Source organism: Salvia splendens, chromosome 2, assembly GCF_004379255.2.
Source record: "Salvia splendens isolate huo1 chromosome 2, SspV2, whole genome shotgun sequence".
Classification (NCBI taxonomy): Eukaryota; Viridiplantae; Streptophyta; class Magnoliopsida; order Lamiales; family Lamiaceae; genus Salvia; species Salvia splendens.
The window spans coordinates 34,136,992-34,209,080 of NC_056033.1; the positions used below are offsets into that span (position 1 = coordinate 34,136,992).

Here is a 72,089-nt window from a genome sequence, read left to right on the forward strand (position 1 = left end):
AAAATGTGAGTGAAATAAGTTGGTGGAATGTATGACCTATTTACCATTTATAGTAAAAGTGAAATATAACTCTTATTATGGATATAAATTAAAATGATAAAATAAGACTCTTATTATGACACAGAGGGAGTAGAATTTATGTTATTAGAAAGAAAGCTATATCTATATGCATTGTATTTGCATGTGTAGATGACTTAGGAAAATTTATGTAGTTATTAATCTTCTCAAGACCAAGTCCCGAACTAAGATTATTAATTTCCACAGAATTTTTAGGCCATACAGTCTCTCCTTCATTTCCCACCAAAAACAAGTAAAATGCCTATTGATAGCACATATTATCCATAGTGGCAGTTTCCCCACCTCAAATAAACATCCTATATAACCAACCTGTACATGCTTAGTACATACTATATATCTCTTGAAATTGTAATTATAAAAAATTAAAAGTTTAAAATATGGACCAAGAACAACCAATCAAGCATGTTCAAGACACAGTTAGAGAATTAAATGCACAAGAAGCGGCCAGCCATGACCAATCCACCACCCCTAATGCTCATACCAATGTCGTCGCTCACCAGAAAGACAGCCATGACCAATCCATCACCCCTAATGCTCATACCAATGCAGTCGCTCACCAGAAAGACAGCCATGACCAATCCACCACCCCTAATGCTCATACCAATACCGTCGCTCACCAGAAAGACAGCCATGACCAATCCACCACCCATAATGCTCATACCAATGCCGTCGCTCACCAGAAAGAACCTATCGGCGTTCAGGTACAATCCCCTTTTATTTCAAATTATAAATGGAAAATTCACAATCAATAAATGCAATTTATTAGTATAACAAATTTAGATTGTTGATTAAACAATTTATTGATGAATTAGGTGATCCAATCAAGCCCACTAATGTCACGGACGGATCAGCGAGGGGAAATCACCATCGGAGAAGCACTCGAAGCTACGGCTCTCACGGCGGGCCACCGCCCCGTCGACTACAGCGATGCCGCAGCCATACAGGCTGCGGAAGTCAGGGCAACCGGCCGTACCAATATCGTGCCAGGTGGCGTCGCTGCAGCGGCTCAATCCGCTGCCACTCGCAACGCTAGATTGCCTAATGATGAGGAAAAGACCAAACTCGGAGAAATTCTTTCGGTCTGTCGTCTCTCGTGTTTCACTATCATCAAATCAAATCGTGTCCATTGCATGGGTCCAAATTAATCAAATAAACACAATATCATGTTTAAATAAAATTATTATATACATTTATTATAAAAGTGCATAATTAAAATACAGGATGCAAGTTCAAAGCTACCTTCGGACAAGCCGGTGACGCGTAGAGACGCGGAGGGAGTGATCGGTGCTGAGCTGAGGAACGATCCAAACCTGTGCACCCGGCCGGGCGGTGTAGCGGCCTCCGTTGCAGCCGCGGCGAGGCTTAACCAGACAAATGCTTCTAATAATAATCAAAACAAAACCGACTAAACAAATCTTCAATTCTTTTGCCTTTTTTGCTTTATTTTTGGTCATATATACTCCATTATACTAACTCATTGTGTTGTCATTTGTTCAACTTTGAAATAACCTTTTAAGTTATCCTGGTCCTCATTTACAAAGATCTTGTTTTTATTTAAGGGATTGTATATGTACATATACGTTTTATTTGGAATTTGGCTTATTTTAATATAGTACTCCATCTATACTGATACTACACACTATCCTGCCTTGTTCTTCTTACTTTGTTCATCACTGTTTTGTAAGTTTGTATAACCTTCAATCGAACCTCGACCTTTATAAAAAAAATAAAAAGGTTTGTTTTGTATAATCGAACATCTTTTCTACGTATTGACCAAGTGATTGTATTATTATACTCGTTAAATAAGAATTGTTTCTCTTCTACTTTGTATTGAGTGTTAACAATGACACAGAGTTTATTTGTCTTTTGCACTGCTTTTACCGATTGACAAAACCAGAATATTGCATTTAGTTGATCTTTTTAAAATAGTTATCTTGAAAACAAAAGAGAATTTATTGTGAAGTTACTATATATTACTAGTAGGAGTAGTAGATAATGTACTCCACTATTTTAGTTATTAAATTCATGATCCACCACCGAAACTCTTACAAGGAGATTAAACAAACAAAAGTTGACATCAACAATTGAAGTTGGGTATTTTTCTCAATTCAGCAGTAAAAGAAATTATATGGAGTAAAAAAATGATGAGCCAACGAAAGTACTAGGCTGGGAAAGGCCTTGCATTTAAGCCAATGATGTGCTCCAGCTCCTAAATAGAGGCTGAAATAACTTATTCAAATCACAAATTGTCACTAATTACACATATTGTTCAAAGAATGTTGTAATTGCTTGCAGTTTCACATCTAGCTTTTACATCCAACCAATTTCAGTTTTCCATTTGTACATCAGTGATCTAGTACATGGAGGTGCTGTTTGGTTGCACTATTGCTAGTATTGTAAAAATCATGGATTAAATATGTCCGGTCAATGGATTTTGACTAAACAATAAATGTGACGAGACATTTAATTTTATGAAATTAAATGATATAACATCGATCTACATTTTGCGTAGATAAATGTAGTATATTCACTTTCTCTAATCCGATTTCCGGTGAGTGAGAAATAGTGGATTAAAGTTGGGCATAATTAGCTTTTAATTAAAGCTTTAAGTTAGAGCTTAGGGAATAATTAACTAGTGTTAATTATCCCACATTGGAGAAGTAACACATCTTTTAATGTGTTTAAATTAAGTGACTTTATGTTACTTGATAATTATAGTGGATCAAGATGGGTGAAAGAGCCCACACGCGCGCACACTCGCGCGTCGCCGCCGCCGCCCGCGGGTGCGGGCCCGATCCCGATCCCGATCTCGATCTCTTGGACTTGGCAATTGGTCTTTGGGTGGTCTTTGGGCGTGTCACATTCAAAGCCTACACGGCTGCCACGTGAGAAATCCTCACGCGAAAGGCACACGCCTGCCACAAGCTCTCGTAACGTTCGGCAGTTACACTCTCGCAATGATGACAGCCATCATGGCTGTTCAACAGAGACGTAGCCGTTTTACCTTTGGGGACGACACGCCAAATTGAGAGCACTACTGGGGCGTATCTCGTCTTGCGGGAAGAGGCCTCCTCGACTCGGCTATCAAACTTCACGGTTTAGTTGTTTCAATTTTTCAGTTGTAATTTCAGTTCAGTTTTCCATTTGTATTTATTCTTTTGGGTTGTATTACGCCCTACTGTTATCTCTTGTAATCCAGAAACCAACAATCCCAACAATCGCAAGACGAGATATAACTTGCCTATGAAGGAATTTGGACCTTAAACTGAACTAAAACTTTCGAAATAATTAACACCTTTTACTGGAGATGTCGACTGAATCCAACACCGCTACTGCCACCTCCGCCGATGCCACTCCCTCCACCATGGCGACCACTGGACCGGTCAATACTTCGTCGATTCCGACGATGATACCCACTCTCGGGCGCTATCTATCTTCATCAACAACCCCTTGGGAGTTCGTTAACCCCATTGGGCACACTGGTGGATCCACCTCGAGTGGATCGGTTGGTTCCACTTTTAGTGGTTCCTTCGGATCCTTTAATGGATCGAGTGTTGGGGCCTTCGGGTCTCACACGAATGCTGGGGCCTTCGGGTCTCATGCGGGTGCTAGTCCTTTCGGGGATAGTACGATCATGGCGGGCTCTATGTCCAACATGAATGGTGGGGGCTCTATGCCCAACCATGTTGTTGGCTCCTTCGGGGCCAACGGAATTGGTTCCTTCCATGGATCAAATGCGACACATTTGGCACCAAGAATGATGCCACCTGCCGAGAAGCCACCAAAGTTTGGAGGATCTGACTTCAAAAGGTGGTACCAAAAGATGTTCTATTTGACAACATTGGGCGTCGCCAACTTCCTCACGGAAAACGAGCTGCCCGCGCCAAGTGATCAAGAGACTAGGCTCGAAGTCATGGCGGACTACGAAGCTTGGAGAAAAGGGGATTATCTATGAAAATTTTTTATTTTAAGTGCATTAGATGATAGCCTCTACAATGTATACACCAATGTAACCACATCTAAACAAATGTGGGAAAGCCTAGAAAAGAAGTATAGCATAGATAATGCTGCAGGTACTAAACAAGTTGTAGCATCCAAGTTTATGGACTACAAGATGGTCGACTCTCGACCTATCATGGAGCAAGTCCAAGAGCTCCAAATGATCATCCACGCATTAGTGGCTGAAGGGATGATCTTGCCCGACAAATTCCTAAGGTGCACGATCATTGACAAGCTTCCTCCCAGTTGGAAGGACTTCAAGAGCTATCTCAAGCACAAGCGAAAGCAGATGACCCTTGAAGACTTGATCGTGAAATTGCGCATTGAGGCTGATGTGCGCAAAAGCGACCAAAAGGCTAAGGGCTTCACCCCACTTGAAGCCAAAGCCAATCTGTTCGAGCGGGGCGGTCCCTCCAACAAACGCCCTCGCCCAAATCGTCCAAATGACAAAGGGAAGGGAAAGCAGTCTACAAAGAAGTTTTAAGGCGATTGCTACAAATGTGGCAAACCGGGCCACTTTGCAAAGGACTACCGTAGCAAGAAGAAGAAACCGGCTGCCCACGTCGTTGAGAAGGAGTTCAAGGACTGGGATGAAAACGACCTCATTGTTGTGGTCACTGAAGAGGTTAACCTTGTTGATAACAAGGGTGGCTGGTACATCGACACCGACGCTACTGCTCATGTCTGCTCAGATAGGAGCAAGTTTGCCTCCTACACTGCTGTTGAAGGGAGAAAGATCAATATGGGGAATCAAGCATCGTCCGAAATCCTCGGCATTGGCAACGTGATTCTCATGATGACGTCTGGCGTCACTATCACTTTGAAGCATGTGTTGCATGTCCCGGACATCCGCAAGAACTTAGTGTCAGGATCAATACTAGTTAATAAGGGATTTAAACTTGTATTTGAGTCTGATAGGTTTGCTTTGTATAAGTTTGGAAAATCCCTCGGAAAAGGTTATGTAACCGATGGGCTTTTCATGCTTAGTGTAGCAACTCGCAGTGTTGCAAAGCCATTGGCTAATAATAATAAAACATCTACTTCATCTTATTTGACTGAGTCTTCAAATTTATGGCATTGTAGATTGGGACATGTAAATTCAAAAGTCATTAAAAGATTAGTAAATTTAGATTTACTAAAGGCTAATAAAGTGGATTCCCAAAATGAATGTGAAATTTGTCTTGAAGCAAAAATGACTAAGTTGCCGTTTCACTCGGTGGAACGAAGCACAAAACCCCTTGAATTAATTCACACGGATGTATGTGATTTAAAGATGGTGCAAACTAGAGGTGGTAAAAAGTACTTTATCACTTTCATAGATGATTGCACAAGGTATTGCTACATTTATCTTTTAAGAAGTAAAGATGAGGCAATAGAAGCGTTCAAAAATTATAAGAACGAAGTTGAGAATCAACTTGGTTGTAAAATCAAAACGATTCGAAGCGATAGAGGAGGCGAATATGTAGCCCCGTTTGAGGAGTTATACAACGCAAGTGGTATAATTCATCAAACGACTGCACCATATTCACCACAATCTAATGGTGTTGCAGAACGCAAAAATCGAACTCTAAAAGAGATGATGAATGCACTGCTTCTGACTTTAGGATTACCACAAAACATGTGGGGGGAAGTTGTTTTGACAGCCAACTATATCTTGAATAAAATCTCTCTCAAAGGAAAAGATGTTACTCCTTATGAGTTGTGGAAGGGAAGGAAGCCATCCTACAAATACCTCAAAGTGTGGGGGTGTTTGGCTAAGGTGATGGTTCCTCCGCCCAAAGAAGTTACAATCGGACCTAAAACGGTTGATTGCATCTTCATTGGATATGCACTTAATAGTAGTGCATATCGATTTGTTGTTCACAAGTCTGAAATATCGACTATTACTGTAGGAACAACAATTGAGTCAAGGAATGCTGTATTTCTCGAAAATACATTTCCTTGCAAAGACAACGAAAAAGTCTTAACCAATTCTGAGACAAGAATTGAAGAAGAAGCCACTAGTTCTAAACCAGTGGAGATTGAAGCCACTAGTTCTAAATCAGTGGATGAGGAACCTGAATCGCGCAAGCGTGCAAGGCCCGATCCAAATGATACAGTTCTAAGACGTGGTAGTAGGGTCAGAACACCAAAAATATTTGGTCCTGACTACATTGCTTTTATGTTAGATGAAGAACCGACATCTATAAAAGTAGCCTTTGATGGCCCAGACGGGTTACATTGGAAAGAAGCTGTTCAAAGCGAAATTGATTCAATTTTGCTAAACCACACTTGGGTGTTGGTAGATCTACCTGAAGGTGCGAAACCTCTAGGTTGCAAATGAGTACTTAAAAGGAAATTTAAGGTCGATGGAACAGTGGATAAGTATAAAGCCCGATTAGTAGTAAAAGATTTTAAACAAAAGGAAGGACATGACTTCTTCGATACCTACTCACCTGTAACAAGGATTACATCTATCCGAGTGCTTCTCGCTATTGCTGCATTGCACAATCTTGAGATTCATCAAATGGATGTAAAGACCGCGTTTCTAAATGGTGAACTAGAAGATGAAATTTATATGGAACAATCCGAAGGGTTTGTAGTACCTGGACAAGAGAGAAAGGTATGCAAACTCGTAAAGTCTCTATATGGTCTAAAACAAGCGCCATTGCAATGGCACTTGAAGTTTGATAATGTGATGTTATCAAATGAGTTTAAAATCAACGAGTGCGACAAATGTGTCTACATCAAGAGCACTAATAACGGCCATGTTATAGTGTGTCTATACGTTGATGATATGTTAATCTTGGGTAGCAACACTCAAGTAATTAACGATACAAAGACTATGTTAAAGAGAAACTTTGACATGAAAGACATGGGTCTAGCCGATGTAATTCTTGGAATGAGAACGTCTGATGGAATCATCTTAACACAATCACATTATGTTGAGAAGATATTGAATAAATTCAAAGCCTACGATGGCGCGCCGGTTAAGACTCCAATTGAACTCGACGTTCACTTGAGCAAAAACAAAGGCGAGCCCATTGCACAAGAAGAGTATGCACGGGTCATCGGATGCATTATGTACTTAACTAATTGCACTCGACCTGACATTGCTTGTGCCGTGAACAAGTTGAGTCGTTACACGAGCAATCCAAGCAGAGAGCATTGGAGAGCTCTTGTGAGGGTTTTGAGATATTTAAAACATACTCAAAATCATGGACTACACTTCTCGAGATACCCCCGGTACTTGAAGGGTACTGTGATGCAAATTGGATATCCGACAATAGAGACTCACTTTCAACAAGTGGATACGTTTTTACTATTGGGGGTGGTGTTGTATCGTGGAAATCCACAAAACAGACATGTATAGCCCAATCAACAATGGAATCGGAGTTCATTGCCTTAGATAAGGCGGGTGAGGAAGCCGAGTGGCTTAAGAACTTCCTTGAAGATATTCCATGTTGGTCTAAGCCAGTGCCACCAGTGCTGATCCACTGCGATAGCCAAGCGGCTATTGAAAGGGCAAACAATGGCTTCTATAATGGTAAGTCTCGACATATACGTCGACGACAAAACACCGTGAGACATTTGATCACAACAGGGGTGATTACAATTGACTATGCGAAGTCAATAGATAATCTAGCCGATCCGCTAACCAAAGGGTTAAACCATGATCAAATGAATAAGTTGCTAGAGGGAATGGGTTTGAAATCCACAAACTAAAGAATTATCATAGTGGTAACCCAACCATGATGACTGGAGATCCCAAGAACTTGGTTCAAAGGGACAACTAAGCTATGAGAGTTCATGAGAAACACTCAACTATATCTATTCCCTAGAAGAGCAATAGAGTGTTGGAGAATTTGCCTAGTGGTAAAGGCTAAGTCTATGGCTTTTAATGATTCTTAAGGATCTCAAAGAGATGTAGTTTTCAAAAAGACCAAGTATGGCAAGATACTTGACTAAGAATCACCTATGTAAGTGCGAAGTGTGGTCGCTTCATAAAACACACTTATGAACCCAAAGTGGTGTCCAAGACCGCAATGGACACAAAACGTGAGAACGGATGAGGTTGAGGTGTTTAAGCGTTAACACCATTGTCTCGGTGCACGCCGTGGGGGATTAGTTCAAAGCATCGCGCTACTAAGCCGTCTGTGTATCCGATGGTGTCGACTATGGAGGATTCAAAGCCAACACTACCTATCCTTATGCTTATATACCTCTCGAGGGTTGAGCTTGTGTCTGCATGCATATGCATTCGGCTATTTCCACTCATGTGAGGGATTGTAAAAATCATGGATTAAATATGCCCGGTCAATGGATTTTGACCAAACAATAAATGTGACGAGACATTTAATTTTATGAAATTAAATGATATAGCGTCGATCTACATTTTACGTAGATAAATGTAGTATATTCACTTTCTCTAATCCGATTTCCGGTGTATGAGAAATAGTGGATTAAAGTTGTGCATAATTAGCTTTTAATTAAAGCTTTAAGTTAGAGCTTAGGGAATAATTAACTAGTGTTAATTATCCCACATTGGAGAAGTAACACATCTTTTAATGTGTTTAAATTAAGTGACTTTATGTTACTTGATAATTATAGTGGATCAAGATGGGTGAAAGAGCCCACACGCGCGCACACGCGCGCTCCGCCCGTCCGCCCGAGCCCGTGCTCGCGGTCGCGGTCGCGGGCCCGATCTCGATCTCGATCTCGATCTTGGACTCTGACTTGGATCTTGGATCTTGGCAATTGGTCTTTGGGCTTGGGTCTGGATCATTACTAATCTTTTTAGACCACCGCCGAGTGAGCAATCCAAGTGGCTTGACACATTGTCAAGTGTGGCACAGTCAAAGCCTACACGGCTGCCACGTGAGAAATCCACACGCGAAAGGCACACGTCTGCCACAAGCTCTCGTAACGGTCGTAACGTTCGGCAGTTACACTCTCGCAATGATGACAGCCATCATGGCTGTTGACCCCCCAGTAGTGGACTGAGCCTATAAATAGTCTAGCCATTCCATGCATCTCTACACAATATTCACAAGCATTTGCATCATAAGCTCTCTCCCTCTCTGCATTGTCTTTCTGTCGAAGCTCTGCCCTCTCCTCCATCCAGTTCGCCGAAGCTCTGCTGATAGCGGTGCTGCTTCACCAGAGACGTAGCCGTTTTACCTTTGGGGACGACAATCCAAACCGAGAGCACTACCGGGCCGTATTTCGTCTTGCGGGAAGAGGCATCCTCGACTCGGCTATCAAACTTCACGGTTTAGTTGTTTCAATTTTTCAGTTGTAATTTCAGTTCAGTTTTCCATTTGTATTTCTTCTTTTGGGTTGTATTACGCCCTACTGTTATCTTTTGTAATCCAGAAACCAACAATCCCAACATGTATATTTCTACAAACCCCGTGTAGAAATATGCTAGCAATAGTGCATAAGATTTGGTCGTAACACTAGTTGAAGAGTTGACAGGAAAACAGGAGACAATGCGATTATCAAGGTGGCGGCGGTTGTGGAGGGGTCTCGTTCGAACGAACGATCAGGGTGGTGATGAAGCTTCTTGGACATGTATTTCAACTCTCTCTTCCAGAGTAGCTCACCATGAAAGAGATAAATTAAAAAGACGTACTGTTCATATGCATTTTCAAAAATGCTGAAAATGTAAATAAGAGAAGTTAAATGGATTATATGAAAATGAGTTGATGATGAATTCATTTTCTTGTCAAATAGGATTATTTTCTTGTTCAAATATTTTAGGTTATGTTAATAATGAGTTGAATGATGAATATGTATATTGCCCACTAGTTAATTACTAAGTCTTTCGATTTGAATGTAAACTTCAACAATTTAGTACATCGAGTGCTGAAACTTGAATCAGAATTTTATGTAGTATATTTTTTAATATTTTTTTCTTAATTATTAAATTCATGCAAAAGCTTAGAGCATCCACAATAGAACGGATGTCCCGGCAAACATCCCAAAAACACCTTCTGCCACGTCATAACGACATCCTACTGCACAATAGTAGACATCTCCAAAGACATCCCGACGAACATCCCAATAATCAAAATTCACAAATATGCAATTTTACGGAATTAAAATTTTGACACGAATACGGAGAAAATGCAACCATTTTATTTTTTTTAAAAAAAACCATACATAATTAAATAAAAAAAATACATAATTAAATACGTTGTTCAACGTGCACCCCTCCGCGCTCACAACTCTTCAATTATATCATTCTGGAGTCGAATATGAGCTTCTTGTTGGCGCATGTTGGCAAATGCACGTACCCGATCGGCGTTCCCATGAGGTATCCTCATTCGTACATTGGCGGTGGCCACGCAGTTGCTTGGACCGGCAGCATCAACATCATCATTGGTCCAATCAGTCAGCGTTGGACCTTCATTTTCGCCGCAATATATAGAGTTCTCCCCAAACCGCGGCTCATCAGCGAAGTAGTCCTCAAACAACCGGCGATGTGGTCCCGGGATACTACAGCTCGACGATGAAGTTCAACGAGCCGTATATATAGAGTTTTTTTTTAATTGAAAATTTGGGACGTCCGTCGTGTCGCCGCAATAGCGGACGCCACGACAGACCTCCGCGCACACCCACAGACGACCTCTCGTCTGCAAGGGACGTCGGTGTCCGCCTCTGAAGACGCAATAACGGACGTCCGCCGGGAAGTCCGCTACTGCGGGTGCTCTTAAATGTGTCAAACGTTATTGAATGTGATATTTCTGTTTTTAACTAGTTTTAAATGAGAAATTATCAAGGATGGTCCCAATTTCCCAATTAAGAAATTGGCTTTGTTTATTTCCCACCATAATCAGTTTTCTGGTTACAATTGCACCCCTTGGCTCTCTGTATCTCAATCAATTTTCATCGTCATCACATTCCCTCTCTATCTCTACCGATTACTATTTCATTCATTTCCATGGCCTCCGCCCCAACCATTTTCCTGCAAGAACCCCGCTTTAAATGGAAAATCTCTCCTCAATTGCCCACCCTAAATCCCCTCGCCCAAAATCACATCAAAATCCGCAAAATTTTGAAAAAACTCAGCATCAATTGTTTGTTCACCGGCGATTATTCTTCCACCGACCGACGCGTCAGCAAGAATGGATTCAGGGAGTTGGAAATCAAGCAAAACCCAGCTGAATTCGTGGCCGAAACAATAAAAAATATGCTCAAGGCGCTGCGGAAACCGGCGGCGGCAGCTGTGCTGGTGGGGCTGCTGCTGATGTACGATCCCAATTCGGCGCTTGCGGTCTCCGGTGGGCGGATGGGCGGGAGGTCGTTCTCCTCGTCGCGGTCGTCGTCGCAGAGCTACAGCACGCCGCGGACGGGGGCGGGGTCGGGCTTCTCGTTTTCGGCGCCCTATTATGCGCCGTCGCCGTTTGGTGGGGTTTATGTGGGCCCCGCGGTCGGTGTTGGCTCCAGCTTTTCCCTTATTATGATCGCATTTGTTGCATTCGTGTTGGTGTCCGGTTTCTTGTCCGATGGCTCTCAGGGAAGTGTGCTCACAGCTACTGACAAAACTACTGTGCTCAAGCTGCAGGTATATATGCCTAGGCTTCTATCAAACCACTTGATTTTACTTAGCTTTTATGGCATTTTTGAGTTATTACTAGGTTTTTGGTGTCTAGAGTTCTTTCTTCTGGTTGTAGCTCGAAATTAGATGTGTGATTTGGGTTTTGTGGAATGATTAAGGGTGAGTGGATCATGAGATGGTGTGGTGAGGTTATGTTGATTGTGGTTCAAGTGTCTGTTGACTGCAATTCTCTGGATAAAATGTAATCCGTTAAAAGTAATTTTCATGGGGAATAATAGTGTCTGGAAGTGGAATGCTGTGTGGACTGTGGATCACATATGGCGATGGGGTTTCGTGTTTTAAGGTAACTGAGTGGTTGTATAATTGTTCGTTACTGCTGAACTAGTTTACTGTGTATATTTGGCTGCCTTTTCTGGAAAAGAAGAAGCAGAAGATTGATTGTTCACAGCCCATTGATGCGTAGAAAATTAGCAGAATATCCTTGATTTCGGTATAAATAGTTTCAGAAAATGAGCCATAACACAATTTTCACCTTAGAGGAGTAACAGATTGAGTTTGAATTGTCTGAGCCTATGATTTATGTAATGACTTGGGTTCTAAGTGATTGTGATTCCTTTCTGAATTATGCTTTTGGCTCCCAATTTATATCCTGAACACTTGATGAGTAATAGTGTCTTCATCAGGCTACTTTATACTACTAGTATATTAGTTTGTGCTTGTTTATAAGGTTCGATATTACCATTTCCTGCCACAAAACAATTTAAAAGAAACACACTGTTGATAAAAACCTTTTTTTAGAACAAGAATAACTGTTATCCTGTCTTGTATTTCCTCTCTATTGTTTGAGTTTCATTGCAAGTTTAAATGCCTTTGTGCATATTCAAGGTCGGACTGTTGGGCTTAGGAAGGTCACTCCAAAAGGATCTGAACCGGATTGCTGAAATTGCAGATACATCCACCTCTGAAGGTCTACACTATGTGTTGACAGGTAAGATGCCCCATCAGATTGTAGTCGAGTTTAATATGAAGAGTACTCCCGTGGTGACTAACTGAAACTAAATTGAATATGATAATAATCCCTCTCTACATTGCATTTCTCTTGCCTAGCCGGTAGTTATCAAAGAGTGAAAGAAATGAAGGTACCAAATATTTTAGACCTCCCACTAAGATTGTAAGGTGGTAATACTCTTAATTCAACCAACCCAATTTCTACCTTGTTTTTTCTTCTACCTTGTTTTTTCTTCTTTCTTTTTATGATCTATTTTTTTGTTGCAGAGACAGTACTAGCATTGCTTCGGCATCCTGATTATTGCATTTCTGGCTATTCATCAGTAAGTCGCACAATACCTTGTTCTGTTAATCAACTGCATATTCTTATTTGTACAATGGATCTTCAACATTACATGGTAACAATATTTGATTCATCTCTAATCTGTTTTGACAATTTGTGGTTCACCAATGCCATAAGCGCTTGCCATTTCTACCAACAGTGTAGCCATATCGATCCTATCCAAATATAAGTTTTCTTAAGTTAATCAGATCCTCAGAATATTTACTTGTGGGTCCACAGCCTTGATGCTCGTGGACAGCTACGCTTCAATTACAGTTGTGTATTAGTATGTGTATTCTCTATATCCATATCTAATCCACTGCCAGGTGTATTACATGTGGATGGAGGACAAGTTCTTCTGTTTTATGCATTGGAGTATAATTATAGGACTCTTTTAAGTCGGCCTCATAAAATGCAGGTTGATGTAAAGAGAAGCATGGAAGAAGGGGAAACGAAATTCAACCAATTATCTATTGAAGAACGCGGCAAGTTTGATGAGGAGACACTTGTCAATGTCAACAACATTAAAAAGAAAAGCTCGACTGTCCTGCGAGCAGGTGGATTTAGCAATGAGTACATAGTTGTAAGGACTCCAAATCTCTGACTTGATACCATTACTCGGTTACTGGGTGGGTTTAGCTGATATATTATCGGCTTAATGTGTGAAGCTACACGCACACTTCCATACAGGGTTTTCTAAAGAACCTATTTTTTTCGTGTTCAATGGGGGTGTTATGCTAGAGCCTAAAGAATGTTTTTGACATCAATATATGCAGTTCCTAGTAAAATACTTGCCTATAAATCACTACTATTTTCCATAATGAAAAATGATCCTCGAGTGGCACTTAAATGTATGGTCTGCTTGCCTAAATATGTACGTTTTGATTTTTTCTAGTGAAAAATATTGTAGCGGGACTCATGGTAGCTTGTGTCAAACCTTTTCCCAGTTTCATGGCACATTTCGTCGTAACTAATTATGCATAACATTGGAAACATTTCAGATCACAATCTTGGTGGCTGCTGAAGGAGATCACAAGCTGCCGTCCATTAACAATAGTAAAGACTTGAAAGAAGCTCTGCAAAAGCTGGCATCTATTCCATCAAGTAGAACAATGGTATGAATTACAAGTCACCCATTGCCTCGTTCTAAACTGCAACTTGTGCATACTTTCTTTTGCCTAACTTATCCTCCGTTTTGACCAGGCTGTCGAGGTCCTCTGGACACCCCAAAATGATGACGACACTCTTTCAGAACGAGAGCTGCTGGAAGACTACCCCTTGTTGCGGCCTCTTTAAGAGATGGAAACTATCCCGCATCTTCCTCCTCGATACAAAGAGTTGAGTTTAGTATCGAACTGCCTTAAATAAATGCTGCGGCTTTCGATCCAGAACAGGAGAGAGCTCGAGCAAGATGAAAAAGTTCAAACGTGTATATATATATGACTTGAAGCTGTGTAGCATTTAGGCCTCGAATGTTTTCCTTTAGTTCTTAGAATTCTAATACGAATTCATAAGATTGTTGCCTATGGTCCAGTATATCTTCTTGCACGGGTTCAAATTGGTTAAGTTAAAGGAATATATGACCAATATTTACACAGAAAGCGTTCCTCGGAATTTAATTTGATATCTTGGTTTTTTTTTCACTTTAGTATCACCAGCACAACGTGGTGACAAATCTTACAGGTTGATTAACACAATGGAAATGCGAAAATAAGAAAAATAAAGACAGAATTCTTCCTTATTTGTTTTGTTGAAATATTTTCTAATATAGATGCAAATATCATATGTTAACGAGATAAGAACGGAAAAGTGCAAAGATTAAACAAAACAGATGAGTTCTATTAAAATGCAACGAGATAATGTCAAAATTTCAAATACAATCTCAAAAATCTGATCCACGCTGGAGAGTGTACAAGCAGGGAGGAGGTAGTTTGGCCCAACTAAACAGCTGAGTAAAAGGATTCAAGTTAGAAAATCTCAGCAGTAATTAGTTGTTATTTCCTGATTTATCGTTGCATCTTTTTAGCATTATTTGTTGTTGTAAGCCTATATATATTGAGGAACCGAAAGATGAGAAATTATCTTTGGGGATCAATATTTTGGGCGAAGTATTTACAGGCCTCCTTGGTGAGGATTGTTCTTTCAAATTCATTTCCCTTCCAGTTCATTAAATCAATAAAGCCGAGTTCTCCTTTCCTATATTCATTGGCTTACTCTGTTTTCAGCATATATTGAGTTCTCCTAAACTGATTACCTTGAGCACTCCTTGTGCTCGTATATTCCGGTAGCCTTAACTCTAACAAAATCACAAAAATCCAACTGGTGCAAGCAAGAATGTTGAATCAAGCCTTGAGCTTGCCGAAGAGCTTTCTCCTCCGTCGTCTGGAAGCGGCCATGACCGAATTTGGAGGACGTATCAATGAACTTGAGATTAATCTCCTCCAAAGCAACCCTAGAAGTTTGTTTCAATAGTGATTGCCTCAAAGACACAACACGCTTCTTTGGCCCAACGCAGCCACCTTTAATCAGGAGATAGTCATCCTTCACCACACCATAGTGAGGAAACCCACCCATCGGTGTAATGTCCTTTTCAGTCCTACAACATCCACAACACATTTACAATAAAATGAGATTTCGTTCATTCTGTACATATAACCAAGACCATGGAGGAGTAAATGATGACCTGACCTGACCTGTCAAACTCAGTCATGGCAGAATGAGACTCCTGACCAGCCTTTCCCAATTTGTAGATCTTCTTGTTCATTTCTGTCCTGATGGTATCCATTTTGCACAGCTCGGGCAACAGTAAACGATACCCTCACTGGATGCCAAGCACCGATGCAAGCTACCTTACAAAGCCCACGGTGTGTCTTACGAGGAAGGCGGTAACGCCCCATCAGGTGACTAAACCCTCATATCCTTTACCCTTCGTCACTCCAATGATGTCAATCATCTCATCTTTCTGGAAAACAGCATCAACAGGAACTTGCTTCTCAAAAAGCTATATGCATAATCAACCTTTTTTGCAATATCACCACCATTGACTTGAATCTCCATCACATGAGCCTTCTTCTGCTTAAGTCCTTTCATCTTCCGTATCTGAAATGCATCAAACACCAACAATTATAGATTGTAATCAAAGCTGGCTGTACAAAACCAACATAGAATGCTGCATATGATCAGTTTCCAATAAACTAACTAATGGCCAGAGACAAACCCGTGTATGAACCAAAACCCGAACGACAGTGCAGTATTTCTTCATCTTATCCAATTGTGCTTGGATGTCCTTCTTGCCCTCTTCACTATCAAACTTCTTTGAATATTTTGTGGAAGCCTTCCTTTTCGAGTTGCACCAATTTTTATAAAACCTCCTCTTAACATCCTCACTGAGATGTTGTGCCCACACAGTATTCAAGCAGTGGAGACCTTGTGGAGTTTTGACATATACAACAACACCAACAACCACAATTGGTGGAGTTTCTATTATAGTAACAGCTTCACAAGTTTCTTTCTTTTGTAGTTCTGGTCGAGAAAAAAGAAATTGAAAACAAATTTTCATCACAAACAAAACCAACATAAGAAAATAGAATAAATATATAAAATGAAAAGAATACAATTCTGAACATAAGAAGTAAATATAGGAAGAAGACATTAAGAAGCTAGTCATCACTCAGCTATACAAGATAATTACAAACTATATAAGCCAGAAGCTACGAAATAACTTCAAATGTAAATGACACAGCTAGTGAATGCATCGTCAGCAATAAAAACATTAAGAGAATAAATATTACTCACTTGAGCCAGGCTTTTCAATTTCACGAACAATGTGTGTCATACCAGATTTGTATGCAAGGAAAGCAGTCAACCTGCATTCTTGTTTTGGACTGTCCTTAGGAAAGGCCTTCACTGTAGAAAGACATTTGAGAACAGGATTTTAGAAAAATAGATTAAAATGAAAGATATTAGAGTTAGAAACAAAGGATAAAAGTAAAAGTTGTTAAACATAGAATTAGTTTAAAAGAATAAATCATAATCCATGTTATTATGATATGTACTATAAATCACTACTTCAATCATAGATTCATAAGAGAGGATTCAACTGTAGAAAAATATTCCTTTCAACCCAAAGTAAATTATAAACCATTGCCATCACAATATAACCATCTGATAAGAAAGTGTGAAATTGTTTTTAGACCATCAGCAGTGGGGCGCCCTAAGGCGTGCCCTATGGCGCGCCACGTCAGCATTTTTATCCTCCTCCTTCTCCACCTGCAGTGGGGCGCCCTAAGACGCGCCCTATGACGCGCCACATCATCATTTTGTTGTTTTGTTTAATTAATTTAACTGTTTTCAAATAACACGTAACGAGTAAAAAAAATGACTAAATAACAAGCGGCGAAGTTTTAATAAACAAAAATTACACCATTCAACTAAAAAAAGAAAAAAACTAAGTCGGGTCAATTCCCAACTTCCTACGCAACTCATCGAGTAATGCACGGAGATACTCGGCTTGTTCGGGGTCGGTGCACTTCTTGAGGGCCTTGTGCGTCTGCAACATCGTCCTTGCCATCGACGCTGTAGCTAACGACGCAAACGCGGTGGCCGTCTGCGTCGGGAGCTCATCCGGGTCCGGAACAGGGGCGGCAGCGGTCGACGATGACACCGCGGTCGCCTTCCCCTTGACTTCGCAGCCTTGACGCCGGGAGGACGCCGGGAGGACACCGGTGTGCCGGAACTCCCTTCATCCACGTACGTCCGGTTGAGGTCAACCGGGTTAGTGCCGCTGCCGCTGCTCGTGTAGTCACCAGCTTCGGTGACCTTCGTCCTCTTCGGGGCACCAGTGTGCAGAATTCCACCTTGGAACTTCTGCTTCTCCCTCAAGAGCGCCCAGATGGCCTCGTGCTTGAACTCGCCGAACATCGACCGGTACGACAACATCGCTTTAGAGCGCACGTCGTGCACGCTCTCGCCGCTCCCCTGTGACCGCGCGCACTTCTCGAACTCCGCCGAGTACAAGTTCACTTGCTTCTTGATTTGATCCCAGTGCTTGCGGAGTTGCTCACTCTTGCGCTTGTACGCGGTCGGCGGCTTGACCGAATTGTAGAGGTCCGCGGTGCGCTCCCAGTATGCGGTCTGTCTTTGGTTGTTGGCGAATATCGGATCTTCCGATATATCTACCCAACACCGGGCCAAAGTGAGAGTTTCGTCGTCTGTGTAGTTCGTACGGCCGGGGGCGTACTCATCGCAGTCACCGGGAGGCGGCAACTTCTGCGCCCGCTGCCGGTTCCGCTTCGCCTTCCCCTTGGCGGCACCGGTCGCTGCGGGGGTGGGATCGGCCGATGCGGTTGGGCGGTGCGGCAACGGCTCTATATCAGACAACCCATACGATTCCGTACTGAAATCGAGATCGTAATGGGTGTTGTCGCCGAACGAACGATAATCGCCGGGTTCTGTACCCGGCCAATGCGCCTCTCCGCTAAACGTAGGGCTATTGGGGCTTGAATTCATTTCGTAGTAATTATGTAAATGTAAGTTTCGAAGATGAAATCGTGTGAAATGAAATGTTACAAATGAACGCTATTTATAAAAAACGAAACCGCGTGCCATCGTCCGCTGCCTTCACAATGGGGCGGGCGATGGCCATCGTCCGCGGTTTAAGTCGCGCCCGAAGCATAGGCCGCGACTATCGTCCGCGGTTTAAGTCGCGCCCGAAGCATAGGCCGCGACTATCGTCCGCGGCCTATGCCACACACCCACAGTGGGGGCGGACGATGAATGGCGCGGACGATGCGCGCCATCGGGCGTGCCATCGTCCGCCCATTGCGGATTGCCTTAGGAAGAAGAATGTGATAAGTATGATAATTTTTCGCATCACTAATTATCCCTTACAAAACAAAGTGTAGGCAACTAAGTTTGTGAGATAACAATTAATATTTGCAGACCTTTTCCTCTGTGACGAGATGCCCTTTTCCTTGGGAGAAACCACAATGACCCAAGTCTTGGGTGCTCAAACTTTCTATGAGACATTGTTCCTTGAAATCAGTTAAAATCTGCAAAACTCATGCAACTTTAACTCAGTCACAACAAACTATCATAATATGGGCAAATACAACATCACTGCCGTCAAGAACAAAATCAATCACCGAAAAGATGTCGACTGAACAACAGAATTAAGAATAAATTTGAGACAGCTTATTATGCTCTTGTACAAATGCAAAACATACATGCACAAAACATCCGAAAATCTCAAAAGGATAATGAACATAAGAACCATAGAAACAGAGAACATTTATATTACACATCATGACTAAAGAACACTGGACCACTAAAGTTCCATGTGAATGACAAGAAATATTCCCAAACCAAAGGCCTATGGCAATGATACACCATGCCAAATCTCTTGCTCGTGTGTATTTCTTTCCAAATATCCCAAAGTCAGGATATTGGCAAAACAGAGCTATTTTGAGACTCCAGCCTTGATTATTCGATTAAGATTGGGAGTGCTATTCAGTCATCACATCAAAATTTAGCAACCACAGAACGTCCATCAGGATCATGATATGTAATATAGTATTCATTCAATTTATGAATACAGTCGCATTAACATGAATTGGTATCAGGCAAGGGTAGATCTCAGCAGAAAATTTTGACAAATGTATCATATCATATTGAAACTTACGAATTTCAAAATAAATCTGTTCAATAGGAAACACGTATACTAGCTGGGAACTGAAATCGCATCCAAAACATGGTTGACGTGGGACAATCAAAACAAATCTGCGGCGTAAATCAATCAAATAAAACTGACCAGCACGTGATTCAGTAGTAATCAAGCAATTCATCAACATAAAAACATCGAAAATGGAAACCGATACGGAAATGTTAGCAGTATATAAAGCTGTGGTAAAGAGAATTTAAATCACGCAATTCCTCCACATAAAAACATCGAAAATGAAAACTGATAGAGAAATGCTAGCAATATACAAAGCTTATGATAAAGAGAATTTAGAGTGTAAACGAACGGCGGAGATCCGCAGACTCTATTCTGCTAGCCGTCGGATCAGATCTCGTTATGCCTAGGGTTTCTCGCTCAGCAAATCGGCGGACATTCGAGCCATAGGCCCATCTTACTGGATTGGATCTCGTCATTGGGCACATATGGGCTTTTGAACAAACTTGTCCTACTTATTCTCAATTCGGATCCTGTATTACATATAGCATTATAATACTATACTCCATACTACTGGCACATATCCTTGGTAATATTAATGGTTCAGAATTTTGAATTTATATAAGAAAATATAGTATAACCTTTAACAAATCTCAAACCCTAGCCATTTAAGTATGCAGTAACAAATATCACACGAGTTGACAATACATAATCTTAAATTTATTGGATAAAATTGTCAAGTATATCATGAAAGATAGTCAAATTCTGGTTTGTTCCATACTTTTTAAAAATAAAATTATAAATTATGAAGTTTATAATTTTCGCAATCATTCCATCTGTCCGAAATATGTGATGATATGGCAGTGGATGATCACATTAAGCTTAATTCACATCAAAAGGTCAAACTCAATATCTTAATCAGTTCTCTCTCAAGCCCAATACTACCTGTCTCATTTTCTCTCGTGCGTATGTGGTACATCTTCTCTCCCACACCTCCTTCTCTGTCATCCTCAACTTCCATGAGCGATTTGGCCACACTCAATTCTTGCAGAATTTCACCTCCATGTAGATCGTTTGCCTCATCCTAATCGCACTCTGACCCCTCAATGATGGAGGCGGAGTAGTTGCACCTTAGTTTGGGTGGCAACTCCAAAAGTTCATGTTAATGGAGTTTTTCATTCCGTCCGTCCCATAAAATTTGTCACATTTTACCCATTTTTATAGTGGACTTCATATTACACTAACTCATTCCAACTCACATTTTATTGTAAAACAAGTATATAAAAATATGACCTACTCTCTACTAACTTTTTCATCTTACTTTCTGTTATATATTTCTTAAAACTCGTACCCGATCAAAATATGATAAAATTTAAGAGATTGAGGGGATACTATTAACATGCACACATGTTAAATACGATTCCAAATTGAATGAAGCTAGGGCTAGTATAGGTTGGGCAATGAGTGACAGTGATGATGTCCTAGAAGGACAATAAGGGACAAAAAAAAGCATTCGATATGAGTTATATGACTTGGAATTCCACCATTTCCATAGAATTCGACCCCAGAAAACCTGGGCTAACTGTTTCTCTTTAGGGAAAGACTTCTAAATCATTAGTAGACTATAATATCGTAAACCTTTCATTAATATTCTCAATTCCATTACCAAAAAAATAATATCTTCAATTCTATTATGAGTTTGTGAGAAAATAAGTTGTCAGAACCGATGAGAGACCTACCATTACAATATAGAACTATTTTCAGAACTTTCTAATTTTAACAATATTTGCAATTCAAAATAAAAGTTAAAATAGATAAATTGTTAAAATTTAGATATGGGAGTATTGATTTGACGCTCTCTTCAAACTTCATCAGTGATAGTTGTAGTTGAGGAGAATAAGTTTGCTCTAAATATCAAATTGTGTCTGAATAAGCTTTCAAATTGATTGAACATGTGTGTGATTGAGTAGCAATTAGGTTTCAATTTACCTGAAGTGATTTTTTTATAGCAAAAGATGTTAGCATAATTTGGCAAAACAACCAGGTCACATATAAGAAAACAGAATTCCGTAGCAGCTAGCCCTACCACATGAACTATCACCAAAACAAAGTATGAATATTCAATTGTTGTTTTCAATCAGAAATTTAAATTATTATCTTGAGTTTCCAATAAAACACCGCTAATAGTTCAAGAATTCTGAAACCGATAAATTGCCATTAATTTAGTCAAGAATATATATGGTTATATATAATTGCCACGAGTATGGCATTAATTATGTTATTGACTAATAAAATCAAATTAATTTATTATGAGTAATTATTTAATTTGATTTTGATATTACTTGGTAAAAAAGAGATTTTAATTAAATAGTCACTTTGATGGAAAGAACATTAATTATTTATTATTAGGGTTTGTTCTCTTCCTGTCTATAAATACAAGTGTACGCGGTGATCTCATCGAATCACACATTATAGAGAACAAATAAACGAGTGAAAGGGGGAGAAACAAATCCTTTGAGTTGAAGTTGTGCCACAACATCGAAGAAAGTTAAATGAAGGCTTCTCTTTCTTTCCCAATCACTTCCTCTATGGATCGTCAAGGTCCGCAAGTTTTTCGTTCCTATTATGAGCATGGTTAATATTCAAAGATCTTGTACTATTTATCGTATATTCAAAAACTTCATGTATTCAAGAATGCATAATTGAATATAAATAGTGCAAGGTCTTTGAACATCATGTATTTCATTTAATTAATCATGAACATAATAGGAACGAAAACTTATCTTGACGATCCATAGTGGAAGCGATTGGGGAAGAAAGAGAAGACTTCCTTGAACTTTCTTCGATGTAGTGACACATCTTCAACTCCAAGAATTTGTTTCTCTTTCTTTTTCCTCGTTTATGTGTTCTAGCAATGTGTGTGATTTGATGGGATCGCCGCACTTGTATTTACAAACAAAGAGAGGACAAACCCCAATAATAAACAAGTAATGTCCTTTCCACAAAGTAGCTATTTAATTATAATGTTTCTTTTTGACCAAATAATACCAAAATTAAATTAAATAATTTATCATAATAATTTGATTTGATTTTGTTAGTCAATAACATAACTAATGTCAAATTAATGGCAATTATAACCATATATTCCTACTATATTCTTGACCAAATTAATTCTAATCACGACATTATATATAAATATCCCAATTTTCTTTAATAGGAAACACATATATTAGCCAACAATTAACGACTAATTAGGAAATGTCCCATTTAAATTAATTTATTCAATTGATAGCTAATTAATTAGGGAAAAATGTGTCGTATACTAGGGTAATGATAAAATGCAAACTCTATATATTGTACAAACTTCAAACTCTTCGACTCAATGTCAACACAATGTCAACTGAATGTCAACATAGTGTAAATTTCAAGATTTTGATGCCAACACAATGTCAATACAATGTCAACGCAATGTGTTGATATTTTCTGTTGATGATATTTTGTCATCTGTTGACATTTTCTAATGATTCAGAGCATAGTTTAGAGTTTGTACAATATATAGAGTTTGCATTTGATCCTCCCTCGTATACTAAGTTAATGTACTCCATTATTTAAAAATCCAATTCTACTTAGAATTATAACAAATGTCACGTACGTGAGACATAAACTTACGCAACTATTTTACAGCACCTTCCCGATTGTTTAGTACTATGAAAAATGTTGAATTTATTTAACTTTTGCCGTGAGGATAAAAAGACGAGCGTAACCAAACCTAGTATTAGTCGATGATTTCTGGATGCATTTGTCATTTCTGTCTTTGTTTGTGGTGTAACAGCTAGGACTATTCTAACAAAAATTGTTAGGATGATTATTTTAATTAAAGTAAACCTATAAAGCAAATTATAACACCCATTATTTTTGGGCCACACCTTAATAGACATACCAATAATGTGTTTTATTCAACATATAGTATAGAAAAAGTATGGATTTTGTTTAGGAGGATACGATTATTATGATGATACGACCCTAATTAAAATTTAGAAAGTTCTTGGGATTGATGTGGTTTTACTCAATGGAAGGATTTGTTACACTCTTTTATTAAAAAATCGAGTTTAAAACTCAAGCAAGCCTTTTTCCTTTTTACACAAATAAGTTTGCATATTATTTGAATTAAGTTTTGCCATCATTATTCATTATATGAATAAAAAACTATGACCTCAAGTCAACTTGATCGAGGAAAAATCCTATGAAAAAAGAAAGAAAAAGGTTCCGCCAATATTTAAATGACTGTAGCACCCTGGAAAATTTTGACTTTTATTATTATTATTTTTATTTAATGGCTTATTATTAATATTTTTTAATTCATGTGGATGGTGAATAAGAATTTCTTTTGTGGAAATTGAGTCTCTATGTGTTTGAGTTAATTATATAAAATTAGTTGTTGTGAGTTATGTTAGTTAATGTGATTAAACTTCCAATGTGTAATTAAATTAAATGGGATCATGCATAATTGTTCTAGCCATTCTATTGAAATTTTCGGCCTTCCTATTTATTGGAAACAATATTTTCTTCTCGAATTTAATTAATTGTTTTGGGATATTTATCCAAATTAAATCCATACAAAATTATCCCTATGCTATTCTACATAATTTTCGCCCATATGCCTTTCAATTACTTGTGGGATTAATTTATTTGTTACCTATTTTGTGGGAGTCTTTTCCTACAAGAAATTATCAATTTAAATCCTATTCCTATTTAATTGAGGATTTAAATATATATTTTTTAAAATACTCCCCTAGTACACGTCCTTTTTCCCTATTTTCACTCCACAATTTGATTTTTTTTTAATTTTTGTTTATTTAAGTAGGGAATTAATCCTAGAATATAAAAAGGGAGAAACCCAAACCCTAACCACATTATTTCAACGCCTTTTTCTCTCCCTCTCCTCTCTCCCACACGTTTTTCCCTTTCTCCCTCTCCTTCTCCACCAATCCTTCACAAATTCTCCAATCTTGCTTCGTTTTGGAGTTGGAAACTCAAGAATCATTGAAGAATCAAGCCATTCGTTGTTTCTACCGATTGTTTTTCAAGAGAAAGGTATACTTCGAATCATCCTTCTCATTCTTATCATTGAATCCATAAATTTTGAACCTCTCATGCATATAGTGAGTGTAGAGAACATAGATCTCAAAGTTAATCGGTTGGGATTGAGGGTTACATGAGAAAATATATGTGTATGCGTTTATTGATGTGGATTAATGAACTTGTGGATGATTCGTTGGTGAATGATATGTGAATATATGAGAACATGGTGGTGAGATCTTTTTAAAGCATGATTATGTGTTGGAAGCATGAATATATGTGTTTGAATGAATGATAGAGAAACCCTAATTCGAATTTGTGAAGCATGAAACCTGTGGTGTTCGGACAGTAGATTCCGACGTGTGTTTGACCGAACAAATAATCTTATTTTGGCACGAATTTTTAACTCATAAAACTTTGAGATGTCTTCTGTGTTGTGTATAAATTTCAGTCTCTTTTGACGAAAGATGAATTTTAAATGAATTTTTAAAGTTAACTGCGCAGTTCTGTCAGAAATTGTATTCTCGTCCAGTGAGTTTCGTTTTTGATTTGACCGACCTAAAGATGTGATTTTGATGTGAAATTTTAATTGGATAATCTTTGATGTGTATCCTGTATTGTGGTAAAATTTCAGCCCCAACGGAGGTCGGATGGATTTTTAATGATTTTTACAAAATAACCGCGCAGTTCTGCCAGATTTCTGTCATGTTAAAATAATACTTGTTGTCCAGTTTTGAGTGAATAAATTATACATGTGTGATTAAGGAACGTATCTTATGGCGTGGTTATGTGTTATACGTTGAGGTATACTATGGGGTGTTTTCCTTATGTTGATGAATGTTTGAGATGGGTAATTTAAGAGAACGATGAAAGGAACGATAGGGCATGCATGTTAAATTATATTGATGGAAGGCTGATTGTGTTGTGGTGTTGACAAGGGTTGTTGTGCGTACGTGAGCATAAGGAACGAGGGTTCCTTTTGAGTTGCGTATTGTGTTGTCTAAGCAAGCGAGGTGGGCTTTCTTTTACTAAACTCTTTTATGTTTCAAAATTTCGATGTTGGAGCTATAACGGTGGTTTAAAGTGTTATGTCATGCCGTAATTGTTTTGATGTTGAGATTGTTGCCTGATGCCTAGTTCGTTTGAGCTTGCTCCGTTAGGCTATAGGGCTATGTTGAGATTGTGCTTGATGCCTAGTTCGTTTGAGCTTGCTCCGTTAGGCTATAGAGCTATGTTGAGATTGTGCTTGTTGCCTAGTTTGTGAGTTCGCTCCATTAGGCTATAGGGATATGATAAAAGAATTCGGGTCTGAGTAGGGCCGCAAACCCTATCAGGCTGTGTACACAGGTGGGATCGGGAGCCGTTCTTGCAAGTCGGCCGGTCTCGTGGGCGAATAATGTGGCCACACTTTTGTCGCACTATGGTAAGAGGATGTGAATGATTGATTGATTGATTGATGAGAAAGTGGGGAGATTGTTTTGTCTGGCCAGACTATGAAAATGTTTTTGTATTATCGATGATATTTCTTAACTACATGTAAAATTCGAGTTCACTGGTATGGATGACATAATTGTTATAAAATGTTTTCGGCATGAGCTCATTGAGTGCAACAAGTACTCAGCCCTGCATATGTTTTCCCTATGTGCAGGTTGAGCGGGATGTTGCAGCGGATGTTGAGTGAGCTTTAGGAATTCCCGGATGCGTCGTGTCTTCATACATGGGCGTCATCCTATGACTCTCCTTTGATACTTGTTTTTCCGCTGCCGTGTTTCGAATCGTTCTTGTTAAAGTCTTTCGTTTTTCCCCACACGACGTTATGACATTATTTACCTTGAGACATTAATCCGTTGTTTAACTATTCGATAGACCAAAATATTTCTTTTTGAAGTTAATTGGGTTTCATATTAAATCTCGTCCTTTATTGTTGTCTTTCATTGCGTCCCCTTTTCTTCCCCGCTCCTTAGTCCCTCCCCTCATCACGTTTTCTCCGTCTTCACTATCCTTAGTAAGGGCGGTCGTGACAAAGTGGTATCAGAGCTTCGTTCTTTCGCTCTGGTCCGAGAGTCTTCTTTCAGATTAAGTCTAGATTAGTACCCCTAGACTAAAAGTGTTACGAAGGCTCAACATCCGAAGCATCACGCTCAACCACAAGAAAGTGAGGTATGTGTTAAGTTATTGAAACAATATGAAATTGATGATAAAATGATGAGGATGTTTTGGCAAGTGTACGTATGTGAATAAACGTTGAGTGAAAATGAGACTGTGATGGTATGATTATGTTGGAACATGAGCATGAGTGACATGATGTTGTAAATGTGTGCTATGTGTGAGAAAGTGTGAAAGTACTATGACGTGGGAGTTAAAAGATAAGATGAAAGAGAAGTATCCCGATTTGTTTTTGTGAGACGATCAAATTTCGGGACAAAATTTCTGTTAAGAGGGGAATGATGTAGCACCCCAGAAAATTTTGAATTTTTTATTATTATTTTTATTTGATGGCTTATTATTATTATTTTTTAATTTATGTGGATGGTGAATAAGAATTTCTTTTGTGGAAATTGAGTCTCTATGTGTTTGAGTTAATTATGTGAAATTAGTTGTTGTGAGTTATGTGAGTTAATGTGATTAAACTTCCAATGTGTAATTAAATTAAATGGGATCATGCATAATTGTTTTAGCCATTCTATTGAAATTTTCGGTCCTCCTATTTATTGGAAACAATATTTTCTTCTCAGATTTAATTAATTGTTTTGGGATATTTATCCAAATTAAATCCAAACCAAATTATCACTATGCTATTCTACATAATTTTTGCCCATATGCCTTTCAATTACTTGTGGGATTAATTTATTTGTTACCTATTTTGTGGGAGTCTTTTCCTACAAGAAATTACCAATTTAAATCCTATTCCTATTTAATTGAGGATTTAAATATATATTTTTTAAAATACTCCCCTAGTACACATCCATTTTCCCTATTTTCACTCCACAATTTGATTTTTTTTATTTTTGTTTATTTAAGTAGGGAATTAATCCTAGAATATAAAAGGGAGAAACCCAAACCCTAGCCCCATTATTTCAACGCCTTTTTCTCTCCCTCTCCTCTCTCCCACACGTTTTTCCCTTTCTCCCTCTCCTTCTCCACCAATCCTTCACAAATTCTCCAATCTTGCTTCGTTTTGGAGTTGGAAACTCAAGAATCATTGAAGAATCGAGCCATTCGTTGTTTCTATCGATTGTTTTTCAAGAGAAAGGTATACTTTGAATCATCCTTCTCATTCTTATCATTGAATCCATAAATTTTGAACCTCTCATGCATATAGTGAGTGTAGATATCATAGATCTCAAAGTTAATCGGTTGGGATTGAGGGTTACATGAGAAAATATATGTGTATGCGTTTATTGATGTGGATGAATGAACTTGTGGATGATTCGTTGTTGAATGATATGTGAATATATGAGAACATGGTGGTGAGATCTTTTTAAAGCCTGATTATGTGTTGGAAGCATGAATATATGTGTTTGAATGAATGATAGAGAAACCATATTTCGAATTTGTGAAGCATGAAACCTGTGGTGTTCGGACAGTAGATTCCGACGTGTGTTTGACCGACCAAACAATCTTATTTTGGCACGAATTTTTAACTCAGAAAACTTTGAGATGTCTTCTGTGTTGTGTATAAATTTCAGTCTCTTTTGACGAAAGATGAATTTTAAATGAATTTTTAAAGTTAACTGCGCAGTTCTGTCAGAAATTGTATTCTCGTCCAGTGAGTTTCGTTTTTGATTTGACCGACCTAAAGATGTGATTTTGATGTGAAATTTTAATTGGATAATCTTTGATGTGTATCCTGTATTGTGGTAAAATTTCAGCCCCAACGGAGGTCGGATGGATTTTTAATGATTTTTACAAAACGACCGCGCAGTTCTGCTAGATTTCTGTCATGTTAAAATAATACTTGTTGTCAAGTTTTGAGTGAATAAATTATACATGTGTGATTAAGGAACGTATCTTATGGCGTGGTTATGTGTTATACGTTGAGGTATCCTATGGGGTGTTTTCCTTATGTTGATGAATGTTTGAGATGGGTAATTTAAGAGAACGATGAAAGGAACGATAGGGCATGCATGTTAAATTGTATTGATGGAAGGCTGATTGTGTTGTGGTCTAGTTTGTGAGTTCGCTCCATTAGGCTATAGGGCTATGATAAACGAATTCGGGTCTGAGTAGGGCCGCAAACCCTATCAGGCTGTGTACACAGGTGGGATCGGGAGCCGTCCTTGCAAGTCGACCGGTCTCGTGGGCGAATAGTGTAGCCACACTTTCGTCGCACTATGGTAAGAGGATGTGAATGATTGATTGATTGATGAGAAAGTGGGGAGATTGTTTTGTCTGGCCAGACTATGAAAATGTTTTTGTATTATCGATGATATTTCTTAACTACATGTAAAACTTGAGTTCACTGTTATGGATGACATAACTATTATAAAATGTTTTCGGCATGAGCCCATTGAGTACAACAAGTACTCAACCCTGCATATGTTTTCCCTATGTGCAGGTTGAGCGGGATGTTGCAGCGGATGTTGAGTGAGCTTTAGGAATTTCCGGATGCGTCGTGTCTTCATACATGGGCGTCATCCTATGACTCTCCTTTGATACTTGTTTTTCCGCTGCCGTGTTTCGAATCGTTCTTGTTAAAGTCTTTCGTTTTTCCCCACACGACGTTATGACATTATTTACCTTGAGACATTAATCTGTTGTTTAACTATTCGATAGACCAAAATATTTCTTTTTGAAGTTAATTGGGTTTCATATTCAATCTCGTCATTTATTGTTGTCTTTCATTGCATCCCCTTTTCTTCCCCGCTCCTTAGTCCCTCCCCTCGTCACGTTTTCCCAGTCTTCACTATCCTTATTAAGGGCGGTCGTGACAACTTCCGTCCACAGGAAATAATCATAAAAAAGAACACTATATATGCGTCATGCTAATCGGAGTTGTACGTCATATATAGATATGATACTATATTAATGATCGAAGACGATGAATGTGGAAGAATGGTGTACCACAGAAAATGACTTGTAAAAGTTGAGGTAACCAACTTGATGACATTATTGTTATTTCCTTGGCCATAATCTCAAAAGATAAATAAATTATTAGCAAGCAATGATACTCAAATTAGTGCCCACAAAAATCAATAGTTCATGAACCACATGACGAAAGTGATTAATCCAAATCTATATCGCCTTATCCTTTTTAAGCACAGAGGGATTTGTTGGATTTGTTTAATCAACTGCTCAAAACTAAAATTTTAAATTAATTAATTTCTTTTCGAAAAATAAATCGTAAATCACCTTGCTCAAATTTGCGTTTATTTCATGGTCAAAAGCTTTTCACTTTTGACTTAACATAATAGGGACTGGATAGTACAAAATTCATGTTAATATATATTGGAATCTATCTTGATGCCATCTTAAAAAAATTATTTTTATTCTTTCATAAAAGAAAGATAGATATCCCAAATAAATCAATAGTATAGTAGTGCTTCATCTTAGTAAATGGCTCACTTGTGTATATGTTTAGGTCGAATCTGCTGTATTTTCACCAAAAGTTACTATCATGCAAACTCGACTCACATAGAGTTGGCAAATACTCCCTCCGGTCTCATTGTAGATGTCACACTTGAGAAATAACAGGAGATGTTATTTTGTGTGTTAAGTGGTAAGAGAAAATATAATTTTATAATTAATGTGAGAAGTAACTTTTTTCAAAAGATGAAATGTGACATCTTTTGTGAGACAAACTAAAAAGGAAAGTGTGTCATCTATTATGGGATGGAGGGAATACTAGTACAACAGTATATACATATACGTCTTTATTTTATTTCTCATTATCTATGATTGGTCCCCTTTGATACCCTCTCTTTTTTCCCCTGTAATTGAAAATTTGACACTTTTTTGCACCAAAGGCAATAAAAGAAAAGGATGAAATTGAAGAAATCCAGGCCACCATGCAAAGACACCCCTTTCCCTATTCAATGAAACAACTTTGAAAGAAAGCTTAGAGGCTTGATCACCAGACAAGGCTTTCCAAACGTGAATTCTTGATTCTTTGCTTTTTTTTTTCTCTTTATCAATCTGGTGCCTACTAGTCAAACTATAAATAGTCCCCACTTCATTATAATCATATAATATACACTATATAGCATAGCTTTAATTTACATGCTTCTTTTATTTATAGAGTACAATATACTAGCATTAAAGAGAACTCTTTTTGTGCATTATTCACAATAATTTCAGATACATAATTCTTGGATCACACAGTGTATGTTTAATTAATAACTATCTTGGATGACTTGTGCTTTTAGATCAAGAAAAAGTGATGGCATGATGCTCTACTGATAATGTATAGTTTGAAAGTTAATAATTAAAGATGTAATCGAAGCAATGATGCAGTTGATGGGATAAAATCAATAATCCAATAAGTGTGTATTATGTAGGGCTGGGGAAAATATCGAAAAAATGATATATCGCTCGTATCGTATTGAAAAATATCGAAAAATTATCGGATTTTCGATATATCGTAATTTTCGATACGAAACGATACCGTATCGTAAGTTTTCGATACGATAACGATATGAATTTCCTTATATCGCGATATATCGTTTTATATCGAATATACGATATATATCGATATATCGTTTTATATCGAATATACGATATATATCGATATTTTCGGTAGAATTTCGGTACGATATATCGAATTTCGGTACGATATATCGTTTATATCGAATATACGATATATATCGATATTTTCGATATATCGAATTTCGGTACGATATATCGAAATATCGATACGATAACGATATAGATATCCTCCATATCGAAAGTTCGATATATCGAAATTCGATATATCGAAACTTTCGATACGATAACGATATGAAATTCTTTCATATCGATATTTTCGATACGATATACGATACAACATTTTCGATACGATATATCGTATCGACCCACCCCTAGTATTATGCTCTAATCAATTTGGTATATGTGATATATTTGCTTCCATTTACATTGCCTTGCTTAAATTGAAAAACTTGGCAACAAAGATGGGTGTAAGAAATCATGATTATTTATGATCAAACACAAGGAGTCACAGATGCTGCTGTCTTTATTTAAGACTATATGCATTTCAGTGATGCAAAGATGTGGCTTATTACCTGAATGCAGCTGAAAAAGGACTGGTTGGGTTATAATTGTACTATCTGATTTATAAGTTTCCATGACATAATATATAGTAGTGGGTTTTTAGACCTTTCCTCCTGAAATGATACAGTTAAATTTCATGCCACTGAATGCCAGCACTTAGCTCTTGCTTGCTCTTTCCCAAGTCACATTGTCCGCTCGAAACAATGATTCGAGCAATAATTGTGTCCCGCGACAGATATAACGCTTAGCATGAAACGCTAGATTTTTGCGTGGGCGTAGGCTATATAATGTGCATCGACGATTAATGGGGGGAATTCATGTGAACAAATTCATGAAAATGACTCTTCAATGTGGGGCATCAAGATTGACATAGACATCACATGAGGGGCAACCCTCTTGCTTGTGTTCATAAACAGTTGTGTGTGTGTGTGTGTTAAGACAATATAAGTCATGATAAAAACCATACTTGCACCTGTTTGTGTGTTGGTTTGGATGTTTTTATTAATAGTAGTACAAGAGAGCACCCCTTTCCATTCATATAAGGGTGGGGGCTCATGGATTTCAACTTAATACAAGAGCACTCTTTTCCATGTGAAAGATTAATGGATTTTTCTTCTCAAGTGGAGATCAAAAGCAAAGATCTCTCCTCTCTCTGCTTTTGCTTTTTCAGCTCTCTTTAGGACTATAGTGAACATTTGGTCCCATTCCTGTAGGACAAGTTAAGGAGGGAAAGAATAAAGCAGAAGAAAAAAGAAATTAAAAGAGGGAAAAAAGCTTTCTTGATTGCTTCTCCCATGCAGCCTATTCATGCCAACATAATTATATACATTTGAATATTCTTAAAAAAGAACAAAAAATACATTGTAATGATATAATAATAATCATCATCTTTTGCTTCTCTTACATCCTACCGTATGTTGCAGGCACATGAGCCCTCTTTTCAGCTGTGGGAATTGCAAGAAAAAATGGTTACTTTTAATGCTCTAATTAATAGCACTTATACATCAAAGTACACAAATCTTGTGTCCTCAGTTACTAATTAATTAGGATTTTTGCACAATTTTCACAAATAATCGTCTGGGATTTTCTGTCAGCATAAAATCTTAAAGCTCATTTCCCACAAACCCTTTTCTCCTATTTAAATAATTCACTCAAGAAATAGACCAAAATCGCCTTAGAAAATAATATAGAATGAATATTTTGGTGATGAGCCATGCAGAATCTGAACTGAATGCTGGAAATACTCCCAAAAATTCAGATATAGTATACTTTTGTTTTCATGCATTGCTAAAACACACAAAACATTAAATTACTGAAAACTACAATGCAAATCCACACATCTTTCACCTGTCATTTTCATTACATTGGGGTCAATGATATTGTATCTTTGTAATAGTGGCATCAATTGATTACATTAACCCCACCAATTTTTTATTTAGCAATATTTAGATATATATATCAATGAAGAAGACGACCATGTGTATGATATATATATTTATTAAAATTGAGTGAGCCAGCTCAGCCATTTCTTGATTGCTCAAAGTGCAATTTCATCACCTCCCACTCAAAGTGAGAGAAAAAAGCAAAGGAAAAAAACTATATTTTGATTTCTCTTCGTTAAAGATATGAAAGTGTGACACTGTAATTCGAATAAAGAGAAAAAAGAAAGTGAGGGAGTGAGAGAGAAACACCTTTTGCTTTGATTCTTCATAATCTCTCTGCTTCAAATTTCTGTGATCCAACGGCTGTTTTTCACCCTCTCTCTTCTTTTTTCCCTTAGGCCTATCCTCGTGTTTAAACCTCTGCAATAATCAAATTTTCACCACAACAAAATTTCAAACATGTTCATCTTAGATGAGCTGATGATCAAAGCAAAAGAGGAAAGCAAGAAAAGGCGACGCTTACCTTCTTCCTTGAAGTTGAAGTCTCTTTTTGCAAGATGATTTATTCTTTACCTATATACAAACTTCAACTATTTCATATTTCCTCTGCTTTTATTCCGATTACCCTCCTCCTCCTCCTCCGTCTTCATCGACGTTCCACCTCTCGAAACTGGTTTCCATTTTATACACCAACCTCACTTCCCATGAAGCATTCCGCACAAGTAATGATGCCATTCATTGTTCTACTCATCATAGCATCACTCGCAAACACCTCTGTCTCCTCCAGCCTCATATCTGATTTCCACGCGCTGATTGCACTAAAGCAAGGATTCGAGTTCCCAAACTCTGGGATCAGCACGTGGAACTCCACGAACCCCATGTCAATCTGCTCGTGGAGTGGTGTCAAATGCCTCCACGGAAGAGTTGTGTCGCTCAACCTGTCCAACATGGCCTTGTACGGCTCAGTCTCCCCCGACATTTCTAGGCTGGACAGGCTAATCGAGCTCTCCATCGACGGGAACAACTTCACTGGCGAGATCAAGCTTGAAAGCATGAGCTCCCTCCGCTTCCTCAACATCTCCAACAACCAGTTGAGTGGCAGCCTTGACTGGAACTACTCCAGCCTCCCAAATCTCCAAGTTATTGATGTGTACAACAACAACTTCTCCTCTGGCCTACCTCTCGGGTTGTTGAGCTTGAGCAATCTCAAGCACCTCGAGCTAGGAGGGAACTACTTCTATGGAAGTATACCTCCAATCTACGGTGACCTAGCCGGATTGGAGTACTTATCACTGTCGGGAAACGATATGCAGGGGAGGATTCCTAGAGAGTTAGGCAACCTCACAAACTTGAAGGAGATATACCTAGGCTACTTCAACATGTTCGAGGGAGGGATCCCTCAAGAGTTTGGCAAGTTGACAAATCTTGAACATTTTGACCTATCCTCGTGCAACCTTGACGGTTCAATCCCTCCAGAGCTGGGGAATCTTAAGTCACTCGACACACTGTTCCTGCACATAAACCGTCTCTCGGGGTCAATCCCGAGGGAGCTGGGGAACCTGACGAAACTGGTGAATCTTGACCTGTCTCTGAATGCACTGACGGGTGAGATCCCATACGAGCTCATCAACCTGAGTCGGATCCGGCTGCTTAATCTGTTCATGAACAGGCTGCACGGCTCCATCCCGGACTTTGTGGCTGAGTATCCTGAGATGGAGACACTGGCCCTCTGGATGAACAACTTCACTGGGGTGATACCTAGGAATCTTGGACGGAATCAGCGGCTGCAGGTTCTTGATCTGTCTTCCAACAAGCTAACCGGTACTGTTCCTCACAATTTGTGTGAATCTGGGCAGCTCAGGATCCTTATTCTTCGGAAGAATTTCTTTTTTGGCTCCATTCCACAGGATTTAGGCACGTGTTTGAGCCTTGTGAGAGTCAGGTTGGGAGAGAACTTCTTCAATGGCAGCATTCCTAGAACCTTAATCTACCTGCCTCAGCTTAACTTTCTTGAGCTGCAAAACAATATGCTCTCCGGCACCCTGTCCGAGAACACTGACTCCTCATCCAAGAATCAATCTAAACTGGGGCAGATGAATCTCTCAAACAATCAGCTTTCCGGGCCCTTGCCGTTTTCCCTCTCCAACTTCTCGTCGCTCCAAATCCTATTGCTCGGCGCCAACAACTTCTCCGGCCCCATACCGCCTTCCGTCGTAGAGCTGCACCAGGCAGTGAAGATCGATCTAAGTGGAAACTCTCTGACTGGAGAGATCCCTCCTGAAATAGGTGAATGCCTACATCTCAACTATCTGGACTTGAGTAAGAACAACCTAGCCGGCCCAATCCCACCGGAGATATCCAACATTCGAATCCTCAACTACCTAAATGTATCACGAAACCATCTGACAGACGCCATACCCCAATCCATCGGCACCATGAAAAGCCTCACCACTGCCGATTTCTCCTTCAACAACCTCTCGGGCAGGCTCCCCGAGACAGGGCAGTTCTCGATGTTCAACGCCACCTCCTTCGCAGGCAACCCCCAGCTCTGCGGCTCAACGGTCAACAACCCCTGCAACGCCACCGGTGGCACAGCCACAAAATCGCACAACGCGTTCAAGCTCGTGTTCGCGGTGGGGCTCTTGCTCTGCTCGCTGGTGTTCGCGACGGCCGCAATCGCCAAGGCCAAGTCCTTCAAGAGAGGCGGGGGGTCGGATTCGTGGAAAATGACGGCGTTCCAGAAGGCGGAATTCACGGTGGCGGAGGTGGCGGAGTGCGTCAAGGACGGAAACGTGATAGGGCGGGGAGGGGCGGGGATCGTGTACCACGGGAAAATGGCCAACGGCGTGGAGATCGCGGTGAAGAAGCTTCTAGGGTTGAACAGTTTGAACAGGCATGACCACGGCTTCAAAGCGGAGATCAGAACTTTGGGGAATATAAGGCACAGGAACATCGTGAGGCTGCTGGCCTTCTGCTCGAACAAGGAGGCGAACCTCCTGGTGTACGAGTACATGAGGAACGGCAGTTTAGGGGAGGCGTTGCACGGGAAGAAGGGAGGAGTGTCTCTGAGCTGGAATTTGAGGTACAAGATCGCGATTGATTCGGCCAAGGGGCTCTGCTATCTCCACCATGATTGCTCGCCATTGATCGTGCACCGCGACGTCAAGTCCAATAACATTCTGCTCAATTCCAATTTCGAAGCTCACGTCGCCGATTTCGGCCTCGCCAAGTTTTTGGTCGACGGCGCCGCGTCGCAGTGCATGTCCGCCATTGCTGGCTCCTACGGCTACATTGCTCCAGGTTTCAATTCAATTTTTTTCTCGATTTGTGTAATCTTAATTAGATAGTAGATTGAACATCCAAATGACATCCATGTTAATTGATTGATTTGTAGAGTACGCGTACACATTGAGAGTGGACGAGAAGAGCGACGTGTACAGCTTCGGCGTGGTGGTGCTGGAGCTGGTGACGGGGCGGCGTCCGGTGGGGGAGTTCGGGGAAGGGGTGGACATCGTGCAGTGGGTAAAGTGTTCGACGAAATGCCGCAAAGAGGAGGTGAGCCGTGTGCTGGATCCGCGGCTGACGGTGGTGCCCAAGGATGAGGCAATGCACCTCTTCTTCGTCGCCATGCTGTGCGTGCAGGAGAACAGCGTCGAGCGCCCCACCATGAGAGAGGTCGTGCAGATGCTCTCCGAGTTCCCCCGCCAATCACCATCTCCATCACTAAACCGTTGAACATTTCTTTCTAGGAACATAAGTCATTCAAAAAAATGTCTTAGTTTCTGTTTTTTTTTTAGAATGGTATTGGTAATTAGTATGTTTAAGTATCCTTTGTAATATAGTGTACACAATTTTTGTTTAGTTACATGTATTCATTTCTATTGAGTTTCTATTCTTCTTTCTTTCTCTTTTTATAGAAATATGTTAAACTTTTAGATCGACTAATGTGAAAATGAAATGTACGATAGTTTGAAAGAAAATACAACAAACTCTAGTTGAAGTTTTAAGGAAGTTTCATATCTAAGAATACAAAGATATTATTTCTTAATAGGAAAAGATCACTCTTTATTTGGGAAGGATAGTGCTGCAAAAGACATAATTTTTAAACCATTTATAAAGTTCACTCTTTTTATTTTATAGTTATCTTTTTTATTTTATAGTTATAATCTAATTAATTATGATATGAATTTAATTTTTTTACTGAGTTTAGTGAAATTTATTTCGAACATACATTAATGAATATATAATACTCCAACCTTTGTTTTGTTATATTATACTAATACTTAATTCGTTCCCAAAAAATAGACAATATTTGACATGGCACGAGTTTTAATGCACAATTAGTAAAGTAAGAGTTTTAATGCACAATTAGTAAAGTAAGAGACAGATTGAAAGAAAATATGATTTGGGTATTGTTAGTGGAGATTGTAACCAACCTCATTAAAGAGAAAAAGTTTTCTTAAATAAAATTGGTCTATTTTTAAGGGACAAAGTGAGATATAATACTTCGTACGTCCTATAAGAGTATGCACTTTCGGCTGAACACATATTTTAATGCATAATGTCATAATTGATAAAGTAAGAGAGATAGAAAGGAAAAGTAATTAAAATATTATTAGCAGATAATGAATCTCACCTCTTTATTAAAGAGAAATTAATTTCTAAAATTAATAAATGCATATTCTTATGAGACAAACTGAAAAGGAAAAAGTGCATATTCTTCTCAAACGGAGGGAGTAAATATAAAAAGTATCTTTAAATTAAATATAGTTTGGATATGACTTTTGTATTTAAAATAAATAAAAAATTTAATTTACTTAGGATATAATAAAGGAAAAGAGAAAAAATAATTTAAAAATCAAACTTAAGAATAGTGCAAGGAGAATAAATAGATGGGGTGTTGCGTATGTAACGTATGTAGTTTGTCGATAATAGATGATGTAAAAAATAAAATTTTACCAATAAAGTTGACTAATATTTCCTTTTGGATGTTTTCACAAAATTGAATCATTTCTTTTTTTTTCAATAATAGATGAAGTAAAAAATAAAATTTTACAAATAAAGTTGACTAATATTCCTTTTCTATTTTCCTTTTATCTTATTTTTCCTATTTTATGCTCCCTCGTATTTTATTTTATAGTACCATATTTATTTTAATGTATTTCCTTTTGGATGTTTTCACAAAATTGAATCATTTCTTTTTTTTCAATAATAGATGAAGTAAAAAATAAAATTTTACCAATAAAGTTGACTAATATTCCTTTTCTATTTTCCTTTTATCTTATTTTTCCTATTTTATGCTCCCTCGTATTTTATTTTATAGTACCATATTTATTTAATTTATTTGACTCAATTTTTAAAATATGTGATTAAAAGAATTGTCTCAACTTAGTTGGGGTAAAAGAAGTATTATCTATTCACTTAATGGGTCCATCGATGGATATTTCCAGTCTAACAAAAATACTCATTCCATCTATAAAAAATAATCTCATATTTTTATTACTGCTCACCAAAATTAGTCGGATACTACTAAAATAGAAGGTTTTCGTCAATTTCTTTTATCATCTTTCTATTTTTGTTTCTTATTTTATCAACTTTTCTTTTTTTTCCTCTTTTACCGTGCCATTTTTATCTATTTTTGTCGATCACTTTACTCGCAAATAGCAATAAAACTCATTTTATTCACCAATAAATTTATTTTTAGTGCGTAGAAGTAGACAAGTAGTAGTATACTTACTTTGTAAAGCCATTAAGTGATGGGTTGTATTTTGGATGATCTAAGTCATCAATCCATCCAACTGATGCATGATTGGTGTGATGAAAAAAGCATGTTACTTGTTTTATTTTATAAATGTAAAAATCATGGATTAAATATGTCCGGTCAATGAATTTTGACCAAATAATAAATGTGACGAGACATTTAATTTTGTGAAATTAAATGATATAGCGTCGATCTATATTTTACGTAGATAAATGTAGTATATTCACTTTCTCAAATCCGATTTCCGGTGAGTGAGAAATAGTGGATTAAAGTTGGGCATAATTAGCTTTTAATTAAAGCTTGAAGTTTGAGCTTAGAGAATAATTAACTAGTGTTAATTATCACACATAGGAGAAGTAACACATATTTTAATATGCTTAAATTAAGTGACTTTATGTTACTTAATAATTATAGTGGACCAAGAGGGGTGAAAGAGCCCACACGCGCGCACACGCGCGCGCCGCCGCCGCTGCCTGCCCGCCTGAGCCCGTGCTCTTGGTCGTGGTCGCGGACAATCCAAGTGGCTTGACACATCGTCAAGCGTGGCACAGTCAAAGCCTACACGGCTGACATGTGAGAAATCCACACGCTCCACACGCGAAAGGCACACTCTTGCCACAAGCTCTCGTAACGGTTTGTAACGTCCAGCAGTTACACTCTTGCATTGTTTTTCTGTCGAAAGCTCTGTCTTCTCCTCCATCCAGTTCGCCGGAGCTCTGCTGATAGCGGTGCTGCTTCACCAGAGACGTAGCCGTTTCATCTTTGGGGACGACACGCCAAACCGAGAGCACTACCGGAGCGTATCTCGTCTTGCGGAAAGAGGCCTCCTCGACTCGGCTAACTACTGTTTCACGGTTTATCTGTTTCGAATTTTACATTGTAATTCAGTTTCAGTTTTCCATTCTGTATTCCTTCTTTTGGGTTGTATTACGCCCGGCTTTTATCTCTTGTAATCCAGAAACCAACAATCGCAAGACGAGATAACTTGCCTTTGAAGGAATTTGGACCATAAAACTGAACTAAAACTTCCGAAACTAAAAACACATTTTGCTGGAGATGTCGACTGAATCCAACACCGCTGCTGCCACATCCGCCGTCGCCATTTCCTCCAACATGGCGACCACTGGACCTGTCAACACTTCATCGATTCTGACGATGATGCCCACTCCCGGGCGCTATCCATCTTCATCAACAACCCCTTGGGAGTTTATTAACCCCCTTGGGCACACTGGTGGATCCACCTCGAGTGGATCGGTTGGTTCCACTTTTAGTGGTTCCTTCGGATCCTTTAATGGATCGAGTGCTGGGGCCTTCGGGTCTCACACGAATGCTGGGGCCTTCGGGTCTCATGCGGGTGCTAGTCCCTTCGGGGATAGTACGATCATGGCGGGCTTTATGCCCAACATGAATGGTGGGGGCTCTATGCCCAACCATGTTGTTGGCTCCTTCGGGGGCAACGGAATTGGTTCCTTCCATGGACCAAGCTCGGCACCTTTGGCAACAAGAATGATGCCACCTGTCGAGAAGCCACCAAAGTTTGGAGGATCTGACTTCAAAAGGTGGTACCAAAAGATGTTGTTCTACTTGACAACATTGGGCGTAGCCAACTTCCTCACGGAAAACGAGCCGCCCGTGCCAAGTGATCAAGAGACTAGGCTCAAAGTCATGACGGACTATGAAGCTTGGAGGAAAAAGATTATCTTTGTAAAAATTTCATTCTAAGTGCTTTAGATGATAGTTTGTACAATGTATACTCCAATGTAACCACATCTAAACAAATGTGGGAAAGCCTAGAAAAGAAGTATAGCATAGATAATGTTGCAGGTACTGAACAAGTTGTAGCATCCAAGTTTATGGACTACAAGATGGTCGACTCTCGACCCATTATGGAGCAAGTCCAAGAGCTCCAAATAATCATCCACGCATTAGTGGCTGAAGGGATGACCTTGCCCGACAAATTCCTAAGGTGCACGATCATTGACAAGCTTCCTCCTAGTCCAAGAGCTATCTCAAGCACAAGCGAAAGCAGATGACCCTTGAAGACTTGATCGTGAAATTGCGCATTGAGGCTGATGTGCGCAAAAGCGACCAAAAGGCTAAGGGCTTCACCCCACTTGAAGCCAAAGCCAATCTGTTGGAGCGGGGCGGTCCCTCCAACAAACGCCCTCGCCTAAATCGTCCAAGTGACAAAGGGAAGGAAAAGCAGCCTATAAAGAAGTTTGAAGGCGATTGCTACAAATGTGGCAAACCGGACCACTTTGCAAAGGACTGTCGCAACAAGAAGAAGAAGCCGGCTGCCCACGTCATTGAGAAGGAGTTCAAGGACTGGGATGAAAACGACCTCATTGATGTGGTCACTGAAGAGGTTAACCTTGTTGGTAACAAGAGTGGCGGTACATCGACACCGGCGCTACTGCTCATGTCTGCTCAAATAGGAGCAAGTTTGCCTCCTACACTGCTGTTGAAGGGAGGAAGATCAACATGGGGAATCAAGCATCGTCCGAAATCCTCAGCGTTGGCAACGTGATTCTCTTGATGACGTCTGGCGTCACAATCACTTTGAATGATGTGCTGCATGTCCCGGACATCCGCAAGAACCTAGTGTCAGGATCAATACTATTTAATAAGATGTTTAAACTTGTATTTGAGTTTGATAGGTTTACATTGTACAAGTTTGGAAAGTCACTCGGAAAAGGTTATGTAACCGATGGACTTTTCAAGCTTAGTGTAGCAACTCGCAGTGTTGCAAAGCCGTTGGCTAATAATAATAAAGCATCTACTTCCTCTTATTTGACTGAGTGTTCAAATTTATGGCATTGTAGATTGGGACATGTAAATTCAAAAGGCATCAAAAGATTAGTAAACTTAGATTTACTAAAGGCTAATGAAGTGGATACTCAAGATAAATGTGAAATTTGTCTTGAAGCAAAAATGACTAAGTTGTCCTTTCACTCGGTGGAACGAAGCACAAAACCCCTTGAATTAATTCACACGGACGTATGTGATTTAAAGATGGTGCAAACTAGAGGTGGTAAAAAGTACTTTATCACTTTCATAGATGATTGCACAAGATATTGCTACATTTATCTTTTAAGAAGTAAAGATGAAACAATAGAAGCGTTCAAAAATTATAAGAACGAAGTTGAGAATCAACTTGGTTGTAAAATCAAAATGATTCGAAGCGATAGAGGAGGCGAATATGTAGCCCCGTTTGAGGAGTTATGCAACGCAAGTGGTATAATCCATCAAACGACTGCACCATATTCACCACAATCTAATGGTGTTGCAGAACGCAAAAATCAAACTCTAAAAGAGATGATGAATGCACTGCTTCTGACTTCAGGATTACCACATAACATGTGGGGGGAAGCTGTATTGACAGCCAACTATATCTTGAATAAAATCCCTCTCAAAGGAAAAGATGTTACTTCTTATGAGTTGTGGAAGGAAATGAAGCCATCCTACAAATACCTCAAAGTGTGGGGGTGTTTGGCTAAGGTGATGGTTCCTCCGCCCAAAGAAGTTACAATCGGACCTAAAACGGTTGATTGCATCTTCATTGGATATGCACTTAATAGTAGTGCATATCGATTTGTTGTTTACAAGTCTGAAATATCGACTATTACTGTAGGAACAACAATTGAGTCAAGGAATGTTGTATTTCTCGAAAATACATTTCCTTGCAAAGACAAGGAAAAAGTCTTAACCAATTCTAAGACAAGAATTGAAGAAGAAGCCACTAATTCTAAACCAGTGGAGATTGAAGCCACTAGTTCTAAATCAGTGGATAGAAACCTAAATCGCGCAAGCGTGCAAGGCCCAATCCAAATGATACAGTACTAAGACGTGGTAGTAGGGTCAGAACACCAAAAACATTTGGTCCTGACTACATTGCTTTTATGTTAGATGAAGAACCGACATCTATAAAAGTAGCCTTCGATGGCCCAGACGGGTTACATTGGAGAGAAGCTGTTCAAAGCGAAATTGATTCAATTTTGCTAAACCACACTTGGGTGTTGGTAGATCTACCTGAAGGTGCGAAACCTCTAGGTTGCAAATGGGTACTTAAAAGGAAATTGAAGGCCGATGGAACAGTGGATAAGTATAAAACTCGACTAGTAGTAAATGGTTTTAAACAAAAGGAAGGACATGACTTTTTCGATACCTATTCACCTGTAACAAGGATTACATCTATCTGAGTGCTTCTCGCTATTGCTGCATTGCACAATCTTGAGATTCATCAAATGGATGTAAAGACCGCGTTTCTAAATGGTGAACTAGAAGATGAAATCTATATGGAACAACCCGAAGGGTTTGTAGTACCTGGATAAGAGAAAAATGTATGCAAGCTCGTAAAGTCTCTATATGGATTGAAACAAGCGCCATTGCAATGTCACTTGAAGTTTGATAACGTGATGTTATCAAATGGGTTCAAGATCAACGAGTGCGACAAATGTGTCTACATCAAGAGCACTAATAACGGTCATGTTATAGTGTGTCTATACGTTGATGATATGTTAATATTAGGTAGCAACACTCAAGTAATTAACGATACAATGGTCATGTTAAAGAGAAACTTTGACATGAAAGACATGGGTCTAGCCGATGTAATTCTTGGAATGAAGATTCTAAGAACGTCTGATGGAATCATCTTAACACAATCACATTATGTTGAGAAGATATTGAATAAATTCAAAGCCTATGATGGCGCGCCGGTTAAGACTCCAATTGAACTCGACGTTCACTTGAGCAAAAATAAAGGCGAGCCCGTTGCACAAGAAGAGTATGCACGAGTCATCGGATGCATTATGTACTTCACTAATTTCACTCGACCTGACATTGCTTGTGCCGTGAACAAGTTGAGTCGTTACATGAGCAATCCAAGCAAAGAGCATTGGAGAGCTCTTGTGAGGGTTTTGAGATATTTAAAACATACTCAAAATCATGGGCTACACTTCTCGAGATACCCCCGGTACTTGAAGGGTACTGTGATGCAAATTGGATATCCGACAATAGAGACTCACTTTCAACAAGTGGATACGTCTTTACTATTGGGGGTGGTGCTGTATCGTGGAAATCCACAAAACATACATGTATAGCCCGATCAACCATGGAATCGGAGTTCATCGCCTTAGACAAGGCGGGTGAGGAAGCCGAGTGGCTTAAGAACTTCCTTGAAGATATTCCATGTTGGTCTAAGCCAGTGCCACCAGTGTTGATCCACTGTGATAGCCAAGCGGCTATTGGAAGGGCAAACAATGGTTTCTATAATGGTAAGTCTCGACATATACGTCGACGACATAACACCGTGAGACATTTGATCACAACAGGAGTGATTACAATTGACTACGTGAAGTCAATAGATAATCTAGCGGATCCGCTAACCAAATGGTTAAACCGTGATCATATGAATAAGTTGTTAGAGGGAATGAGTTTGAAATCCACAAACTAAAGAATTATCATAGTGGTAACCCAACCATGATGACTGGAGATCCCTAGAACTTGGTTCAAAGGGACAACTAAGCTATGAGAGTTCATGAGAAACACTCAACTATATATATTCCCTAGAGAGCAATTGAGTGTTGGAGAACTTGCCTAGTGGTAAAGGCTAAGTCTATGACTTTTAATGGTTCTTAAGGATCTCAAAGAGATGGAGTTCTCAAAGAGACCAAGTATAGCAAGGTACTTGACTAAGAATCACCTATGTAAGTGTGAAGTGTGGTCGCTTTATAAAACGCACTTATGAATCCAAAGTGGTGTCCAAGACCGCAATGGACACAAAACGTGAGAACGGATGAGGTTGAGGTGTTTAAGCGTTAACACCATTGTCTCGGTGCACGCCGTGGGGGATTAGTTCAAATCATCGCGCTACTAAGCCACATGTGTATCCGATGGTGTCGAACTATGGAGGGTTCAAAGCCAACAACTACCTATCCTTATGCTTATATACCTCTCGAGGGTTGAGCTTGTGTCTGCATGCATATGCATTCGGCTATTTTCACTCATGTGGGGGATTGTAAAAATCATGGATTAAATATGCCCGGTCAATGGATTTTGACCAAATAATAAATGTGACGAGACATTTAATTTTGTGAAATTAAATGATATAGCGTCGATCTACATTTTACGTAGATAAATTTGGTATATTCACTTTCTCAAATCCGATTTCCGGTGAGTGAGAAATAATGGATTAAAGTTGGGCATAATTAGTTTTTAATTAAAGCTTGGAGTTTGAGCTTAGGGAATAATTAACTAGTGTTAATTATCCCACATAGGAGAAGTAACACATATTTTAATGTGCTTAAATTAAGTGACTTTATGTTACTTAATAATTATAGTGGATCAAGATGGGTGAAAGAGCCCACACGCGCGCCGCCGCCGCCGCCCGCCCGCCTGAGCCCGTGCTCGTGGTCAAGGTCGCGGGCCGCGGGCTCGGGCCCGGTCTCGATCTCGATCTTGGACTTGGACTTGGATCTTGGCAATTGATCTTGAATCTTGGCAATTGGTCTTTGGGCTTGGTGCTTGGCCCAAACTTAATATTTTTAGACCACCGCTGAGTCAGCAATCCAAGTGGCTTGACACATCGTCAAGCGTGGCACAGTCAAAGCCTACACGGCTGACAAGTGAGAAATCCACACGCTCCACATGCGAAAGGCACACTCCTGCCACAAGCTCTCGTAACGGTTTGTAACGTTCGGCAGTTACACTCTCGCAATGATGACAGCCATCATGGCTGTTGACCCCCCAGCAGTGGACTGAGCAAATAAATAGGCTAGTCATTCCATGCATCTCTAGAATATAATACACAAGCATTCTGCTTCATAAGCTCTCCCTCTCCTGCATTGTTTTTCTGTCGAAAGCTCTGCCCTCTCCTCCATCCAGTTCGCCGGAGCTTTGCTGATAGCGGTGCTGCTTCACCAGAGACGTATCCGTTTCATCTTTGGGGACGACACGCCAAACCGAGAGCACTACCGGGGCGTATCTCGTCTTGCGGAAAGAGGCCTCCTCGACTCGGCTAACTACAGTTTCACGGTTTATCTGTTTCGAATTTTACATTGTAATTCAGTTTCAGTTTTCCATTATGTATTCCTTCTTTTGGGTTGTATTACGCCCGACTTTTATCTCTTGTAATCCAGAAACCAACAATAAAAAATGAAATTTGATCAAATGAATGTTTTTTTACTACAGGAACTTTGAATATTTAATTAATGAACACGAAATTAATGAATAGTATATATGGGTCCTCTTCTAATGCTTATAACATCATAATCTAAAATTAAGACTAAATCTACATCCTTGGATTTTGGAATGATTAGATAAGATTAAAGCTTACAAATTTCAATAAATAGTAGATAAAATTAGGGCTGACAATTTTCGACACGACACGATAATCTGACACGAATCCGCACGAAATTATTGCGTTGGGGTCAAGTCTTATTGGATCCGTGTCCTTATCGGGTTGGCCCATTAAGAACCCGATAATTTCGGGTTGGGTTCGGGTCGGATGCGGGTCGGATACGGGTCGGATACAGGTAACCCATTAAGAAATAATATTATTATTTTTATTATTATTTAAAAATATATATATATATATATATATATATTACTTTAATTTTTTAAGTTCTTATAAATTAGGTTTAAATAGTATAAAACGAATTTTAATTATGTATATTAGGTTAAAAATTAAGGTTTAATCATGTAATATTAGGTTTTAATCGTGTAATATCAGGTTCGGGTTGTTATCGTGTCGTGTCCCATATTATATCGTGTCGGGTGCGGGTCGTGTTTGGATTTGAAGGTAGCAGGTCGGGTTCGTGTTCGGATTTACAGTTTCCTTAACAGGTCGGGTTCAGGTTATGCCTTATTGGGTTGGGTCATTATCAGGTTGACCCGATAACGACCCAATCCGCACGATTTGCCAGCCCTAGATAAAATATCAACAAAAAGGTAATATTGTCATTATGTTATCATATGATAATTTTCGTTGGTGTTTTTTTATATCAACATAGTGTATTACAAATATCAACAATATGACATGAGAATATCAACACAAGTACAAGAAAATATCAACACAATTTTATTGATATTTTACATACACTATATTGAGATTTTTTTGCATTTGTTGATAAAATCTGCTAATCAGCATGTACGAAAATTGAAATATAATTTATCAAATTTCATCACCAGAAAATCGTCGGAACATATGCAATTGAGATCTCGTTGGAATCCTTATAAAAGCATCTTTAATTTGATATATTTTTTGCGAAACAATAATTTAAATCGAGAGAGTGTTACGTAAATTTAAAGATTTGAAATGATTTTGATGAGAGAGAATTGACATTAATACCTTTTAAGTTTACTTAATAATTATTTTAATTTAAAATATAATCCATTTGATATTTTTTCAACCACTAAGAGCATCTTCAATAGGTTAGGACGTCAAAAAGCCCTCAAATAGCCTTCACAGTGCCACATCATTAGCACTACAATTCTCCTGCCACATCAACTTGCCACATCAACTGGACATCAAATAGCCCTCACATAGCCTTCACACTACCTATCCACATCACTAATAACAATTATATAATTTAATTTACACTCGTATCAACATACGGAATTTAATTTACGAGACAAATACGGAAAATTCGAATAATAATATTAAAATTTAAAAAGTACATTAATTTTTTTAAAAAAAGTACAATAATTAAAAAAATTACATTTAAAAAATTACATAAATTTGCATAAAAACTAACGCCTTGCAATCCTCCGCGCCCACAACTCTTCAACTAAATCCTTTTGCAGTCGAATATGAGCCTCCGTCTGACGCATGTCGGCATGTGCTTGGAGGAGGGCTTCTTCATCGTGCGGTACCCCACCTCGTACGTTGGCGGTGGTGACGCCGTGGCTTGGACCTGTTTCATTATCGTCGGTAGCCCAATCAGTCAGTTGTACACCTTCATCTTCAACGCGCGTATATATAGTGTTTTCGAAAAAAAAATTTAAATCTGACGCCGGTTTGGCGCCGATCCGGGACGCACAATGGCGCCCGTGAGGATCGGCGTCGGAACCAGCGTCAGCGCGGGAATCGGCATGGCGACGCCGATTTTGACGCCGATTTCGCCGACGCCGGTTCCAATGGTTCGGCGTCAAACCGGCGTCGGCGAAAAATCGGCGTCGTGGTGGTGACGCCGGTTATTGGAGATGCTCTAAATCTACTAATCTAATGGCTAAGATTTGGTCTTAGTATGTGATTGCTAATTAGTTAGCAATTGACCACTCTCCTAGTATATACTCCCTCCGTCCCAAGGAAGATGACCCATTCCTTGGGCGGCACGAGATTTTATGCACTTTTATTTTGTGTGTTAGGTGGAGAGAGTAAAGTAAGAGAGATGGAATAAAGTAGAGATAAATGGATTTCTATTTTTAGTAATGGGTCATCTTGGGTGGGACAAACTAAAAAGGAAAGTGAGTCATCTTCGGTGGGACGGAGGGAGTAGTATTTAATACCTAGTATATAGTATTTAATAAATTAAGTGTAGTGAAAGTACGATATGAGGAGAATTGTAAAATAGTACTAATAAAATACGGGAAAGTAAGTACTCCCTCTATTCTATAGTATGGAGGCATTTCTTTTCGACACGGAGAAGGTGTGTGTAATGCATTAAATAAAAGAGTGAACTACAAAAATGGTACAGAACTATGGGTTTATCTCGCCCATAGTCACTGGACTTTAAAAATATCGCCTGACATCCCTGGACTAAGAATTTATCTCGAAATTGATCATTTTGCTATTTTTTTATACGAAAATGTCCATTTGGGGGTTTGGGCAATTTAGTCTTTTTACACTTTTAACATTTTAAATCTGATATTATTCCAGTATGTATTAAATTTGATATTATTTTAAAATTATCATTCTTCTTCCCTTTTGTCATCCTTTACTTTGTTTCTTTATATCAATATTAGATTTAATTTTATAAAATTAAATTTTAAATTTAGATTTTTAAATATAGATAATTTTTTATTAATTAAAATGAATAATTCATGGACACTATAAATATTGATTAAAACTATTAATTTTTGTTATTTAATATAATATTCAATTGAATCGAAAAAGTACAAAAAAATAATATTAATCATGATGGAAAAATAAGAGTTATTCTACTTAGTCTTCGTTCGGTTGTTATAATTGCTTGTGATTATATATTAAAGTTGACTAAAAATTGTATATATGAGTATTTTGTTTAAATTTTCTAGTTAATTTTGATTGTTTTCAAATAAATAAATGAAAATTATATTAGTCTTACATTAGATGCATATTTATTTCAGAATAATCGTGTTATATGATTTATTTAGAGCATCCACAACCGTGCTCTTGCCAGCGGCACGGTTGTGGGCCCTGCCCTACTTTTTCTGCCTGCTCTCTAGCAAGAGCACAACACCCACAGCTGTGCTCTTCCGCAAGGACGAGCACAATTAATTTAAAATTCAATTAAAAAAAAACATTTCAATAATACTAAAATTCATTAAAAAAACCTAAATAATATTACAAATGACAAATAAAATAAAAACGACATAATTAAAATCCCCAAAATTAAAAATTACATAATTAAAATACTAAAAATTTAAAAAACCACTAAGCGTTGCCGAATTTCGCCCACATGTGTTTGATTAGGTCTTCTTGTAGTTGATTGTGGATTCGGGTATCGCGCATTGTGTGCCTTGTCTCGATTCTCTGGCAAACCGTCGTATGCTCGCCTCGGCGTGGGGGAGACCTCGCTGTTGAGCTTCCGGCTTCGTCCTCGTCGTAGAAGCTACCCGCCCTCAGCCCTTCGTCGGCTATAACCATGTTGTGTAAGATAATACACGTGAATATGATGTCGGCGATATTATTCACGTACCATATCCGAGCCGGGGACTTAACAATGTTGAATCGGGCTTGAAGGACCCCGAAAGCTCTTTCGACGTCTTTCTGTGCGGACTCTTGACGCTGCGCAAAAAGAACCCGTCTCGGGTCGTGCGGGTTGTTGAACGTCTTCACGAAAGTCGACCACCGTGGGTAGATATCATCGGCGAGATAGTAACCCATGTGGTATCTATTTCTGTTGATGGTGAAGTCGATCGCCGGTGCTACACCATTCATCACATCATTGAAGAGTGGTGAAGAATATAGCACATTCAAGTCATTGTTAGATCCAGCAACGCCGAAATATGCATGCCAAATCCATAGGCGGTAGTCGGCGACCGCCTCAAGGATAAGCGTTGGGCCGCCGCCTTTGTGACCGCTCAAGTGTTGCCCCCTCCAAACAGTCGGGCAATTCTTCCACCTCCAATGCATGCAGTCAATGCTGCCAAGCATTCCGGGAAAGCCATGGACTGATTCGTGAAGACGAAGCAACCGTTGGTAATCATCGGTGGTGGGTGCCCGAAGGAATTCATCCCCGAAAGCTGAACGAACGCCCTCGCAAAAATTCTTTAGACAAAGGATTCCAGTGGACTCACCGATATGCAAATACTCGTCGAATATGTCGGCCGTTTGCCCAGTAGCGAGTTGTCGGATGGCACACGTACACTTCTGCAAAGGCGTGATACTTTGCCGGCCGGCTGCATCTGGACCTGTTTGGAAGAATTCAACACGTGCGGACAATGTGTTGACAATTCGCATGAACAAGCGCTTTGACATGCGAAAACGACGCCTGAAGTAATCTGCCGAAAACCGCGGCTGGTCGGCAAAGTAGTCGGCAACGAGCCTTTCGTGGACTCCCTCCCGGTCACGATGGATGTAGCGGCGATTTGATCTGGTTCGTTGAGGAGGAGGAGCGGGGGTATTCACCGCGACGTATGCTTCGTAAGCGGCACGATGTTGTTCGTAGTATTCTTGTTCTTCGCGCTCCGATTCCGCCATAATATGGGTGAAATCCATTTGAGGTTTTGAGTGAGGGATGAATGTGTTGATAGTTTGTATGAGAATTATGAATGAGAGATGAATGAGAGATGATTTGATGTGATAAATGGATGATGAATGTGTGTATTTATAGATGATTTTGGGGGGGAAAATTCAAAAAAATTCAGAAAAAACGGGAAAAAACGACCATATTTTTGGGATTTGGAAAATATTTTTTTTATTTTTTTATCATTTTATATAATTAAAAATCGAATTTTAAAATAAAAAATAATAATTCAAAGGCAACGGCTATGCCGTTGCCCAATCGTAAGCCGCCACGTCTCCTGCTCGCTGGCACGGCGCTGCTCGATGCATCGGCGAGTGCAGCGGCGGCGCTATGCGTCCTCGCCGCTGGCACGGACGGACGCGGGGCCGCCGTCCACCGTTGTGGATGCTCTTATGATTAAAACTTTTAAATATTGCTTAAAACTAAGTTGGCGTTGGCATACCTTATTGATTAAATATTATGCACTATCAAATATTGATTAAAACTATTAATTTTTGTTATTAATATTTAAAAATCTAAATTTAAAATTCAATTTTATGAAATTAAATCTAATATTGGAATAAAGAAACAAAGGGAAGGATGACAAAATGGAAGAAGAATGATAATTTAGAAATAATATTAGATTTAGTACATCACTAAAATAATATCATATTTAAAACGTTAAAAGTGTAAAAAGACCAAATTGCCCAAGCCCTCAAAAAGGTATTTTGGTATCAAAAAATGGCAAAAGGACCAATTTCAAGATAAACCTTGGTCCGGGGATGTGTGGCGATATTTTTAAAGTACATGGACTATGAGCGAGATAAACCCATAGTCCAAGGACCATTTTTGTAGTTCACTCTAAATAAAAATATACTTTATTAAAGTATGAGAAAGGAAAAAAATAGAGACAAGTAAGATAGAGAAAAAAAGTAAGTGAGAAAAAATGTACTGACTTTTACTAAAAAGGGAAATGATTAGAAACATACTAAAATGATAAAATGATTCTACTATTCCATATAAAAGTGTACTACTACTATTTTATAATAAAAAAAAAAGAAAAGAAATAACCTAGCTCTAATGATACGGGCTAAAATGAAATTGATCCAGCATGATTCATATTTCATAAACACAATTTGGGATATAAAAGAAGCAAATCAAACAAGCCAGTGTGGAGAGTTAAATTCAACTAAATTAGGTGAATTGGAATTGAAATTGGAATTGGAATTGGAATTGGAAACACTCCAATTGTGTTTATGGAGCTCCAAATTGGAATTGCTTCTTTTCTGCGTAAAGCGGACTTGGTTAAATGAATTGGAATTTATGGAGCTACAGATCTAACGATCATATTACTTCTCCTGCAAGAAAGCACTCTCAGCCGTTGGATGTTGTTGAGGGTTTAGTTGCAATCCCCGCCTCCTCCTATATTTTGTTTCCCGAACCTTCTCAATTCTTAGCTGGGCAAAACCGTTACACCAGTTCCTAAATTTCACAGCGGCTGAGTCCTTCATATTTGGAACTCAGTCACATTAATAGGTGCGCTTTCTCCTATTTTCTTGGCATATTTTTCTCTCTCTTTTTTCGTGGCAATTTTGGGTTTCGGGTTTTGGGGCCTGCTCTGCAATTTTCAAGTCATTAACAACTTTTCTTGCGATCTCGAGTTTCTCTTCCTCTTTTCTGCCTCATGAATTAATTGTGTAAAGCTTCGTATGCATTTAGACTGAAGAGGGTTTTAGCTTCGTATGCATTCAGCCATATGAGTTGTCGTGTTCATCTCGGTCTTCTGGGTTTTGGCTTCCAAGGTCTCAGTCACACTTCCTCCCTTTCCTTCTTTTAAAATTATACCGAGAGTGATATATTTCGGTAAAGCAGCACGAAATGCGCGTGTTTTTTTGTTTTTTTTCCCCCTCTTTTGATGGTGGTGCAAGACCGGGGTCTCCGATGACCGGAACGGTGACCGAGATCGCACCTATACCTAGAGAGCTACTAGGAGAAGACGAGAGAGATGAGGGGGAAATAAATTGCATTAATTCATCAATAATGAAAATCCAAATACAATGATTGAAGAAGCTTATATATGATGCAAGTACGGAATAACAATCACAATAACAATCTAACTAACTTCATGATTCACGATCCATGTGCTGCGCTTATGGTAATTTGATCCTCTACTTCTCACGTGTTGCATGCACCCATGCAACACTTATTTAGCTTCCATCCAATTCGCACTTATTTAAAAGGTGTGTTTCTCGTATCAGAGGGTTAGCTCTAGAGTTACTAATTTTTATGTACTACTGCAATATGTTATGGAATCTCTACTCATACAGAATAGATATTAATTCTGTATACGTGAATGCGCTGTTTCATTATATCGGCAAATTATGATTTAAGCCTTTCTTTTTGGCTCTGATGAATTTATGGTTATGCGTAAGAGGCAATGGCTTTCTTTGCTTGTGTGTGGCTATCAGAAGTCAAATTTTTCTCTTCGACCAAGTCAAAATTTTGTGGACTTCCCCAAGATAATACCGTTTGTTACGGGATGTGTGCTCTCCCCAAAATTAGTTGAAAAATGTATCCTTTTCTTGTTTATACATGAGCCACGTAGAACTCCTCTCACCCTTTTATTTTTATTCATTAATTCTTTTGGTTAGTAAAAGTTGAGCCTCTTATATATATTAATATCTCAGAACTTGTAAAGGGATCAGAATCTCGAGCGTCTTTCTTAGGGGAGAAGAATAGCATCATCTTTTTTGCTAGGAGTTATGGACGTTAACTCTTGAATTTTCCATCATGTTTCAGATGTTCTGTTTATTGACAAAACCTAATGTTTTGGCCATAGGAAAGGTCAACTGAAGTGATTATATAAACATGACCTGACTTTGTAAAATAAGTATGTGCTGGTCACTTACCTCACTAAATTATTTTTGTTTATTGTAGGTTAACAAGATAATATTGAAGTTTAATATGGCCGGGGACAAGCAAATAGAGACATGTACGTCCTTTTGGCATTTTGATCAATGAGAATGTAATATGACTTGGATTATGTAGTTATTTAGCCATACCAGTGTGGTGTCCATGGCTGAGTATTGTCACCATAACATTGGTGCAGTGTTCTCAACTAATCACTCGACCATCTAACTCTTACCTGATATGATGCATGAAGAAAAACTGATTGGCACTTCTTCCCTGCAATATTGATGTTTGCTTGAACGTTTGTAGGCTTGTATTGTTGAAGCTTCTATCTGATGCCATTTTCTTGCACGCAGATCAGCTAAATACCCTTGCTGCAAAGTCTGAATCATCAATCAATATTCCTGATAAAAATTTGGTAGAGTTTGATGACTTGGTTTATTTTACTGTAAAACTATTAGCTTCTCTTGTTACTTGTTTTTAAGAATTAAGATGGGCTTCTTGTCATATGATTCTTACTGATAATCATGTATATAGTCCTCATGACTCATGTACAACATCTCGTTTTCCTATGTAAATGTCTATTTGTATATGTTATTTATGTTTGCTCCACCCCTTTATGGAAAGAAGTACTAATTGTCAAACCCTCCTGAGTTCCTTTGTTACTTGCTAGTTGCTACAAAGAGTAGAAACAGCTGCACCTTCTCCGTCACTGGACTGGTGTTGCTATTATTCATGTGATTGATTGTGTTTGAGCTGATTTTATTTGCCAAGGTGCTCTGTGGCCATCTTGTGAGGCATTTCAATCATCTCCATCTACTTAACACGCTTCTTCCTTCACCTCTCGAGATATTGTTATATAATTGCATGAAAATATTCTGACAGCAGCACAGCAATATGATTATGGTTTTTCAAAAATAAATTTTCAAGGGGACTGGACACAAATAGTTTAAAACCAGTGAATTAATGTTGTGCAAAAACGCTTTCAGTTTTGCGCATATTGTTCTTTCTTTCATTTATAATTATTGAGATGCATCATGCATGTATATAGTTTTGCTGCATATGATTCGGCCATAATGTTCTCAAGCAAGAGTAAAAAAATTGTATTCTATAACAGCCCTATATTGAGATTTACAATAATACTATATTTTTGTAACCTGAGTTCTCATGTTTTCAGGTGAAAGATGAATTACCATCTGAGTCTGTGTCATCTGTATCTGCTGGAGGCAATGCTGTATCTGGAAAAAAGTGCAACTGATCGACCTGTAAGTTCAGAGCAGGGTGTCTCTTACCCGCCTACCAGCTGTTATGATTACTATCATTCAGGTAAGGTTTTCATCTTTAGCTGGAATTTACAACGACAGTTTAGATCTTATAGCATAATTTTATATCCATATTGAACCTCTCACATAAAATATAACAAAAGAAGATAATTGCTACTCCCTCCGTTCCTTGTTAATGGAGGCATTTCTTTTCTGCACGGAGTTTAAGAATAGTGTGTAAATGGATGGTGGAAAAGGTAAGAGAGAATAAAGTAAAAGTGAGAATTACTTTTTGCTAAAAATAGAAATGACTCAATTAACTTGGAACTTCCCAAAATAGAAAAATGACTCTATTAACATGGAACAGAGGGAGTATATTTTATGATAAATACCGTAGGAGTACATACTATCATAATTTAATACTACCATGTTATGAAGAAGCTGCAAGAGTTCTGAAGAAAAATTATACTACTATCTTTGATCCCATTAAGCTTGGCCTGTTTCTTTTTGACATGGTCATTTAGGAGAGTAAGATTATAGTGTAAGGTGTGTGCCCACATATATAATGTAGTGTTTAAGTGATTACCCAAAAAGGAAACAGGTCATGCTTATTGGGATAGCTAAATAGTAAAACAGTCCAAGATTAAACATTAATGGGATGCAGCGAATATCACATTAGGCAATGAAAATTACTACTACTAGTTTATTATATTAGTCAAGGTTGCTGCCATTAATATGGTTATATGGTAGGTTATAAACTATTCAATTGTTTCTTGGCTATTAGAATTGGGTGAGCACATTTTGGTACTATAATGGTTGGATGGGTGTTTCTACTTATAATTGTTATCTTGAGATTTTTGTTGCTACGGTTCTTCTAATTAGCTTTTAACTTGATCAAATACTTTCCTTATGTTCCAATAGGATACAATGGTAACTTTACCCAGTCTGTTGACAACGATTTTTCTAACACCCCTGGTGGTTCTTATGCGGTATGGTCTTTGTGATTTGCCTTCTTTATTTTACTCCAGTTTTTCTGATTGTGACTTCATTATGTCTTGAATTTTACTCCTGATACGGTGATTCTCTGATTTACCAGGGTATCCAACCAGATAATACTTCTCTCCTATATTACGTTCCTAGCTATGGTCCATATTCAACTGGTTTTGTAGGTGTTGATGGAAAACAAGCATACACATCATCAGAGTATCCGTGCTCATATGGGTCAGAGGTGTTTCCATATTATACATATGATATGCTGGGAATGGTTCGTCCAGCAATAAAAGTGGCTCTGGGAGGTCAAATGGATTTAACGTTGGCAAAACTAATGGCAACCTCTCAAGCAAATCCTCAGCTTTGCCTTATAATTCCAAAACCCAACAGCCAAATTCTTCGAGGTCTATGTATCAGAATCAGTATCTTCATCCTTTGAAGAAGGTAGTTTTTCTTGGGATCAGTTTTCGTAGATTACTGTGTTTGTTTAAATTACACTTCTAAGCCTGTAAGTATTTGAATCCAGCAGCTTGTTTCGGTGATGGATTATCAGATTTGTTTTAATTTGAGAGGAGAAACGAATGATAATTATTTAATATTTTTTTTGTTGAGAACCTCATAATTGCAGTATATTCCCAAGTTCACTTTGTCATTACCAACTCATTTGGGCTATAGAATAAATTGTGCAAATATTTTGATATTGTATTTGCCTTCTGTTGTACTTTAATATCATAGCTGTCTTGTTAGACATCTTATCTTGATTTTTATATTCTTGCAGTTGGGTGCTGGTTTCCAGCCAGCTGGAAACTTCTCTTCACTTACCAGCCGGAATCCTCGTTCTTTTCCGCAATATGGTAAAGTAAATTACCAGTCGAATGTTGGGTTGTGGAACAACAGTTACAGATCCAAGTGAAGAGAAAGTTTTGGCAGATGTGGAGAAATGATGCTGTGAGTGAACTAACTCGTGGCCCCTAGGGCTGACAATCGGAATTCCTCTAAGTTGCCAGCTGAAGTTGAACAACTGGGTTTTGCAATTGATAGGGATAATTACAACTTGCAAGAGTTTGAGGCAGAGTATGATAGTGCAAAGTTCTTCGTAATCAAGTCATATAGTGAAGATGATATTCACAAATGCATCAAATATGATGTCTGGTCAAGTACTCGAAATGGCAACAAGAAATTAGATGCTGCTTTCCGTGAAGCTAGTGCTAAAATGACAGAGGCAGGAAAGAAATGTCCAGTCTTCCTATTTTTTTCGGTGAGCTTGTGCTCCTTTATTGTGTTCTAGTATTAGAAGTCAGTAATTGCTGTTATTGGTCACATATCATTTATCCTTATATAGCCATGTTATTATTAGCCATATACCATTTATCCTTGTATAATCATGTTTTTTTTTTGTTCTTCATCTAATTTCTTTTGTATCCGGCAGTTAAAAGTCAGAAGATTCTTTGATTGATTTCAGGTGAATGGAAGTGGGCAGTTTGTTGGTGTTGCTGAGATGATTGGGCAGGTTGATTTTAGCAAAAAATGGACTTCTGGCAGCTCGACAAATGGAATGGTTTTTTCCCATTGAAGTGGCACATTGTTAAAGATGTCCCCAACACGCAATTGCGACACATTATCCTTGAGAACAATGAAAACAAGGCGGTCACTTATAGCAGGGACACTCAATAGGTAGTATTTCCTCTCTGGAAATCTATTCATAATTATTTGGACAAGCTCATCATATTAGGCTGATCCTGTTTAACTCTGCATTGTTTCTGGCAGATTGAACTGAAACATGGCCTAGAAATTCTAAGCATTTTAAAAAATGATTGGGCTAAAACGTGCGTACTCGATGACTTCAACTTTTATGAAAACCGTGAGAAGGCGCTGAAGGCAAAGAGGGGTGGAGGCACAGTTTCTCAAACCACGCTTGTGTGGTTACTGATGTTGAAGCAAAATGTTTTACATCTGACTGATGTCTAAAATGAATTGTAGGCTGGGGAGTCCACCAAGAACACTCGGTCAGATTCTTCATCACTTGCTGAGCTGACTAAAAACCCTTCGCTCGAGCCTCAGCCACTGCAGAGTAGTATATGAGCATGATCAGTTAAGACAGTATAAGAGAGAGTTTGCTTTTCATCAGTTTAGTTAGGCAAGTTTAGTCATTGTTAGTGATTCCCATCATCCTGATGGTTTTATCTTTTTAGAGATTCATGTCTTCTTTCCTATGTTTGGATCTATCAGTTTTATTGGCAATATTAGTATTCTGGATTATTTTCACATATCTGCAAGTGAGGTAGACTGTCATTGGCTGTATGCTGAATATCAAATTTAGATCAATAGTTTCACGTCCATTTCTTTTTGATGTCCTAGCTTGGACAGGATCCTCTATATTGCAGTTTTCAATTTTTTTTAGCAACACATCAGTAATCAGTAGTATGATTTCCACTTGTATGTTGCTTATCGATCTTTTGAGGATCCCAACATTAAAAAGTTTCTTTTATATTTATTCTGTTCTATTTAAGATGTCTATATTTCCTCATTGATTTGTATCAATAAAATGTCATATTTTCATGTTTAGAATAAAATTTATTTCTCTTTATTAAAAATATTCATTACGGTATAAAACTTGTTCTAAAGTTCCACTTTATATTCTTGAATGAGACAGGATATATATTTTTGAATAACTGTACTTATATATTTAAAAATATCAAGAAAGTACTATTTAAACAGGATAAGTAAATAATTATATGATACTTGTAATTAGGTGTTTGGTGTGGTCATTGATAAATCATCAAAGTGTTGGATAGAAATATTGATAACATGGAAAAGAGAAATTGACTGAAGAATGCATAAGTTTGGTCACTTGAGTTTTCCTATTTCCACCTCAACATGCACATTGGCTTGAGGGAATACAGAAACAAAAACATAATTGAAAGTTGAAACTGTCAGATTTTGTGCAACTTGTACGTCTTTGATTTGTGGGATGTATATGGACGAAAAGTTATGATTGTTTGATAAATAAGGTACAAATTGGCCTCCATTGAATATTAGTAACTTTAATGATGGAAATTGGAATATATTTCAACAGAAGTTCGAATTAATTTCAACAACATTTTGACCTGGAATACATTTCTATCTAGGCCATAATATTATGGAAAGATTATAAGACACAAACAGACACCAAAGGGGAAAAGGAAAAGGAAAGGTTGATGTAGCAACCATGTTCAGAAAATCAAGAGCTTAAACACAGTTGAACCATAACTGGAAATGAAATTTTTGGCAACAATGGCACAAGCATTCTAGAATGCAGCATTCATGGCTGCTGCGATGTCCCAGTAGCTGGAGCGGTTGGGGCGGCAGGCATCCTGCCTTGAGGTCCTTGATACTGTTGATGGTGTGGTTGATTAGGTGGTTGCACTGGAGGAGGCGGTCCCATGTAGCCATACTGCTGGTAGTATGGAGGGTAAAATTGACCTGGAGAGGGCGCCGTGCTCGGGTAGCCATACTGCTGAGCTTGTTGATGCTGCTGTCCAGAATCACCTCTATTTTCATTAGATGTCGATGACCCGCTGGAAGGCCCCTCTTGAGATGGAATGAGGGCACCCATCCTCTGGGGATCCATAGAAGGATAATATGCCCTCTCATGCTGAGGCAGAGGAGGAATGTTGAAATATGGCACTGGTGGTGGTTGTGTCTGGCCGCCAGGTGGGGGAGCCTGAAGAGGCTGGTTCTGTTGCTGCGATATGACTGCCCTTGGGAGCAACCCACTGTGAGTCACTGCTGCTTGCTGCTTTGCTTCGTCAGAGCCTTCAGAGTCCAGCTTTGGAGCTTGGGGTCTGCCCCACAGCAGCTTCATCCTCAAGCCTTTAATAACTAGTTTGTTGGCAAGTTCCTCAGCTGCTTTCTCAGCACCTTCTCGTGTCGTGTAAGTCACGAAAGCACAGGCCCTCTGGAGAACCATCTTGACTGACTCAATTTCTCCATGTGCGTAGAAGTTGTCCCTTAGATCCTGCTCTGTAATCCTAGCATCAAGCCCTCCCACATAGAGGGTTCTAATGCTCTCATCATCGGGAGGCTCCAAAGAAGGCATCTCCCCGGCCTTGCTCAATAGCTTCATTGCCACTGGATCATTCACTCTGCAATTGTAAGTAACAAGACGGCAACATAGTCAGTATATTAAGAGAAGATAAACTAACCATAGACTAATCCATAGAGCTGGGGAAAAGAGGAATAGAAACAGAGAGTACAAAGGACGAGAGAAGTAAACACTAATATATGCACATCGAAAGAATTCAATTACTATAAGCCAGCACCACAAAGCTGAACAGCAAAAAAATGATACATATGAATATTCAACTTATAGTATATATAAAGGCTTGACAATAATTATATCTTGATACCAACTAGTATAACATATGATGTGGAGTGAACCAGCTGATTTTACTATCCAAAGCTCAAACTATGCAAGGCTGCATGACATATTACCAATTCAAAAGACCAATAAACAGTACGTACAATGTGATATTGTTAGCATTCATGTACAATGATGCATGCATATAGATAAGAAAAAGATCTGTATGTAATAAAATGATTTTAACATACCCGTAGTAGCGATCTTTAATGTTTTGTTGAGACAATTCACCTTCAACAGGCATCTCGTGCCTGTAAGGGCACTCTGGACCTCTTGTACATTGACCACGGACATAGAAACTGCAAACATGAGCTCGGTTTCTCTTGTAATATGGTGTGGTTCTCTGGAGCTTCAAAATAGTATCATTTGGACGAGCCTTTCCAAATGAAGACTCATAATCAATCCCAGCCCTTGTCTGCATATAACTAGTTTTTTAGTTATCGAAAGTGGAGCAAAGAGACAAACTGTAATTTGTAACTATCATACTACTAATCTGAATATAAAAGCACAGTTAAAATCTTCAAGCAGCCTGAGAATGAATGGAAGGAGGCCAAAACTAGCAAACAAGAGACTTTTGGCCCAGCAACATAAGATTTTATGACTTGGGGGCCTTTGTTGATCAAATTGCAAAACTACTAGTACTATATGAGGGTGTTCGGTTTGCAAAATTGTATCCTGGATTAAATAATGTAGTGTGTTTGGTTCATGAGATTCAATCTCACACCTCAATCCTAGATGGAATTAGCCATAGATAATCCCCTATGACTAAAATAATCTCACAACTTAATCCTAGATTATGTGTTGGTATTATTTTATATAGGAAACCGAACACCACCTATATGTACAATAGTTAATTGTAAGCAATCTTGGCACCAAGAAAAGATGCCACAAGCAGCTAAAATGTTGCAGCTCACAAGAGATTGCCCATAAGATGGATTGGCATTTAACTTTCAGGCATTCCCCTAACCAAGTCATTTGAATAGGAAATAGCAGATATTAAACGGTTTTCAATGAGTCCCAAATTGGTGAAAACAATAAAAAAAACAAATTCCAATCAAGATATGAGCATTAAAAGAGTTGGAAGGAAGCACACCTTGCGATCATGCTCCTCTGCAAAGTATTCCCTATTCACATCACTCTTTGGAATGGCATCATTAGAATCAATACTCAGAGCAGTATCACGAACCTGAACAGGTAATCCGTACTCAAGATCCAAAAGGCAAACCTGACAAACATTTTTCAGCTTACTACAAGTTTGGCATATCTCAGATTTCTTGTATCTTGCATCACGACCAGGCCTCCACCTGAACACCGTAAATGGCCGAGTGCAGATCTTACACTCCTTATCATAATCTGCTTTTGTCTGCACCAAAGTGTAAGTATGAGCAAAAAAGTACAAGGGCAATTTTACAATATTCACACTGCAAACAGAAGCCAATCGAAATCACGAACATTTACAAACAAACCATCTACCAAAGAGAATATGTTTCACACAACAGAATATCATACACATCTTAACGCCAGCTCAGATCCTACTTCCACATTAAATCAATCTCTACACGAATAAAACACTCCACAGCCAAAGAGAAAATTGGCAACACGAAACTGTAAACGTACCATTCGGACGTATGGATTGTCGCCAAGGCATGACTCGCATATAATTGGGAAATCAGACCGCTCCCACCCATCGGCTTCCGCGTCCCTCAGCAGTCTGTGTGCCATTCTATCCCGAACTTGAAATTAATTATCCTGAACAGCACAAATAGAAAATGAAATCAGTTAGAACCCTAAGAAATCAAATGAGGCATATAAAAGTACCAATCTTTCCTCAGAACCGAAACCCTAAAATTGCACTCGATGCGTACCTTGTAGTTATTTTTTCACGAAAAGACAAGCTACCGTAAGTGCGAATATAAGGATAGCAAGAAAAGAAGTTGCGTAAGGCGGCGGCTTATGTAGACAGAGTCGGTGTAGGTGCGGCGTCGGGAGGGCGGAGAGAATTCGAGAGGATGGCCGAGAAATGAGAATTCCGCGACTGGCTGGATACTTATTGAGGATTATTAGCCTTAAGGCCGCGTTTGGATATATTTTTTTCTATTTCAAGTTTATTGATGTGTGCCGTATATATACAATCCGACTCTATTTATACAATCCGACTTCACTCAATCAACACATAAGTAATCAATAATATGATTTCTACTTGCATGTTGCTTATAGATATTTTTTTAAGTTTTTTTTTACTCTATTCTATTTAAGATGCCTATATTTCCTCATTGTTTTGTATCAATAAAATGTCATATTTTCATGTTTAGAATAAAATTTATTTCTCTTTACTAAAATTATCCAATTACTTTTATTATAGTTAAAAACTCGTTCTAAAGTCCCACTATATATTATCGAAGAAAAAGATTATCTTGAATGAGACAGTAAATATATTTTAGAATAACTGTACTTAGATTTTAAAAATATCAAGAAAGTGCTACTATTTAAACAGGATAAATAAAAACATTTTGACCTGTAATATATTTCTATCTAGGCCATAATATTATGGAAGATTACAAGAAACAAAGACACCAAACGGGAAAAGGAAAAGAGAAGGTTTATGCTGAAACCATGTTCAGAAAATCAAGAGCTTAAACACAGTTGAACCATAACTGGATATGAAATTTTTGGCAACAATGGCACAAGCATTCTAGAATGCAGCATTCATGACTGCTGTGACGTCCCAGTAGCTGGAGCGGTTGGGGCGGCAAGCATCCTGCCTTGAGTTCCTTGATACTGTTGATGGTGTTGTTGATTAGGTGGTTGCACTGGAGGAGGCGGTCCCATGTAGCCATACTGCTGGTAGTATGGTGGGTAAAATTGACCTGGAGGGGGCGCCGTGCTCGGGTAGCCATACTGCTGAGCTTGTTGATGCTGCTGTCCAGAATCACCTCTATTTTCATTAGATGCCGATGACCCGCTGGAAAGCCCCTCTTGAGATGGAATGAGGGCGCCCATCCTCTGGGGATCCATAGACGGATAATATGCCCTCTCATGCTGAGGCAGAGGAGGAATGTTGAAATACGGCACTGGTGGCGGTTGTGTCTGGCCACCAGGTGGGGTAGCCCGAAGAGGCTGGTTCTGTTGCTGCGATATGACTGCCCTTGGGAGTAACCCACTGTGAGTCACTGCTGCTTGCTGCTTTGCTTCGTCAGAGCCTTCAGAGTCCAGCTTTGGAGCTTGGGGTCTGCCCCACAGCAGCTTCATCCTCAAGCCTTTAATAACTAGTTTGTTGGCAAGTTCCTCAGCTGCTTTCTCAGCACCTTCTCGTGTTGTGTAAGTCACGAAAGCACAGGCCCTCTGGAGAACCATCTTGACAGACTCAATTTCTCCATGTGCATAGAAGTTGTCCCTTAGATCCTGCTCTGTAATCCTAGCATCAAGCCCTCCCACATAAAGGGTTCTAATGCTCTCATCATCAGGAGGCTCCAAAGAAGGCATCTCTCCGGCCTTACTTAATAGCTTCATTGCCACTGGATCATTCACTCTGCAATTGCATGCAACAAGACAGCAACATACTCAGTATATCATGATAAGATAAACTAACTGCAGATTTATACACAGGCCAGATTATAGTACTACTGTTAACCCAAGTCTAAATCACAGATTCTTCCATCAAGCTGGGGAAAAGAGGAACAGAAACAGAGAATACAAAGGATGAGAAGTAAACATCTATGTATCTTCATTCAAAGAGTTTGACAAATGAATATTCAACATATAGTATATACACTAGTACTTATAAAGGCTTAAAAATCACAGCGTGATACCAATAGTATAACATATGATGTGGAGTGAACCAGCTAATTTTACTATCATAACCTCAAAATATGCAAGGCTGCAAGACAATATTACGCACTGAAAGACCAATAAATAGTACACACAGTGCAATATCATTAGCATTCATGTACACAAATGCATGCTATAAATAAGAAAAATATCTTATTATAAGAAAATAATTTTAACATACCCATAGTAGCGATCTTTAATGTTTTGTTGAGACAATTCACCTTCAACAGGCATCTCGTGTCTGTAAGGGCACTCTGGACCTCTTGTACATTGACCACGAACATAGAAACTGCAAACATGAGCCCTGTTTCTCTTGTAATATGGTGTGGTTCTCTGGAGCTTCAAAATAGTATCATTTGGACGAGCCTTCCCAAATGAAGACTCATAATCTATCCCAGCTCTTGCCTGCATTTAACTAGTTTTTCAGTAAAAACAAAAAAAAATTCCAATCAAGATATGTGCATTGAAAGAGTTTGAAGGAAGCATACCTTGCGATCATGCTCCTCTGCAAAGTATTCCCTATTCACATCACTCTTTGGAATGGCATCATTAGAATCAATACTCAGAGCAGTATCGCGAACCTGAACAGGCAATCCATACTCAAGATCCAAAAGGCAAACCTGACAAACATTTTTCAGCTTACTACAAGTTTGGCATATCTCAGACTTCTTGTATCTTGCATCACGACCAGGCCTCCACCTGAACACCGTAAATGGCCGAGTGCAGATCTTACACTCCTTATCATAATCCGCTTTTGTCTGCAGTAAAGTGTAAGTATGAACAAAGCACAGGGGCAATTTAACAATATTCACACTGCAAACAGAACCAAATCGAAATTATGAACATTTACAAACAAGCCATCTACCAAAAAGATTACGTTTCACACAACAGAGTATCATAAACATCTTAACGCCAGCTCAGATCCTACTTCAACATTAAATCAATCTCTACACGCATAAAACAATCCACAGTCAAAGAGAAAATTGGCAACACGAAACTGTAAAAATACCATTCGGACGTATGGATTGTCGCCAAGGCATGACTCGCATATAATTGGGAAATCAGACCGCTCCCATCCATCGGCTTCCGCGTCCCTCAGCAATCTGTGTGCCATTCTAACCCGAACTTGAAATTAATTATCCTGAACAGCACAAATAGAAAATGAAATTAGTTAGAACCCTAAGAAATCAAATGATGCATATAAAGTATCAATCTTGCCTCACAACAGAAACCCTAAATTTGCACTCGATGCGTACCTTGTACTGTAATTGTTTGTAAACAAAAAGACGAGCTGCCGTAGGTGCGAATATAAGGATAGCAAGAAAAGCAGTTGCAGAAGGCGGTGGCTTATGCAGACAGTGTGGGTGGAGGTGCGGCGTCGAGATGGCGGAGAGAATTCGGGAGGATTGGCCGAGAAATAAGAATTCCACGATTGGATACTTATTGAGGTTTATTAGCCTTAAGACCATTGTCATCTGTGGTCTTGTCAAAGAGCACGCATGTGGGTCCGAACCCATTTTTATTACTTTTTTTACTTCATGTTCTTCTCCAAGAGCACAACACTCACTTCATACTCTTCCGCAAAGACATACTCAAGAGTCTCACCATTCCATTATTTAATTTAAATACTTCAATTACTAAAAACATTTCCACGATATTAAAATGCATTAAAAATACTCGGAATACTATTACAAATTACAAAAAAATTAAAAATTACATAATTAAAATCCTAAAAATTAAAAATTACATAATTAAATTCATAAAATAAAAAAATCCACTACTCGTGGCCAAATTTCGCCCAAATGGATGATGAATGTGTGTATTTATATATGATTTTGGAATTAAAATTTTTTAAAAAAATTCAAAAAATGGTAATAAAACAGCTATATTTTTGGGAATCTGAAATTTTTTTTATAAAATTTTTAGTATTATTTTTTATTTTTTTTTAAAAAAGAAAATGAAAATGCCAATAGCCAATAGCCAATAGAAACGCGCCACGTCGCCCTGCTCAGCGGCACAGACGTGCTCGATGTATCGAGTAGAGCCGTGCCGTTGGCAAGAACACAGAGGCGGACATGGGTGCGCCGTGCCAGCGGCACGGACTCCGTCCTTGCGGAAGAGCACCGCTGCGAATGCTCTAAGGCAGCGTTTGGGGGAGTTTTTTTTATCTAGTTGCAAGTTTTCGTGATAGTCTTAGCGGTGTATATATTCTATTACTGTATTGTTTTTTTTTTATTAAAAAACACCGAGTGTTGGCGAGGATTTAGGCAGACCCCCAACCCGTGAATAAGATCAAAATATAACGTTCCAAAACATGAGTCTAGCCCAAAAGTGTCTAAGATCCAAAACAAGAACATGAGGAAGTAAACCGGAGGCTCCCAAGTCGGGGTTCTCCATGCTATCAAAGGTAAACTAGAACCTAAATAAACAAAAGGAAAAAAACAAATGTGAGATAATGAGAACTACCATGAAAACAAGGTCAATCCACATCTCTGCGTCAGAAACGGAAGTTAGGATATCCCAGCTGGTCTATCCTAACAAGCGCCTTTAGATACCGAGGCGCAGAGACTGAATCGTAATACGTCAGGGCAGGGGTCTGGGCCTCCTACCTGCAAGAAAGTCGGCAACACGGTTTCCCTCTCTGTAGATGTGTGAGAATCGAACCTGCCGCTGAGAAGTCATACTCCGGATCAAAGTCATATGATGTCTAAGATCCGCAGAGCCAAGCTATCTAAATGACAACAAGGTAACAAGAGCCGCTGAGTCCAGCTCAATCCAAATGTGTGTAGAGAACTCCATAGCCATCTTCAAACCTCGAACAAGAGCCATAAGCTCCGCCTCAAAGCTCGAAGATGGAGCAACCGGAGAACAGAAGACCTCCATCAGAACCACGAACCAATCCTCCCTTTCCCGCCTCCAATGTCGATATAGAGAAGGCTCCATCAGTGTTCAGCTTCACCCAAGGGGCATCAGAGGGATGCCAATGGACCATGAGCGAACGCAGAACACGCTGTCTAGGTTGGGGTGTGATTCGTTGCTAACTTGCTAACTTATCAATGCAATGTATTAAAAATATCAACACGATGATACTGAAATGTCATAAACTTAAGTTGATATTTTGATACATTATGTTGACATTGATATTAAAATGTCAACACAGTTTATTCAAATATCAACACAAATATGTATTGACATTTTAATGTAATCGTGTTAAAAAAATAATACACTACGCTGATGAGTTAGTAAGTTAACAATTTAAGAAAAGTTAGCATTTTAACGCAACTCGTATTGGGTTGCTCCGCATTATTTATCCCATCCCAACTTAATACTCTTTTAGGGTCATTATCAATCATCACTCAGCCATTCTATATTTCTATTGTATTATATATATATATATATATATATATATATATATATTTTTATATTGCTATTAATAATAAATTGTAACATACATTAAAACATTTATCATGGCATAATTTTGAGAAAACACAAAAACGACTCACTTAAAATATTAAATCACTCAAATAAAAAACTTAATTAAAACAAATGAAATACAAAATTGAAAATACATAATTGATGCTCAAAATAAATGCTAAAAAATAGATGAAGCATATAGATAAATATATAGAGGATGCTTATGACTCGTGTGCTTTGAGCATATGACACACAGTGCAATATCCTCATGTCATCTTACTGCCTTTGAAAGGAATTTTTAAAGATGTTTTAAAATGAGCTATGTATATTCGTCATAATTTGGAAAATGATCAAAACTAGGTAATGATTGAAATTTAGGGTTTAACTGAAATTTTGGGGAATTGGTGTATGGGTGAAAAAAATACTGAAAATCGAATATCCAAATCGAACCAAACTGAAATTTTGAAATTCTGTTCAATTTTTCGATTTGGTTCGATTCAAATGGAAAAAAAACTGAAAAAATGAATTATATTTTAATAATATATTATGATATATTCTATTAATATAATATATTACGTTATTACATTACATTACATTACATTACATTACATTACATTACATTACATTATATATTCTTTTAATATATTCTATATAATATGTATATATATTCTATTAGTAAATAGTAGTATAAAATATAATTTGTATACGTTTTTTTTTGGTTTTGTGAAATTTCATACTCCTATAATTTTAGTTTTTTTATTTTTCGGGTTCTGTTCAATTTGGGGAAAAAATCAAACCGAAATTTAAATGCTTATCCCTAAATTGGAGAATATGTCTTTCTCATCATCTGTGGTGAATAACAACAAATACTAAATAAATAAGAAATTGTAGAAAAAAGAAGAAATTATATGTGAAAGAAAAGAGATTTTTTTTAATGGGTAGAACTATAGCTAATTTGATTTATATTTATTAAGAATAGTATATCTGAATTTTGGTATACTTTTATATTTTTTTAATAATATAAACAAAACATTTATTGACTGATGTTGCGAAAAATGACACAATCTCATCGGTCAATAGAAAGAGTGGATTGAAAGACTGCTTGGACTCATTTTACTAATTGGTAAACCGAGATTTAAGACCATCTTTATCAATGACTTACCATCTCTTACCCCAATTTATATTTTTTTAAAAAAAGAAAAAGAAAAATGAGGAGGTTTCTCTCATGGACAAGGTTGGTTGGTCGGTCGTGTTAATGGGACTTAGTGGTCTCTCCTTCATTTATTTTATTGACCAATGAGGTTGTGTAATTTCTCGCAGCTCATTTGTTAATAAAAATTTGTTTAATATTCAAATATCTTAATATATTTCACTAAATAAAAAATATAAATCATATCAAAATTCATAATTTTTATCCACCATATGTAGAAACCACATTCGATAAAGTTTTATAAAAAAATGTCTATTTTTCTCCACATATAATCCTACTTCTATTTTACAATTCCTCATTATTTTTAGCACTCTCTTTTCGCATTCATTTACCATGGATGATGAGAATGACATATTTTCCAATTCCCAAAATTTCAATTCAAACCAAAAATCCAATCATTTTTAAGATTATGTTCCTAGTTTTGATCATTTTCCAAATTCTGGCAAATATCATAGCTCATTCAAAACATCTCAAAACGAGATGCATAGTGTTTTTGGTTTATTTGTTTTATATTTTAAGTTTGTCATTTTTTTTATAAATTCTACAATAATAAATTTATAAAATGTTATAATATGGAGTATGTAATATTTATAAAAAATAATAGTACTAATTGATGCTTTAATAAGGTGGTTGTGTGGTTGAGTGGTTATTAATAAATGACAAAAAATATTGTATAATTGAGTTAGATGAATATTGAGGATGGAGGGAGATAGTCCAATGATTTACATTCTAAACGTTTATACTTAGTTGTTGGATTTTTCAACGAATGATGTCAACTCATGTGAAATAGAAAAATATAAACAAAAATATTGAGTATAACTAATAGAATATAATAATTATTTTTTGTCATTTTTACTATAAGTATAATGAAGGAAAGGAAAGAAAACATTTACGATGCAAACGATATTTAAAATAATATAATTAATACTAGTAAAATAAAAATACGTAGTACAGTACTAATTATATTGCATAAAGTAGAAAGAAAATATAAAGTTATATAAGTGGGATAAAAAAAACTATACAATTATAAATAAAAGATATTTAAAATAATATAATTAGTGATATAAAATAGAAAATATAAATTATGTTCGCATAAAATATAAAGAATATACTACTACTATAGTAGGTATGATTATGAAAAGAAAATAATTATGAAGTAAAATAAATTTAAAATAATATAATTAGTGATGTAAAATAAAAAATGTAAATTATATTGCATAAAATAGAAAGAATATATAAGAATTATGCGTCAAACTTGCAGCGAACAGACCTTCTTGTCACGCTGGCGAGATCCAATTGCACTACTAAACTCCTGTATAAATCAATGTTTGTATACATAGTAAACATTTCAGATTGATAACTTGAGCTTTGGCCCACTTTCATATTTGAATTTAGGATTTTTGAACCTCTGTCTCAAAATATTTGGTATCGTATCTCACACCATGTCCTTCTATCATTTTTTCCAAATTTATTTTCACAATTACAAAGCTTCATTAACCTTACTAGAATTTATACTCTCATTGTTATTAAATTTTCAAGTGGTTACTCTGAATGCTACTTACAGTTTATTATTTGATTAATAATAATAAAATAAATACTTCCTTCATCCCATTTCCACTTAATTCTCTCTCCAATATTTTCTGAAATCATATGCTTAAAAGAAATGTGTCTCGCTTATAACGGGACATATAGAGTACTGGCAAGACAAAGACATCGATATCTGATGTATAATTGCAAATTTGGCGAAACATGTTCCACAAATAACTAAATAAACGAACACTTTTTGATGACAAGTACACTTAATGAGAGACAAGTTAAGTTTATATGGAAACATTGATAAGTTGCATGGTTGTTGAATAGTCCAATTCCATCTCAACAAAATACCTTAACCTTCAAATCACCCTTCCATCACTCTCTTACTATATCAACCAAATTCTCACTTCCAAGCTAAGATATCTCAAACACTCACTCTTTATTACACTCTTCACAATCCCCAAAATTCTCAAATTTCACATCTCTCTTTTACTCCTAACATGGAAGTCCAACACCAACCCGCCCTCGACCCCGACGACCAAACCACCGCCCCCTTGGCCAACCACCGCTCGAGCGTGAACAGCTCGCGGCCATTCCGGTCGGTCAAGGAGGCTGTGGCTATATTCGGGGAGCGGTTCCTGGCCGGGGAAATCTACTCCCCCAAGACCTTCGCATTCCCCAAGAAAGAGACCCCATTCTTCTCACCGACACCGGAGCACGACCGCCAGCCGCCGCCGCCTCCCAGCGAGGAGGCGCTGGCGGACAGCGTGAAGAAGCTGGAGACGGAGCTGGAGGAGACGGAGCTCTGATACCATGTGAAAAATGGTGAATTCATTTGGATTGCGAAATCTCCATATACTTGCGGATTGTGTAATTCTGAAGCAACGAGGAGTAAATGGAGGCGTCGGAGTTGAGATAATCATCCGGCGAATATGAGAGGAACAGATTGCTCCGAGAGAAACACACCGGCGAAGCATCGGTGGTGGCCAGGGCGGAAAAATGAGCTCTGGAGTACATCAGCGGTGATGAGAACATCACTCTACACCACCAGCGCTTCTCCAATTCATTGGCGACGAGATCCGCCATTGACGACTAATTCCCAACGATCTCAAGCTCTCAATCGAGCAACCGCCATTAATTGAAAAAAATAGAGAAAGAGATAGAGGTAATCAGAGGCGATAGATGCGCAACGGATTGCGCTCTGATACCATGTGAAATTTGGAGAATCGAATTGATGAACAAACATTGGAGAATCGAATTGACGGAGAAGATGAATTGAAAAGAGAAAAGGGGGGAGAAACTACCGATAGAAAAGAGGAGAGAAATCTCTAATAACTACATTTTTATTAATTGGTGACTACAAAAATACAATGAGATGCCTTATATAGGCTGAAAACTAAAGGCTAAACAAACTAATTAATCCTAAACAATACATTTTGATTTTCCAATTTTCACAGAGCTGAAGCTGCTCAAGGACAGGGAGTCCGAGACGGAGGTGGCCCTCGCCTCCCTGAACGCCGAGCTCCACCGAAACATGTCGAAGATGGCGAGGGCGGAGGCGGCCGCGG

At 38.4% G+C, this 72,089-nt stretch overlaps 5 protein-coding genes, 1 long non-coding RNA gene and 2 pseudogenes across 7 annotated transcripts; 4 read left to right on the top strand and 4 right to left on the bottom strand.

Moving 5' to 3' along the window:
* Positions 1-455: 455 nt before the first annotated feature.
* LOC121778867 (late embryogenesis abundant protein 47-like) lies at positions 456-1,518 on the top strand. Its single transcript, XM_042176262.1, has 3 exons — positions 456-779; positions 891-1,157; positions 1,299-1,518. The coding sequence occupies exons 1-3, from the start codon at positions 456-458 to the stop codon at positions 1,485-1,487; spliced, it is 780 nt and encodes a 259-aa protein (XP_042032196.1). The 3' UTR covers positions 1,488-1,518.
* Positions 1,519-10,895: 9,377 nt separating this feature from the next.
* Positions 10,896-14,551, top strand: LOC121792339. The gene is made up of 6 exons (XM_042190244.1): positions 10,896-11,626; positions 12,506-12,608; positions 12,896-12,951; positions 13,369-13,533; positions 13,952-14,065; positions 14,154-14,551. The coding sequence occupies exons 1-6, from the start codon at positions 11,003-11,005 to the stop codon at positions 14,244-14,246; spliced, it is 1,155 nt and encodes a 384-aa protein (XP_042046178.1). The 5' UTR covers positions 10,896-11,002; the 3' UTR covers positions 14,247-14,551.
* A 223-nt stretch (positions 14,552-14,774) lies between these two features.
* LOC121768765 lies at positions 14,775-19,008 on the bottom strand (annotated as a pseudogene).
* Positions 19,009-32,256: 13,248 nt separating this feature from the next.
* On the bottom strand, positions 32,257-33,696 carry LOC121792341. The gene is made up of 2 exons (XR_006048865.1): positions 33,597-33,696; positions 32,257-32,612 (listed from the first exon to the last, which is right to left on the bottom strand). It is a non-coding gene; the product is annotated as an uncharacterized LOC121792341 (long non-coding RNA).
* LOC121792340 (leucine-rich repeat receptor-like serine/threonine-protein kinase BAM1) lies at positions 33,377-37,172 on the top strand. Its single transcript, XM_042190245.1, has 2 exons — positions 33,377-36,587; positions 36,682-37,172. Exons 1-2 carry the CDS (start codon positions 33,845-33,847, stop codon positions 37,020-37,022), a joined length of 3,084 nt encoding a protein of 1,027 aa, XP_042046179.1. The 5' UTR covers positions 33,377-33,844; the 3' UTR covers positions 37,023-37,172.
* A 15,285-nt stretch (positions 37,173-52,457) lies between these two features.
* Positions 52,458-58,494, top strand: LOC121792342 (annotated as a pseudogene).
* Positions 58,495-59,185: 691 nt separating this feature from the next.
* On the bottom strand, positions 59,186-62,603 carry LOC121792343 (zinc finger CCCH domain-containing protein 40-like). Its single transcript, XM_042190246.1, has 5 exons — positions 62,402-62,603; positions 62,154-62,285; positions 61,630-61,899; positions 60,728-60,951; positions 59,186-60,261 (listed from the first exon to the last, which is right to left on the bottom strand). Exons 2-5 carry the CDS (start codon positions 62,256-62,258, stop codon positions 59,439-59,441), a joined length of 1,422 nt encoding a protein of 473 aa, XP_042046180.1. The 5' UTR covers positions 62,259-62,285; positions 62,402-62,603; the 3' UTR covers positions 59,186-59,438.
* A 429-nt stretch (positions 62,604-63,032) lies between these two features.
* Positions 63,033-65,798, bottom strand: LOC121792344 (zinc finger CCCH domain-containing protein 40-like). Of its 2 annotated transcripts, none has more exons than XM_042190247.1 (5): positions 65,621-65,798; positions 65,374-65,505; positions 64,853-65,177; positions 64,546-64,769; positions 63,033-64,065 (listed from the first exon to the last, which is right to left on the bottom strand). In XM_042190247.1, the coding sequence occupies exons 2-5, from the start codon at positions 65,442-65,444 to the stop codon at positions 63,243-63,245; spliced, it is 1,443 nt and encodes a 480-aa protein (XP_042046181.1). In that variant the 5' UTR covers positions 65,445-65,505; positions 65,621-65,798; the 3' UTR covers positions 63,033-63,242. The 2 variants fall into 2 exon arrangements, with proteins under 2 accessions (XP_042046181.1, XP_042046182.1); XM_042190248.1 differs by having other exon boundaries at positions 64,853-65,122; positions 65,621-65,797.
* Positions 65,799-72,089: the final 6,291 nt, after the last annotated feature.

Bases quoted from the DNA above. Each gene is read 5' to 3' on its own strand.
- LOC121778867 (XM_042176262.1), top strand. From the start codon at position 456: ATGGACCAAGAACAACCAATCAAGCATGTTCAAGACACAGTTAGAGAA. The intron at 780-890 runs GTACAATCCCCT...TTGATGAATTAG, and splicing joins AAGAACCTATCGGCGTTCAG to GTGATCCAATCAAGCCCACT. The intron at 1,158-1,298 runs GTCTGTCGTCTC...ATTAAAATACAG, and splicing joins AACTCGGAGAAATTCTTTCG to GATGCAAGTTCAAAGCTACC.
- LOC121792343 (XM_042190246.1), bottom strand. From the start codon at position 62,258: ATGGCACACAGACTGCTGAGGGACGCGGAAGCCGATGGGTGGGAGCGG. The intron at 61,900-62,153 runs GTACGTTTACAG...ACTTTGGTGCAG, and splicing joins ACAATCCATACGTCCGAATG to ACAAAAGCAGATTATGATAA. The intron at 60,262-60,727 runs GTATGTTAAAAT...TTACAATTGCAG, and splicing joins ATTAAAGATCGCTACTACGG to AGTGAATGATCCAGTGGCAA.
- LOC121792339 (XM_042190244.1), top strand. From the start codon at position 11,003: ATGGCCTCCGCCCCAACCATTTTCCTGCAAGAACCCCGCTTTAAATGG. The intron at 12,609-12,895 runs GTAAGATGCCCC...TTTTTGTTGCAG, and splicing joins TCTACACTATGTGTTGACAG to AGACAGTACTAGCATTGCTT. The intron at 12,952-13,368 runs GTAAGTCGCACA...CATAAAATGCAG, and splicing joins GCATTTCTGGCTATTCATCA to GTTGATGTAAAGAGAAGCAT.
- LOC121792340 (XM_042190245.1), top strand. From the start codon at position 33,845: ATGATTTATTCTTTACCTATATACAAACTTCAACTATTTCATATTTCC. The intron at 36,588-36,681 runs GTTTCAATTCAA...ATTGATTTGTAG, and splicing joins CTACGGCTACATTGCTCCAG to AGTACGCGTACACATTGAGA.
- LOC121792344 (XM_042190247.1), bottom strand. From the start codon at position 65,444: ATGGATGGGAGCGGTCTGATTTCCCAATTATATGCGAGTCATGCCTTG. The intron at 65,178-65,373 runs GTATTTTTACAG...TTCTGTTTGCAG, and splicing joins ACAATCCATACGTCCGAATG to TGTGAATATTGTTAAATTGC. The intron at 64,770-64,852 runs GTATGCTTCCTT...AGTTAAATGCAG, and splicing joins CAGAGGAGCATGATCGCAAG to GCAAGAGCTGGGATAGATTA.